This window comes from Tachypleus tridentatus, chromosome 1 (genome assembly GCF_004210375.1).
Source record: "Tachypleus tridentatus isolate NWPU-2018 chromosome 1, ASM421037v1, whole genome shotgun sequence".
In the NCBI taxonomy this organism is placed as follows: domain Eukaryota; kingdom Metazoa; phylum Arthropoda; class Merostomata; order Xiphosura; family Limulidae; genus Tachypleus; species Tachypleus tridentatus.
This window is the reverse complement of record NC_134825.1, coordinates 176873318-176945406: the sequence shown is the minus strand read 5'-3', so window position 1 is coordinate 176945406 and position 72089 is coordinate 176873318. Positions and strand designations below refer to the sequence as shown.

Below are 72089 nucleotides of genomic sequence, written 5' to 3'. Positions count from 1 at the left end.
AATATGTTATGTAAGTCGGTACCTAAGGGCTCAGTCTTAGAAACAAAATATGTTATGTAAGTCGGTACCTGAGGGCTCAGACTTAGGAACAAAATATGTTATGTAAGTCGGTACCTAAGGGCTCAGTCTTAGAAACAAAATATGTTATGTAAGTCGGTACCTAAGGGCTCAGTCTTAGGAACAAAATATGTTATGTAAGTCGGTACCTAATGGCTCAGTCTTAGAAACAAAATATGTTATGTAAGTCGGTACCTGAGGGCTCAGTCTTAGGAATAAAATATGTAAGTCGGTACCTAAGTGTTCAGTCTTAGGAACAAAATATGTTATGTAAGTCGGTACCTAAGGGCTCAGTCTTAGGAACAAAATATGTTATGTAAGTCGGTACCTGAGGGCTCAGTCTTAGAAACAAAATATGTTATGTAAGTCGGTACCTGAGGGCTCAGTCTTAGGAACAAAATATGTTATGTAAGTCGGTACCTGAGGGCTCAGTCTTAGAAACAAAATATGTTATGTAAGTCGGTACCTAAGGGCTCAGTCTTAGAAACAAAATATGTTATGTAAGTCGGTACCTAAGGGCTCAGTCTTAGAAAGAAAATATGTTATGTAAGTCGGTACCTGAGGGCTCAGTCTTAGGAATAAAATATGTAAGTCGGTACCTAAGGGTTCAGTGTTAGAAACAAAATATGTTATGTAAGTCGGTACCTAAGGGCTCAGTCTTAGAAACAAAATATGTTATGTAAGTCGGTACCTAAGGGCTCAGTCTTAGAAACAAAATATGTTATGTAAGTCGGTACCTTAGGGCTCAGTCTTAGGACTCTTTTTCTACCATTTTGACTTAATTTAGATTAATTACTTAAACTTGCTGATGACATTAAGGTATTTGATGTCGCTAGATGTGAAGAAGATGCTGCTGATTTACAAAAGGGTTTAGATAATTTGGTGAGTTGGGTAAATAAATGGTTGATTGGTTTTAATTATAATAAATGTAAGATAATGCATGTGAGTTATCATAGTTTGAATTATAAGTATAATTTAGATAGGGATAACCCTAACAGTCTTATGAAGGAAAGGGTGTAATTGTTGATTAGTGTCTAAAGCCATCCAAATAGCGTGTTGTTACTAGTGGTATAGCAAATAGGATATTAGGTTGTATATACAGATATATTGAATACAAGTCTAAATAGGTTATAATTTTATTGTACAGGTTAGGCTATATTTGTAATATTGTGTTCAGTCTTGGGCTCCCTACCTTAGGAAAGACACTGAAGTTTCGGGAAAAGTTTAGAGAAAAGTTAGAATGGTGACTTGGATGGTGGATTGTTATATGAAGAGAGATTAAAATCCTTTAAATTCATTACTCTTTAAAGAGTGGCACAGCGGTATATCACACCGCTAGAAACCGGGTTTCGATGCTCGTGGTGGGCAGAGCACATATAGCCCGTTGTGTAGCTATGTACTTAATTTAAACAAACCAAACTGTTTAAAAATAGAGGCGATCTAATTGAAGTGTTTAAGAATGTAAATTGATGTATCATTTTGTTTTCATGGTTAACAATGAGTTTTGTAGGACTAAGGTAGGAGTCTTCAACTTAAGTCGCCTTCAGATGTTGTAGAACCATTGGAGTTAAGTGAGCTTAAGAAAAAATCCTTCACAAATATATCATTGATAAGGACTAGCTTTCAGGTTTTTATTTTATTTATTTACTAGTTCACAAGCTGGAGTACCCGAGCCCTGTACGGAAATTATTATAAATTCATGATTAATGAAAGATTATGTTAGGACATGAAAAGTTGTTTTGCTTATACATTATTGTTAAAATATACAGAAATTCCCATAAGAACTGCAGTGTAAAACCACAAATATTCATGTATCTCTCCATAGACCCAACAAACCTTCATGCTAAGTTTGTTGGAGATTCATCAAGAGGGGGTGAGGTAGTGGTAAAAACCCCTTAAAAAACTGCAAAATGCAAAACTGAACACTTGTACATACCTCCACATGAACCCTGTGAACCATGATACAAGTTTTACTGAAGGTAGGTCTATACACATCCTGTGAAGTTATTACATGGACAGACGAGAAACAGGACTGTTCTTTTTTATAGATTTGATTAGTTCAGAAGAAGAGACAGACCCTTGTTCTTAAATATTATCTTATGTTTATCTATTGAATTCCGAAATTTAGTTTCAAACCATTAAGTTAACATTTGAGTCACCTAGAAAAAGCATGAATGTACTACATTTATGTTGGAACCATCAGTGGATTGTGTGAAAAACCACTGTTCACCATGTTGTTTAAGTACTGCTGATAGGCATTTCCTGACGAACCATTTGACCAGTACCTACGTTTTTTTTTCGTTTTTGTGTTTTGTCTGTATCAATTCCAACAGTTCCCACTTGCACCAGGTTCACTCAATACCATCTCCTGGAATGACTTTACACAGGTTGGTAAGACACATTATATACAGGATGGAGGAATATTAAAACAACACCATGCAAAAGGCTGGTGGGATATTTAAACAAGAAAGATAAAAGTAACATTGCAAAAGAACCACAGGACAGTATACAACAAGAAAGATACTAGTAACATTAGTGAAGGGTGTAGGACAGTATACAACAAGAAAGATACTAGTAACATTAGTGAAGGGTGTAGAACAGTATACAACAAGAAAGGTACTAGTAACATTAGTGAAGGGTGTCGGACAGTATACAGCAAGAAAGGTACTAGTAACATTAATGAAGGACTGTAGGACAGTATACAACAAGAAAGGTACTAGTAACATTAGTGAAGGGTGTCGGACAGTATACAACAAGAAAGGTACTAGTAACATTAATGAAGGGTGTAGGACAGTATACAACAAGAAAGGTACTAGTAACATTAGTGAAGGGTGTAGGACAGTATACAACAAGAAAGATACTAGTAACATTAGTGAAGGGTGTAGGACAGTACAAACAAGAAAGATACTAGTAACATTAGTGAAGGGTGTAGGACAGTATACAACAAGAAAGATACTAGTAACATTCCGTGAAGGGTGCAGAACAGCATACAAACAAGAAAGGCACCAGTAACATTAGTGAAGGGTGTCGGACAGCATACAGCAAGAAAGGCACCAGTAACATTAATGAAGGACCTGTAGGACAGCATACAAACAAGAAAGGCACTAGTAACATTAATGAAGGACCTGTGGGACAGCATACAACAAGAAAGGCAACACTAGTAACATTAATGAAGCCGACCTTTAGGACAGCATACAACAAGAAAGGCACCAGTAACATTAGTGAAGGGTGTAGGACAGCATACAAACAAGAAAGGCACCAGTAACATTAGTGAAGGGTGTAGGACAGCATACAACAAGAAAGGCACTAGTAACATTAATGAAGGACCGTGCAGGACAGCATACAACAAGAAAGCGCACCAGTAACATTAGTGAAGGGTGTGGACAGCATACAAACAAGAAAGGCACCAGTAACATTAGTGAAGGGTGCAGGACAGTGCACAAAACAAGAAAGATACCAGTAACATTAGTGAAGGGTGTAGGACAGCATACAACAAGAAAGATACCAGCAACATTAGTGAAGGGTGTAGAACAGCATACAAACAAGAAAGGCACCAGTAACATTAGTGAAGGGTGTCGGACAGCATACAAGCAAAGAAAGCCGCACCAGTAACATTAACGAAGGACTGTAGGACAGCATACAACAAGAAAGGCACCAGTAACATTAATGAAGGACCTGTAGGACAGCATACAAACAAGAAAGGCACCAGTAACATTAGTGAAGGGCGCAGGACAGCATACAACAAGAAAGCTGCACCAGTAACATTAGTGAAGGGTGCAGGACAGCATACAAACAAGAAAGCCGCACCAGTAACATTAGTGAAGGGTGCAGGACAGCATACAACAAGAAAGATACCAGTAACATTAGTGAAGGGTGCAGGACAGCATACAGCAAGAAAGGCACCAGTAACATTAGTGAAGGGTGTAGGACAGCATACAACAAAAGAAAGGCACTAGTAACATTAGTGAAGGATCAGCAGAACAGCACACAACAAGAAAGATACTAGTAACATTAGTGAAGGGTGTAGGACAGTATACAACAAGAAAGGTACTAGTAACATTAGTGAAGGATTGTAGAACAGTATACAACAAGAAAGGTACTAGTAACATTAGTGAAGGATTGTAGAACAGTATACAACAAGAAAGGTACTAGTAACATTAGTGAAGGATTGTAGAACAGTATACAACAAGAAAGGTACTAGTAACATTAGTGAAGGATTGTAGAACAGTACACAACAAGAAAGGTACTAGTAACATTGGTGAAGGATTGTAGAACAGTATACAACAAGAAAGGTACTAGTAACATTAGTGAAGGACTCTAGGATAGTGTAAGAAAAACATTCATCTTTGGAACAATAAGAACAGACATATTATCCATCGATGTGGAAACTTTGCCTGGTCACCATTTTAAATAAGTTTCGACCTTTTAGGTGTCCACTTTAAATTTGTACATATTGAAAATACATTTATAGGGGACGTATTCATTCACATATGTATAAATTTTCTGAGTCGTATTGTATTAGAAAATTAGGATTCATATATTAAAATATTATTTCATTATTTAATAGCTCGTATAATACTTTGTAAATGTAATAATAGTACGAGTGCTATAAAGATTTTTTTTATTTGAGAGAATTTTTTAAAACAAACAAACCAGCCCATAAAACTAGTTCGTGAATAAAATTGTTATTCCAAGTTCTCTGACAGTAAAATATAGGGAAATGTCCTTGGACAAATGATCTCCGATTTCTAGAATTTGACCAGAATCTGATAGTTATGAAAAGTGATATACGTCCAGAGTTTCGCAGTTATATACTTTAGAAAGTGATGTAAGATTCTCCAACATTTCTGAGTTACTGTTCAATAACAAGTTCTCCGAAGCAGTCAACGTGCTTCTTTCTTCTATCGCTCCTTTGATCTTATATTAACTTCGACAGTTCGACGTCCGCCTAAAAAAAAAAAAAAAAGGTTACTTCGAAGTCCTGTGATTTGTGGGAGCAGAAAAATAAAACCCTCTTTGAATCGATAGAAGAAGAAGGTTGTTCTTACCCTGTCTTTAGTGTCGGCTGCAAATCGAATAGAAAAATTACCCTGGGAAAATAGATATAACACAAGCACTTTATAAAACTTATTACATATAAAAGACTTTAGTATGTAGTCATGATCAAAGTAACAAGGTATTAAAGATAAAGTGCCTTCAGTATGTTGTCATGTTCAAAGTAACAAAGTATTTACAGATAAAGTGCCTTCAGTATGTGGTCATGGTCAAAGTAACAAGGTATTTACAGATAAAGTGCCTTCAGTATGTGGTCGTGATCAAATTAACAAGGTATTTACAGATAAAGTGCCTTCAGTATGTGGTCATGATCAAATTAACAAGGTATTTACAGATACAGTGCCTTCAGTATGTGGTCATGATCAAAGTAACAAGGTATTTACACATAAAATTACTTCAGTGTGTGATCATGTTTAAAGTAACAAGGTAGTCACTGATAAAGTGACTTCAGAATGTAGTAATGTTCAAAGTAACAAGGTATTTACAGATAAAGTAACTTCAGTATGTGATCTCATTTGTTTATTGTTCATAATTGTGTTATTTCTTAATTGGTGTTTACAATTGTATTCTTTGGCTACTGGTGTATGTTTTTATAGTCGTGTTTTATGTTTGGTATTTATTGTTTATAATTGTGTTCTTTGTTTATTGGTGTTTATTGTTTATAATTATGTTCTTTCTTTACTTGTGTTTATTGTTTGTATTCATGTTCTTTGTTTATTGGTTTTTATTGGCTATAATTATGTTCTCTGTTTATTTGTGTTTATTGTTTATAATTGTGTTCTTTGTATATTTGTGTTTATTGGTTATGATTATGTTCTTTGTTTATTTGTGTTTATTGTTTATAATTATGTTCTTTTTTATTTGTGTTTATTGTTTATAATTGTGTTCTTTATTTGTGTTTACTGTTTATAATTGTGTTCTTTGTTTATTGGTGTTTATTGTTTATAATTGTGTTCTTTATTTGTGTTTACTGTTTATAATTGTGTTCTTTGTTTATTGGTGTTTATTGTTTATATTCGTGTTTATTGTTTATTGGTGTTTATAACTGTGTTTATTGTATATAATTGCGTTCTTTTTTATTTGTGTTTATTGTTTATAATTGTGTTCTTTATTTGTGTTTACTGTTTATAATTGTGTTCTTTGTTTATTGGTGTTTATTGTTTATATTCGTGTTTTATTTATTGGTGTTTATTGTTTATAATTGTTGTCTTTTTATTGGTGTTTATAATTGTGTTCTTTTTATTTGTGTTTATTGTTTATATTTGTGTTCTTTGTTTATAATTTTCTTCATGTTTTTTGTTAGTACGTTTGTACCATATATTAAAACAACGTGACATTTTTGATTAAATCCAGATAAACGTATGGTAACCTGATATTAATATGTTTGAATCCCATAGACAAAAGTAATAGTGTTTCCAGTTTGTTAAAGGCCACATTTTGAGTCTGTGCGTTAGTTTACAAATATTTCAATTTAGAAAGCGTGGGGTTTTGTTGCCTCAACACTGGCAATATAGAAGGTCTCATAAGAATAACCCTTGTGATCGGTTATATAACCCTTGTGATCGGTTATATCATGAAAATAAACAAAAAACTCAACACGGAAAAAGGAGGTTAGTGTAGACGAAACGTGACATGGGTATGTTATATTATCGGAACATTTTCTACTATGTTGGTAATGGTTAGTGTAGACGAAACGTGACATGGGTATGTGATATTATCGGAACATTTTCTACTATGTTGGTAATGGTTAGTGTAGACGAAACGTGACATGGGTATGTGATATTATCGGAACATTTTCTTCGATATTATATTTATTTGTAATGTAGACATTGTATTTTACCAATTGTAACTAAGTAAAGTCAATAACGTGAGCGTGTCTTTATATAATATGTGTGTGTGTTTTTTTTTCAAATTGAAGGCTCTTCTTTAAACCTTGAACTTTGACCTGCAAATCATTTTCATCCAAGTAAGTCTAAACGTTCTCCAACTGTAATAACATAACTCCAATTGCAGCTGTTTTTAGTTAATAAATTCATTGGTTGATTAAACCAGAAGTTACTTACATTGTTTTGAGGTAATAAATAACTAATTATCTTTTCCATGCAACAAGCTGTACTCAGCACAAAGATATATATATATCTTCTGTTAATATATACAGGAGAAATTATTTATTTGTTCGTTCGTAATTAAACACAAAACAACGTAATGGACTATCTGTGCTTAGCTCACCACAAGTATTGAAGCGTTGTTTTAAGCTTTGTAAGTCACAGATATACAGCTGAGCAACTATTTGGAGCTATATGGCACATATCCAAGAATATTAGAGCCAACCAGCACGAATTTTGAACACATACACTATGCGTTAAGGAAGCATACTCTCAAAACTTTTGGGCTACTCTAATCTATAATAAAATTTGCTTGTCACGCTTATTACATTTTCACGATAAAGAATTCATAGTTCTAATTTGCAATAATAAGATGCGAGCCATGGGTCATCGGGTCCATAGTTCGGATCGCTGACTACTAAGTAAAACCAAGACATAACAGAAAAGAGACAGTTGCTCTACCAAAACAAATAAAAACTGACAAATATACACATACAAAAACTTACAAAAGGACGTAGAGTGTACAACGTTCATCTTCGTCTATTTTCTCACTACCAACAAACTGAAACACATTTTAAAATGTTTCAACATGACACGTTACTCAACGTGCTACTGTACTGAACGAAACGAGATGTCAGCAACAAGCGAAGTTTCGTTTAAGTACAATTATAAGTCATGACGTAGAAATACCCACTTCAAGAAAAAAAAGATGTTATATGTTTTAAAAACATAAAACTAATAACAACGTTTTCATCTGATAAGGTCCACTTGAAGTAAATCTCCAACAGATATAGCTGACATATGTATTAAAAACATAAAAATACTCAGAATGTTTCCACCTGATGAGATCCACTTCAAGTAACTCTACAACAAAGAGAGCTGATATGTGTATTAAAAACATAGAACTACTAAGAACGTTCTACCTGATGAGACCCACTTCAAGTAACTCTACAACAAAGACAGCTGATATGTGTATTAAAAACATAAAACTACTAAGAACGTTTCCATCTGATGAGACCCACTTCAAGTAACTCTACAACAAAGACAGCTGATATGTATATTAAAAACATAAAATTACTAAGAACGTTTCCATCTGATGAGACTCACTTCAAGTAACTCTACAACAAAGACAGCTGATATATGTATTAAAAACATAAAACCACTAAGAACGTTTCCATCTGATGAGACCCACTTTATGTAGCTCTACAACAAAGAGAGCTGATATGTGTATTAAAAACATAAAACTACTAAGAACGTTCTACCTGATGAGACCCACTTCAAGTAACTCTACAACAAAGACAGTTTATATGTGTATTAAAAACATAAAACTACTAAGAACGTTCTACCTGATGAGACCCACTTTAAGTAACTCTACAACAAAGACAGCTGATATGTGTATTAAAAACATAAAACTACTAAGAACGTTCAACCTGATGAGACCCACTTTAAGTAACTCTACAACAAAGACAGCTGATATGTGTATTAAAAACATAAAACTACAAAGAACGTTCAACCTGATGAGACCCACTTTAAGTAACTCTACAACAAAGACAGCTGATATGTGTATTAAAAACATAAAACTACTAAGAACGTTCAACCTGATGAGACCCACTTCAAGTAACTCTACAACAAAGACAGCTGATATGTGTATTAAAAACATAAAACTACTAAGAACGTTTCCATCTGATGAGACCCACTTCAAGTAACTCTACAACAAAGAGAGCTTATATGTGTATTAGAAACATAAAACTACTAAGAACGTTCTACCTGATGAAACCCACTTCAAGTAACTCTACAACAAAGAGAGCTGATATGTGTATTAAAAACATAAAATTACTAAGAACGTTCAACCTGATGAGACCCACTTCAAGTAACTCTACAACAAAGACAGTTGATATGTGTATTAAAAACATAAAACTACTAAGAACGTTCTACCTGATGAGACCCACTTCAAGTAACTCTACAACAAAGAGAGCTTATATGTGTATTAGAAACATAAAACTACTAAGAACGTTCTACCTGATGAGACCCACTTCAAGTAACTCTACAACAAAGACAGCTGATATGTTTATTAAAAACATAAAACCACTAAGAACGTTCAACCTGATGAGACCCACTTCAAGTAACTCTACAACAAAGAGAGCTGATATGTGTATTAAAAACATAAAACTACTAAGAACGTTCAACCTGATGAGACCCACTTTAAGTAACTCTACAACAAAGACAGCTGATATGTGTATTAAAAACATAAAACTACTAAGAACGTTCAACCTGATGAGACCCACTTCAAGTAACTCTACAACAAAGACAGCTGATATGTGTATTAAAAACATAAAACTACTAAGAACGTTCAACCTGATGAGACCCACTTTAAGTAACTCTACAACAAAGAGAGCTTATATGTGTATTAGAAACATAAAACTACTAAGAACGTTCTACCTGATGAGACCCACTTTAAGTAACTCTACAACAAAGACAGCTGATATGTGTATTAAAAACATAAAACTACTAAGAACGTCAACCTGATGAGACCCACTTCAAGTAACTCTACAACAAAGACAGCTGATATGTGTATTAAAAACATAAAACTACTAAGAACGTTTCCATCTGATGAGACCCACTTCAAGTAACTCTACAACAAAGACAGTTTATATGTGTATTAAAAACATAAAACTACTAAGAACGTTCTACCTGATGAGACCCACTTTAAGTAACTCTACAACAAAGACAGCTGATATGTGTATTAAAAACATAAAACTACTAAGAACGTTCAACCTGATGAGACCCACTTCAAGTAACTCTACAACAAAGACAGCTGATATGTTTATTAAAAACATAAAACCACTAAGAACGTTCAACCTGATGAGACCCACTTCAAGTAACTCTACAACAAAGACAGCTGATATGTGTATTAAAAACATAAAACTACTAAGAACGTTGTACCTGATGAGACCCACTTCAAGTAACTCTACAACAAAGACAGCTGATATGTTTATTAAAAACATAAAACCACTAAGAACGTTCTACCTGATGAGACCCACTTTAAGTAACTCTACAACAAAGACAGCTGATATATGTATTAAAAACATAAAACTACTAAGAACGTTCAACCTGATGAGACCCACTTTAAGTAACTCTACAACAAAGAGAGCTTATATGTGTATTAGAAACATAAAACTACTAAGAACGTTCTACCTGATGAGACCCACTTCAAGTAACTCTACAACAAAGACAGCTGATATGTTTATTAAAAACATAAAACCACTAAGAACGTTCTACCTGATGAGACCCACTTTAAGTAACTCTACAACAAAGAGAGCTTATATGTGTATTAGAGACATAAAACTACTAAGAACGTTCTACCTGATGAGACCCACTTCAAGTAACTCTACAACAAAGACAGCTGATATGTTTATTAAAAACATAAAACCACTAATAACGTTCAACCTGATGAGACCCACTTCAAGTAACTCTACAACAAAGACAGCTGATATATGTATTAAAAACATAAAACTACTAAGAACGTTCTACCTGATGAGACCCACTTTAAGTAACTCTACAACAAAGAGAGCTTATATGTGTATTAGAAACATAAAACTACTAAGAACGTTCTACCTGATGAGACCCACTTCAAGTAACTCTACAACAAAGACAGCTGATATGTTTATTAAAAACATAAAACCACTAAGAACGTTCTACCTGATGAGACCCACTTTAAGTAACTCTACAACAAAGAGAGCTTATATGTGTATTAGAAACATAAAACTACTAAGAACGTTCTACCTGATGAGACCCACTTCAAGTAACTCTACAACAAAGACAGCTGATATGTTTATTAAAAACATAAAACCACTAATAACGTTCAACCTGATGAGACCCACTTCAAGTAACTCTACAACAAAGACAGCTGATATGTGTATTAAAAACATAAAACTACTAAGAACGTCAACCTGATGAGACCCACTTCAAGTAACTCTACAACAAAGACAGCTGATATGTGTATTAAAAACATAAAACTACTAAGAACGTTTCCATCTGATGAGACCCACTTCAAGTAACTCTACAACAAAGACAGCTGATATGTGTATTAAAAACATAAAAGTACTAAGAACGTTCTACCTGATGAGACCCACTTTAAGTAACTCTACAACAAAGACAGCTGATATGTGTATTAAAAACATAAAACTACTAAGAACGTTCAACCTGATGAGACCCACTTTAAGTAACTCTACAACAAAGAGAGCTGATATATGTATTAAAAACATAAAACTACTAAGAACGTTCAACCTGATGAGACCCACTTTAAGTAACTCTACAACAAAGAGAGCTTACATGTGTATTAGAAACATAAAACTACTAAGAACGTTCTACCTGATGAGACCCACTTCAAGTAACTCTACAACAAAGACAGCTGATATGTTTATTAAAAAACATAAAACCACTAAGAACGTTCTACCTGATGAGACCCACTTTAAGTAACTCTACAACAAAGAGAGCTTATATGTGTATTAGAAACATAAAACTACTAAGAACGTTCTACCTGATGAGACCCACTTCAAGTAACTCTACAACAAAGACAGCTGATATATGTATTAAAAACATAAAACTACTAAGAACGTTCTACCTGATGAGACCCACTTTAAGTAACTCTACAACAAAGAGAGCTTATATGTGTATTAGAAACATAAAACTACTAAGAACGTTCTACCTGATGAGACCCACTTCAAGTAACTCTACAACAAAGACAGCTGATATGTTTATTAAAACATAAAACCACTAAGAACGTTCTACCTGATGAGACCCACTTTAAGTAACTCTACAACAAAGAGAGCTTATATGTGTATTAGAAACATAAAACTACTAAGAACGTTCTACCTGATGAGACCCACTTCAAGTAACTCTACAACAAAGACAGCTGATATGTTTATTAAAAACATAAAACCACTAATAACGTTCAACCTGATGAGACCCACTTCAAGTAACTCTACAACAAAGACAGCTGATATGTGTATTAAAAACATAAAACTACTAAGAACGTCAACCTGATGAGACCCACTTCAAGTAACTCTACAACAAAGACAGCTGATATGTGTATTAAAAACATAAAACTACTAAGAACGTTTCCATCTGATGAGACCCACTTCAAGTAACTCTACAACAAAGACAGCTGATATGTGTATTAAAACATAAAACTACTAAGAACGTTCTACCTGATGAGACCCACTTTAAGTAACTCTACAACAAAGACAGCTGATATGTGTATTAAAAACATAAAACTACTAAGAACGTTCAACCTGATGAGACCCACTTTAAGTAACTCTACAACAAAGAGAGCTGATATATGTATTAAAAACATAAAACTACTAAGAACGTTCAACCTGATGAGACCCACTTCAAGTAACTCTACAACAAAGACAGCTGATATGTTTATTAAAAACATAAAACCACTAAGAACGTTCAACCTGATGAGACCCACTTCAAGTAACTCTACAACAAAAGAGCTGATATGTGTATTAAAAACATAAAACTACTAAGAACGTTGTACCTGATGAGACCCACTTCAAGTAACTCTACAACAAAGACAGCTGATATGTTTATTAAAAACATAAAACCACTAAGAACGTTCTACCTGATGAGACCCACTTTAAGTAACTCTACAACAAAGACAGCTGATATATGTATTAAAAACATAAAACTACTAAGAACGTTCAACCTGATGAGACCCACTTTAAGTAACTCTACAACAAAGAGAGCTTATATGTGTATTAGAAACATAAAACTACTAAGAACGTTCTACCTGATGAGACCCACTTCAAGTAACTCTACAACAAAGACAGCTGATATGTTTATTAAAAACATAAAACCACTAAGAACGTTCTACCTGATGAGACCCACTTTAAGTAACTCTACAACAAAGAGAGCTTATATGTGTATTAGAAACATAAAACTACTAAGAACGTTCTACCTGATGAGACCCACTTCAAGTAACTCTACAACAAAGACAGCTGATATGTTTATTAAAAACATAAAACCACTAATAACGTTCAACCTGATGAGACCCACTTCAAGTAACTCTACAACAAAGACAGCTGATATGTGTATTAAAAACATAAAACTACTAAGAACGTTCTACCTGATGAGACCCACTTTAAGTAACTCTACAACAAAGAGAGCTTATATGTGTATTAGAAACATAAAACTTGTAACAATGTAATATATTGGACATTGTTGTCATCAATAAAACTTTTCATATTCTGGTGTTACATAAAACTTGAAGCAATGTAATATATTGAACATTCTTGTCATCAATAAAATTTGTCATATTCTGGTGTTACATAAAACTTGTAACAATGTAATATATTGAACATTCTTGTCATCAGTAAAACTTGTCATATTTTGGTGTTACATAAGACTTGTAACAATGTAACATATTGAACATTCTTGTCATCAATAAAACGTTTCATATTCTGGGGTTACATCTTCCAAAAACAAATAAATCTAACAATTTTCGAGAAACTCTGTGTAAACTATACTATCGAATTCTTGATGACGAGAAACCCACTTGCAATAAAAATGTATGTCAGAACGACTGGTGTGGGTATTAACACATTTGTTTCCTTATGTAGTATTTGTGTGTTTTCTATTGTTATGTTGTGTTTATTTAACTTGCTGTGTTCAAAAATGTATGAAGGCGTTTTTTTTTATGTTCTTTGAATCTAGTTTCCATTTTTCTGCTTGTTTCTCCATTATAGAAGTCGTGGCAGTTGTTGCATTGTATTTTATATATAATGTTGGTGTTGTGTTTGTCAGTGTAGTTTTTACTACAATAAGAAACTAAATAAATTAATGTGCCATCAACAAAAAAAGACGCCCACACGATGAACCACCAACAAATCTCGTAATTAAAACATCCGTACGAAAATTAAACAATGAAGAAATACATCTACTGAACAAAGGACTCAACTTCGCAGCAACTCCGAGAAATATTCCATCCATCGAGATGAAAGCCTGTTTGGGAGACTGGTGATCCACTATACACAAACTAAAAACACCAACAAAACAATGGAAAGCAACCACCAGAAAGACGATAATTTCGACAACAATTCCACCGACTACCAACAATCTATCTTTCCAGGTAGAACTGAAAACATCTATTTCCCTGAAACACCTCAAAACAGTATCTTAGACAAATGTTTCAAAGAATTTTCACACAAAACTATCAACATAATTTCACAGAAAAGAAAACTAAGAAACAACCTCACACAAAAAGATATTAATTCTGTAAACTAAAACAAGATAACAACATCAAAATTCTAAAAGCAGATAAAGGCACTACTATCATTATAATGAACAAAAATGAATAGATAGGAAATATGAACATTTTATCAGATACAAACTAAGTTAAACTACTAAACAGAAATCCAACAAAAACACATGAAACCAATTAAACAAAACCTTACTACAAATGAAAAAAATACACAACACAATCTCAAAAAACATTTATTCTTACCGACAAAAGACCGGCTCACGCAAACCAATACTTTAAGGCCCCCCAAAACCTCACAAACTTGATTGTCCACTACGACCCATAATTTCGACCTACGAGTCATTTAACTTCAATCTCAGTATATATACACCGAGGACATTTTCTAAATATGTAACATCAGCCGACTCCTTTTCCAAAGACTCTTTTAACTTTAAACTGTTAGTTAACAATGTATAGCTTTATATCTATAAAGAATAATTTAGATAACAACGTTCAGGCTTTACATGTATAAAGAACTGTTAGTTAACAATGTTCAGGCTTTATATGTATGAATAACAGTATGGACAACAATGTCGAGGTTTCATATGAATAAAGAGCTCTTAGTTAGCAATGTTCAGGTTTTATAAGTCAAAAGAACAATTTAGACAACAATGTTTACCTTTTATATGTATAAAGAACTGTTAGTTAAAAATGTTTAATGTTAGTTAAAATATGTTTTAGCAAACATATTTAGGTTTTATATGTATAAAGAATTATTAGATAACAATGTTAAGGCTTTATATGTATAAAACACAGTTTAGACAACAAAGTTTAGTTTTTATATATATAAAGAACAGTTTCGACAACAATTTTAAGGTTTTACATGCATAAAAATTGTTGGTTAACAATGTTCAGGCTTTACATCTATAATCATCTGTTATTTAACAATGTTTAGGCTTTATAGGTATTAAGAACAATTTAGACAACAATACTGAGACTTTATATATGTATAAAGAACAGTTTATACAACAATGTTTGGGTTTTATATATATAAATAAGTGTAAGATGATAATATTTCAGCTTTATATATGTTTCAAGGATTATTTGTTAACAATGTTGTGGCTTTATATCTATAAACAATAGTTTAGACAACAATGTTCAGGCTTTATATGTATAAATAACAGTTTGGATAACAAAATTCTGGCTTTATGTTTCTAAATAACAATTTGGATGACAATGTTAAGGTTTCATATCTATAAAAACTGTTAGTTAAAAATGTTCAGGTGCTATATGTATAAAGAACTGTTAGTTAACAATGTTCAGGTGCTATATGTATAAAGAACTGTTAGTGAACAATCATGAAACTTTATATGTATATAGAATTGTTTAGACAACAATGTTTAAATTTAATATGTATAAAAACTTAGTTAACAATGTTCAGGCTTTATATGTATAAAGAACTGTTAGTTAACAATGTTCAGGTTTTATATGTATAAAGAACTGTTAGTTAACAATATTAAGGTTTCATATGTATAAAGAACTGTTAGTTATCAATGCTCAGGTTTTATAGGTATAAACAACTGCTAGTTAAAAATGTTCAAGCTTTATATTAATAAATAACAGTTAGTTAACAATCTTGAGGCTGTATATCTATAAAGAACCATTTAGACAAGAATGTTCAGGTTTTATCTGTATAAATAACTCTTAGTTAACCATGCTGATGTTTAATATGTATAAAGAACTGTTAGTTAACAATGTTGATTTTTTATCTGTATAAATAACTCTTAGTTAACCATGCTGATGTTCAATATGTATAAAGAACTGTTAGCTAACAATGTTGATTTTTTTATTTGTATAAATAACTCTTAGTTAACCATGCTGATGTTTAATATGTATAAAGAACTGTTAGTTAATAATTTCAGGCTTTATATTTATTAAGAACTGTTAGTTAACAATGTTGAGGTTTTATATGTTCAAGAACGGTTATTTAACGGTGTTCAGGTTCCATATGTATAAAGAGTTGATAGTTAACAATGTTGAGGCTTTATATATATAAAGAACAGTTTAGACAACAGTGTTGAGGCTTTATATGTATAAAAAACAGTTTTGACAACAATATTTACGTTTTATATGTATAGAGAACTGTTCCTTAACAATGTTCAGGCTTTATATGTATAATGAACTGTTAGTTAACAAGGTTGAGTCTTAAAATCTATATAGGACAGTTTAGACAACAATATTAAGTTTTACATGTATAAAGAACTGTTAAAGAACAGTTTAAACAGCAATGTTCATGCTGCATATGTATAAAGAACGGTTTAGACAGCAATGCTAAGTTTTATATAACAAAGTTGAGGTTTTATATGTATAAAGAACAGTTTAAACAATAACGTTAATTTTTTATATGTATAAAACTATTAGTAACAATGATCAGGTTTTATGTATATAAATAACAGTTAGTTAAAAATGTTGAGGCCTTATATGTATAAAGAACAGTTTAAACGACAATTTTCAGGCTTTATATGTATAAAGAACTGTTAGTTAACAATGTTGATGTTTTATATATATAAAGAACAGTTTATACAACAATGTTTAGGTTTTATATGTATAAAGAACTGTTAGTTAACAATGTTGATGTTTTATATGTTTACAGAACAGTTTAGACAACAATTAGAAATTTTCATATGTATAAAGAAATGTAAATTAACCATGTTAAGGCTTTAGAGGTATAAATAACAGTTTAGACTACAATATTGAGGCTTTATACATATAAAGGACAGTTTATACAACAATATTCAGGCTTTATATGTATAAAGAACACTTAGGACAACAATGTTTAGGCTTTATATGTATAAAGACAGTTTGGACAACAATGTTAATGTTTTATATTATAAAGAGCTGTTAGTTAACAATTTTCAGGCTTTATATGTATAAAGAACTGTTAGTTAACAATGTTAAGTTTTATATATATAAAACACTGTTAGTTAAGAAAGTTAAGGCTTTATATGTATAAAAACAGTCCAGACAACAATGTTAAGTTTTATATGTTTAAAAAACTGTTAGTTGAATATAGTCAGGATTTATATGTATAAAGAACAGTTTAAACAACAAAGTTGAAGCTCTATAAAAATAAAGAACAGTTTCGAGAGCAATGTTAAGATTTTATTTGCATGTATAGAGAACTGTTAGTTAACAATGTTCACACTTTATGGTTATAAAGAACAGTTTAAACAACAAAGTTGAAGCTCTATAAAAATAAAGAACAGTTTTGAGAGCAATGTTAAGATTTTATATGTATGTACAGAGAACTGTTAGTTAACAATGTTCACACTTTATGGTTATAAAGAACAGTTTAAACAACAAAGTTGAAGCTCTATAAAAATAAAGAACAGTTTCGAGAGCAATGTTAAGATTGTATATGTATGTATAGAGAACTGTTAGTTAACAATGTTCAGGCTTTATGGTTATAAAGAACAGTTTAAACAACAATGTTAAGTCTTTATTTGTAAAAAGAACTGTTAGCTAACAATATATAGTTTTATATGTATAAAAAAACTATAAGTTAACAATGTTCTGTCTCTTTTATGTATAAAAAACAGTTTATACAACAATATTGAGGCCTTATATGTATAAAGAACAGTCTGGACAACGATTTTGAGGCTTAATATGTATAAAGCAAGTTGGACAACAATGTTAATGTTTTATTTGTAGAAAGAGCTCTTCAGATGTTTGGTTTTATATGGGTAAAAAACTCTTAGTTAACAATGTTCAATCTTTATATGTAAAAACACATGCTAGTTAACAATGTTGAGACTTCATAGGTATAAAAGCCAGTTTAGACAACTACATTTGGACTTCATAAGTATAAAGAACAGTTTAGACAACTATATTGGGACTTTATATTATAAAAACAGTTTAGACAACAAAGTTGAGGCTTTATATGTATAAAAACAGTTATTAACAATGTATAGGTTTATATGTATAAAGAACTGTTTGCTAACAGTGTCTGGTTTTGTATATAAAAATTGTTAGTGAACAGTGTTCAGGCTTTACAGGTATAAAGAACTGTTAACTATAATGAGGCTTCATACATTGCTGTCCGAAATCTTAAGGCCAATGAACATAAAGAAAAATATGCATTTTGCGTTGTTAGACTTAACCACTTATTTGAGTAGAGCTTCGAAAGATGAAAGTAAAAAAAGGGAAAATAAAAATAAAAAACCTTTTTAACATTTAATAGGGAAAATGGGAACACTATGAAATTAGCCTAAATACTAGCTGGTCAAAAGTTTAAGACCATACTGAAACGAGGCGTTAATCGGTAAAAACGTAACGACATTTAGTCATTTGTGTTCAAATGAATCCCATTGAAAATGTTTGGGAGTGGATGGCAAGGGAAGTCTATAGAAATGGACGTCAATTCCAAACAGTGAAGCCATCTTCACTAATTAGAATAACATTCCACCCAGCCTTCTGCAAACCCTTATATTGACCATGCCAAAGTAAATGTTTGCAGTTATTCGCAATTACGGTTGTGCAACTCACTACTGAGACCTCTTGTTGGGCATTTCCTACCCTGTTTAGAACTTCTTTTTGGTATGGTCTTAAACTTTTGACCAGCTAGTATTTAAGCTAATTTCATAGTGTTCACATTTTCCCTATTAAATGCTAAAAATGTTTTTTTATTATTTTTATTTTCCCTTTTCTTATTTTCATCTTTCGAAGCTCTACTTAAATAAGTGGTTGAGTCTAACAACGCAAAATGCAAATTTTTTCTTTATATTCATTGGCCTTAAGATTTTGGCCAGAAGTGTATCTATAAAGAATAGTTTAGACATCAATGTTAAGGCTTTGTATGTGTGAGAAACTGTTAGTTAACAATACTGAGGCTTTATAGGTATTTACGGTTTTAATTTAACTTTTTTTTTACCCACTAAGTTTGGTTCTTGTTTAACTTTCTTTGTTATACACTCAGTACAGTTTTTATTTAACTTTTTTTTTTTACCTACACATTACGGTTCTTGTTTAACTTTCTTTTTTTTATCCAATCAGTACGGTTCTTGTTTAACTTTCTTTTTTTTTACCCACTAAGTTTGGTTCTTGTTTAACTTTCTTTTTTACTTACACAGTACGGTTCTTCTCTTACTTTCTTTTTCTCACCCACCGCCTGTGCTACTGAGAGTATTATTATACTAGCCATAAAATTACACCATTGTATGATGTTTGCAACGATATCCTGTGGGAGATGGCGCTGCAGAGCCATAACGACCCTACTGGTTGAATGAAACAAGTATTTAATTTTGTATGTCTTCGATCTATCATTGAAACCGGATAAAAATATATATATACCCATGTTACTGATACTGTGACACGCTAATATTACTTTAAAGTAAATATCTAGTCATATGGTCTGATAAATAATACATACTGAAATGTAAAAGAAAAGAGAGGCTTGAATGTGCCATATTTCTGACAACGTAATATTTATCAGTTAAAACATTGTAGACATACATTATGATATTACGACTTCTGAAATACAATGTATCAAAAATTTCAAACTTCACTTTTGGCATTTAAAAACGACTTTTGGGGATATGTTTTTTTTTTTGAAGACTGAAAAGTAGTTCATCTTTAATAACTAGCCGTCCCTAATTTAGCATTGTAAGACTGTAAGCTAGTCATCACCACCCACCGCCGCCAACTCTTGGGCTACTCTGCACATTATAACGCCCCCACGCCTGAAAGTGCGAATATGTTTGGTGGGATGTGGATTCGAACCCATTACCCTCAGGTTACGAGTCCAACGCCTTAATCCATGCCGGACTCTTAAGTAGTATATATAAAAACTATTCATATAATAGAAGTATTTTGAACGTTGTTGTTTCATATAGTTTAAATTTTTTCCAAAAGAAAATAGCTGTTGTTTTTACTTAGGTTGCTGCAGACAGATATGATATATAGCATGTGTTATTGTTGTATTACTATGGTAAAAGTGCAAGTACATTACATCATAATGACTTCTGTCAAAGCGCTAAATATAAAAATATTTCTTTCCCACTGGGGTATAATTTTACAGAGGGTTTTATTTTACTTTACTTGATAGGGGGCCAGTGGCATTCTCTGTGCCATCACAGAAGAGCTATCGAATATTTTATAGAATCCATGAAGCCTGGTTGTTCATTTCTCTTCGTTGCTTGTAGTGACTATGACGACTTTCTTCGTGGCGACTGTTTTTCGTGTTTCGACAACACGTCACGCTCTAACATGGGTTATTTTGCTGATGAATTACTTCCACGAGGAAAGATGTTTTTACTAACACGAGCCGATGAACCGTATTGTGGTATGTATAGGATGCACGAAACCTAATACTGGTCTACTGGAATGAACAGAATAAACGTAGCTACTATAATTATTTTAAAATTAACAATAACCAGTTCTAATTATAATAAAATACTAATGATTGAATTTTTTAATAAAATGAATTAAACAAATTTTAAACAGCATGTCTATTTCACAGGTAATCAATATAGAGTTATTGTGAACAACACCCAGGAACAAGGGAAAACATGGGGTCGTTTGGAAATTACGTTAATAGATGTGCAGGAATATAGTGAGACCTTTTATCTCACACAGTAAGTATATAATACCAGCTAAAACCTTTTATGTAACACAGTAAGTATATAATACCAGCCGAAACGGTTTATGTCACACAGTAAGAATATAATATCAACTGAAACCTCTTATGTCACACAATAAGTATATAATAAGACCCGAAACGTTTTATGTCACACAATAAGTATATAATAGCAGCCGAAACGTTTTATGTCACACAATAAGTATATAATAAGAGCCGAAACGTTTTATGTCACACAATAAGTATATAATATCAACTGAAACCTTTTATGTCACACAATAAGTATATAATAAGAGCCGAAACGTTTTATGTCACACAGTATGTATATAATATCAACTGAAACGTTTTATGTCACACAGTATGTAATATCAGCTGAAACCTTTTATGTCACAAAGTAACTATATCGTAACAGATGTAACGTTTTATGTCACACAGTAAGTATATAATAACAGCCGAAACCTTTTATGTGACACACTATTAAATTAGCCTAAATACTAGCTAGTCAAAAGTTTAAGACCATACTGAAACGAAGCGTTAATCGGTAAAAAACGTAAAGTCATTTGTGTTCAAATGAATCCCATTGAAAATGTTTGGGGGTGGATGGCAAGGGAAGTCTATAGAAATGGACGTCAATTCCAAACAGTGACGCCATCTTCACCAATTGGAATAACATTCCACCCAGCCTTCTGCAAACCCTTATATCGACCACGCCAAAGTAAATGTTTGCAGTTATTCGCAATGACGGTTGTGCAACTCACTACTGAGACCTCTTGTTGGGCATTTCCTGCCCTGTTTAGGACTTCTTTTTGGTATGGTCTTAAACTTTTGACCAGCTGGTATTTAAGTTAAGTTCATAGTGTTCACATTTTCCCTATTAAATGTTAAAAAAGTTTTTATTTATTTTTATTTTCCCTTTTCTTATTTTCATCTTTCGAAGCTCTACTTAAATAAGTGGTTGAGTCTAACAACGCAAAATGCAAATTTTTTCGTTATGTTCATTGGCCTTAAGATTTTGGCCAGCAGTGTATCTATAAAGAATAGTTTAGACAACAATGTTCAGGCTTTGTATGTGTGAGAAACTGTTAGTTTACAATACTGAGGCTTTATAGGTATAAAGAGCTGTAAGTTAACAATGTTGAGGCTTTATATGTATAAATAACGGTTACTTCCAATGTTCAGGCTTTATATGTATGAAGAAGTGTTAGTTAACAATATTCAGGCTTTATACGTATAAAAAGCTGTTAGTTAACAATGTTGAAACTTTATATATATAAAGAACAGTTTAAACAACAAAGTCGAGGCTTTATATGTATAACGAATAGTTTAAACAACAATGTTATGTTTTATATGTATAAAGAACCGTCAGTTAAGAATGTTAAGGCTTTATATGTATAAAAACAGTCTAGACAACAATATTTAGTTTTATATGTATAAAGAACATTGTAGACAGAAAAGTTTAGGTTTTATGTGTATAAAGAAATGTTAGTAACAATGTTTAGATTTTATATGTATAAATAACTGTTAGTTAACAATGTTCATATTTTATATGTATAAAGAACTGTTTAGACAAGAATATTTACATTTTGTATATATAAATTTATACCATATTACATATTACATATGTATAAAAAAACTATTAATTAACAAAGTTTAGAATTTATCTGTATAAAGAACTGTTAGTTAACCATGTTCAGGTTTTATATGTATAAAGAACTGTTAATTAACAATGTTGAGGCTGTATATGCATAAAGAACAGTGTACAAAACAGTGTTCAGTATTTTTATTTATAAAGAAATGTTAGTTAACAATACTAAGGCTTCATATCTATAAATAATAGTTTAGACAACAATATTTAGGCTTCATATGTATAAAGAACTAATAGTTAACAATGTTCAGGCATTATATGTATAAAGACGTGTTAGTTAACAATCTTGAGGCTTGCTATGTTTAAATATCTGTTAGTTGACAAAGTTGATTCTTTATATGTATAAAGAACAGTTGACAAGACAATGTTCATGATTTATATTATAAAGAACTGTTGGGTTAGAAAGTTAAGGCTTTATATCTATAAAAATAGTTTGGACAACAATGTGTAGGCTTTATGTGTATGTAGAACAGTTTAGACAAGAATTTTATGTTTTATATGTATAAAGAACCGTTTGTTAAGAAATTTGAGGCTTTATGTGTATAAAAAACAGTCTAGACAACAATGTTAAGTTTTATATGTATAAAGAACTGTTAATTAACAATGGTCAGGCTTTGTATGTATAAAAACAGTTTAAACAACAATGGTGAGGGTTTATATGTATAAAAAATAGTTTAGACAACAAAGTTGAAGCTTTATATGTATAAATAACAGTTTCGAGAACAATGTTAAAGTTTTATGTGTATAAAGAACTGTTAGTTAAAAGTGTCTGGTTTTATATGTATAAAAACTGTTAATGAACAATGTTCAGGCTTTATAGGTATAAAGAACTGTTATTTAACAATCTTGAGGCTTTATATGCATAACGAACTGTTAGTTAACAAGGTTCAGGTTTTATATGTATAACGAACTGTTAGTTAACAATCTTGAGGTTTTATATGTATAAAGAACTGGTAGTTAACAATGTTCAGGCTTTATATGTATGAAGAACTGTTAGTTAACAATGTTCAGGCTTTATATCTATAAAGAACTGTTAGCTATCAATGCGGATGCGTTATAAAGAACAGTTTAGAAAAAAATGGTTAGGTTTGATATGTATAAATCACAGTTTAGACAACAATGTTTATGTTTTATATTATTATAGTAAAGTAACCTGTAGTATTCGTTCATAATTGACCTACATGATGGTTATCAGATTTCTCTTCTGGGAAGGGATTATTGGGTAGGTTCTGTTAGCTACCAACCGTACTATGTTTACTGCAGAAAACTAGATCAGTTACTTACAACAAACTACTTACGACCCAGTGTATTTACTTTCTAATGACGTCACAACTTGAAGTTTGACGTCGTCAAGAAAGTGACTGAAGGTCGAATCTAAAAAGTTTGCCCTCTAGTCTGTACGTAATCGGGGTTATTCCATCTCTGGTTCTCTGAAGTTCGTTTCGTACTGGTCTTTTTTATAACCGGCACGGTATCAACCTGGTTTATGTAACAGACACCGAGAACATAAATAGTATAGCCGTTGTGTGGTAAATCAAGTCGTTTTGAGAATGTTGTAAGTCATCATTGTGTGGAGAATATGGTAGGTCAGGAACATGTTCAACATCGAAACAAGAACAGTGGTTAAAAACTTTGATTATATGTGTTCAAGTTATGGTCCTTCCTGTTTACCTCTATCTTCTTCTGTTATCTGGTAAGTTATAATAACATAAACCTTATCAAATAATGACTATATGTAATCTTCATAAGTGTAATGTGAAACTTCATGGTTACTGTTTACTTGAATGTCATGTAACACTTCATGGTAATTGTTTCTTGAATGTGATGTAACACTTTATGGTAACCGATTACATGAATGTGTTGTAGCATTTAATTGTAAATGTTTACATCAATGTGGTGTAACACTTCATGGTAACTGATTACTGTAATGTGATTTAACATTTCATGGTAGATGGTCATATATAAATGTCATGTAACATTTCATGGTAATTGGTCATATAAAAGCCACGTAACACTTCATGGTAATTGCTTATATAAAAGCCGCGTAACTCTTCATGGTAATTCGTCATATAAAAGCCGCGTAACACTTCATGGTAATTGCTTATATAAAAGCCGCGTAACTCTTCATGGTAATTGGTCACATAAAAGCCGCGTAACACTTCATGGTAATTGGTCATATAAAAGCCGCGTAACACTTCATGGTAATTGGTCATATAAAAGCCACGTAACACTTCCTGGTAATTGGTCATATTAAAGCCACGTAACACTTCATGGTAATTGGTCATATTGGGCAGCTTTGTGCTTAATTCCACGGAATCAATCAACTTTTTATCACTATTGTTTAAAAACATCACTAACAATACAAATTGTACTAGCTTCTGTGTCGCACTCAGTGTCAAACTATAGGCTTTATCTTTTTAATAATTAACATGACAGTTCAATGAAACTATATACATTGTTATGAGCTATATTTTCAATATTAAGTTCTTATGTTAGGGGGCTACAACACACGTCATAATGATGACGTTGCAACAAAAAAGTTTAATAAAACGGGCGTAAAACATCCGTAAAATTCTAAATGCTTAAACGTCAAGTTTTGAGGGTACGAGATTTAGAATTGTTTCTAGCAGATGGAATGAACCATACACAATCTATGTTAAGATATACGAAAATAACACGTTACAGTAACGAAAAGTAAGAAAAAACAAAAGCAAGCGAGCAATAAAACATAATAATGCAGTATATAAATAAATATAACTGGCCATCTGATCGATGCAGTCTGTACAATTCCATTAAATATAACTAACCATCTGATCTGATGCAGTCTCTATGAATTATATTAAATATAACTGGTCATCTAATCTGATGCAGTCTGTACCAATTATATTAAATATAACTGGCCATCTGATCTGATGCAGTCTGTACCAATTATATTAAATATAACTAACCATCTGATCTGATGCAGTCTCTATGAATTGTATTAAATATAACTGGTCATCTAATCTGATGCAGTCTGTACCAATTATATTAAATATAACTGGCCATCTGATCTGATGCAGTCTGTACCAATTATATTAAATATAACTAACCATCTGATCTGATGCAGTCTCTATGAATTGTATTAAATATAACTGGTCATCTAATCTGATGCAGTCTGTACCAATTATATTAAATATAACTAACCATCTGATCTGATGCAGTCTGTACCAATTATATTAAATGTAACTAACCATTTGATCTGATGCAGTCTGTACAATTCCATTAAATATAACTAACTATCTGATCTGATGCAGTCTCTATGAATTATATTAAATATAACTGGTCAACTAATCTGATGCAGTCTGTACCAATTATATTAAATATAACTGGTCATCTGATCTGATGCAGTCTGTACCAATTATATTAAATATAACTGGCCATCTGATCTGATGCAGTCTGTACCAATTATATTAAATATAACTAATCATCTGATCTGATGCAGTCTGTACCAATTATATTAAATATAACTAACCATCTGATCTGATGCGGTCTGTACCAATTATATTAAATATAACTAACCATCTGATCTGATGCAGTCTCTATGAATTATATTAAATATAACTGGTCATCTAATCTGATGCAGTCTGTACCAATTATATTAAATATAACTGGTCATCTGATCTGATGCAGTCTGTACCAATTATATTAAATATAACTGGCCATCTGATCTGATGCAGTCTGTACAATTCCATTAAATATAACTAACATCTGATCTGATGCAGTCTGTATGAATTATATTAAATATAACTGGTCATTTGATCTGATGCAGTCTCTACGAATTCCATTAAAATTTGACTGGCCATCTAACCTGATGCACTTTGTAAATATAACTCGTTATCAGGTTTGATGAAGTTTGTTGGTAAACAAATTAAGAAAGATTTTACTAAAACTGATATGAGCTTTATAACTTTAACAATACTGATTAATAACTGGTGTTCTACTAGGATTACACTGATTAATAACTGGTGTTCTACTAGGATTATACTGATTAATAACTGGTGTTCTACTGGGATTATACTGATTAATAACTGCTGTTCTATTAGGATTATATAGATTAATAACTGGTGTTCTACTAGGGTTATACTGATTAAGAACTGGTGTTCTACTAGGGTTATACTGATTAATAACTGGTGTTATACTAGGGTTATACTTATTAATAACTGGTGTTCTACTATGATTATACTGATTAATAACTGGTGTTCTACGAGGATTATACTGATTAATAACTGGTGTTCTACTAGGATTATACTGATTAATAACTGGTGTTCTACTAGGGTTATACTGATTAATAACTGGTGTTCTACTATGATTATACTGATTAATAACTGGTGTTCTACGAGGATTATACTGATTAATAACTGGTGTTCTACTAGGGTTATATTGATTAATAACTGGTGTTCTACTAGGGTTATACTGATTAAGAACTGGTGTTCTACTAGGATTATACTGATTAATAACTGGTGTTCTACTAGGGTTATACTGATTAATAACTGGTGTTCTACTATGATTATACTGATTAATAACTGGTGTTCTACTAGGGTTATACTGATTAATAACTGGTGTTCTACGAGGATTATACTGATTAATAACTGGTGTTTTACTAGGGTTATACTGATTAATAACTGGTGTTCTACTATGATTATACTGATTAATAACTGGTGTTCTACGAGGATTATACTGATTAATAACTGGTGTTCTACTAGGGTTATACTGATTAATAACTGGTGTTCTACTAGCGTTATACTGATTAATAACTGGTGTTCTACTAGGATTATACTGATTAATAACTGGTGTTCTACTAGGATTATACTGATTAATAACTGGTGTTCTACTAGGATTATCCTGATTAATAACTGGTGTTCTACTAGGATTATCCTGATTAATAACTGGTGTTTTACTAGGATTGTATAGATTAATAACTGGTGTTCTACTAGGATTATCCTGATTAATAACTGGTGTTATACTAGGATTATATAGATTAATAACTGGTTTTACTGGTGTTATTCTTACAACACTTATCGTTTTAAAATTTTAATACATTAAAGTCACAGATCCGAAATTTTGACTTTCCAGCATCAACGACAATCAAGACGTTGAACACTGGGACATGTAGCGTTGTAACGGCATCTGAGCCCAGTGATTTGGAAATATGGACAGCTATGGTTAGTTCTCTGGCTAAGAGTCAGAAGCTGAGAAAGAAAACAAAAATGCATCATTCGCACGTTCAAAAAAGAGAAGAAAAAGTCGTCTGCTACACACGGTTTGTTTGGTGTTTTAGTGACGAAAGCCCCTTTGAATACTGGGATACACTACCGGAAACCCCAGAAATAATCGAGACAACGTTCAACTTATACACGAGGCATAACCGCCTGGAAGGTGAATCACTTCACTATGATAATAAGTCTTCTTTGAAGGTTTCCCAGTTTAATGCTAGTAATCCGGTGAAGATAATAATTCACGGCTTCGGAGGAAGCGCCGCCAACGCTTGGGTAGGGCAGATGGTTGAAGCTATGTTGGAAATAGTACGTATTATATATTTGCAGGAACCACAGAAGTGAACAGTTGTCACATTACTTTTATTTAATAAATATTATAATAACATAAAACCTCGTACGCTAATTATTTTTTTATCGATAAAGAAAATTAAAATTTTCAAATATGGTAGTTTCAAATTGGTTTGTTTTGGATTAATGAAGTTTCACGGGTAGTAAGATGTTTTTAATTTCATCTAGGTAAATATAGTTTGTTGTGAAGCAAAATGGACCTGGTTTACCCCAGATAGATATAGTTAGTTCTGTAGTAACGTGGGCATTGTTTGCTCTGTATAAATTAAAATTATTGTATAGTAACGTGGACAGAGTTTGCCCTGAATAAATATAGTTTGTTGTGTATTAAAATGGACTTGGTTTATCCTGGATAGATATAGTTAGTTCTGTAGTAACGTGAACATTGCTTGCTCTGTATAAATTTAAATTATTGTATAGTAACGTGGACAGAGTTTGCCCTGAATAAATATAGTTTGTTGTGTATTAAAATGGGCCTGGTTTATCCTGGATAGATATAGTTAGTTCTGTAGTAACATAGACATTGCTTGCCCGGGATTATTAAGTTGTCTAGTAACAAGATAAAATAACCAGACAGACCAATCCTCTGGACCAACTTCTATCTGAATTTCTCGTAAATTGCTTTACTTCAGGAACCTCTCAGACCATTTGTCCTGCTGTTCCACAACTTACGTAACTTGTTTTACTTTCGTCTTATCACCATCAGGCTACTGTGAATTAGGCCTAACTTTTACTTTCACCTTATCCTTGGCAGGCTGATGTAAATATCATTGTCGTGGACTGGAACAAAGGCGCTAGGCTACCCAATTATGTGCAAGCAGCAGCCAATTCTCGTCTAGTAGGAAGAGAAATAGCTGAGTTAATACGATTGGTCAACTACGAGCGAGGAACAGTGAATGAAGACTATCATTTAATTGGCTATTCACTGGGTGCGCACATAGCGGGCTTCGTTGGAACAGAAATAAAGAATCTCAGTCGTATAACAGGTAAATGTTGCTCTTCCAGCGATTTAAGTGTAGCTTTCTAAACAGTTACTTTAGAATTGATTTTTCCATTCTTTGGTAATATTTACTTAGGGTTGGACTTCACCCATACATATTGCGATTTAAATCGATAATACAAAATCAGATGGTAAAGCAAAGTCTTGTTGTTTGTGAAGGTGACAATAAGTTAGTTAAGTTCTTTAGGAGTGATGGAACCTAATGAAGGTTTCTTCTTAGATCTTTAGTATTTGTGCTTAACCTTTCTTTCAGTTGTTTAAAATAAATGCATATTAAACATATCCGGCAAGTTGATAGTCACAAATACATAACATTTTACAGAAAAATATGTTGAAACTCTTTCATTTCTCATAATAAATTATTGATACATGTTTATAATTGAATGGGATAGGAATTATAGAGTTGCAGTCGGTGGCAAGTTGACATCTGAATTTTTCTAACCACTAGATTAGGTGGGGGTATTTAAAGGACACTTTATCTAAAGCTAATATAACCTACATTTTTTAAACACTACTTTCTAGAGAACCATCTGGTTTTTATCAATGCGGCCGGATACATTACAATAGGTGTCTGTGACTTGCTGACTATAACTTCAAAAATAAACGTACACCACACATTTCACTTCGATTAAAATAATATGTTCCAAATAAGTGAAATATATATAGAGAAATTCTGTATAAGATAAGATTGTATATTTAAAACGGGCTGGTATGGATAGAGAAAGTGGATTTTCTCGTCATTACGGACTGTACAAGATAAGATATCACAGTTTTTATTTTCTCGTCATTACGGACAATACAAGACAAGATATCACAGTTTTTATTTTCTCATCATTATGGACAGTACAAGACAAGATATCACAGTTTTTATTTTCTCATCATTACGGACAGTACAAGATAAGATATCACAGTTTTTATTTTCTCGTCATTACGGACAATACAAGACAAGATATCACAGTTTTTATTTTCTCATCATTATGGACAGTACAAGACAAGATATCACAGTTTTTATTTTCTCATCATTACGGACAGTACAAGATAAGATATCACAGTTTTTATTTTCTCGTAATCACAGGCTGAACAAGATAAGATATCACAGTTTTTATTTTCTCATCATTACGGACATTACAAGACAAGGTATCACAATTTTTATTTTCTCGTAATAACGGGCTGTACAAGATAAGATATCACAGTTTTTATTTTCTCATCATTACGGACAGTACAAGACAAAATATCACAGTTTTTATTTTCTCATCATTATGGACAGTAGAAGACAAGATATCACAGTTTTTATTTTCTCATCATTATGGACAGTACAAGACAAAATATCACAGTTTTTATTTTCTCATCATTATGGACAGTACAAGACAAGATATCACAGTTTTTATTTTCTCATCATTACGGACAGTACAAGATAAGATATCACAGTTTTTATTTTCTCGTAATCACAGGCTGTACAAGATAAGATATCACAGTTTTTATTTTCTTATCATTACGGACAGTACAAGACAAGATATCACAATTTTTATTTTCTCATCATTACGGACAGTACAAGACAAAATATCACAGTTTTTATTTTCTCATCATTATAGACGGTACAAGACAAAATATCACAGTTTTTATTTTCTCATCATTATGGACAGTACAAGACAAGATATCACAGTTTTTATTTTCTCATCATTATGGACAGTACAAGACAAAATATCACAGTTTTTATTTTCTCATCATTATGGACAGTACAAGACAAGATATCACAGTTTTTATTTTCTCATCATTACGGACAGTACAAGATAAGATATCACAGTTTTTATTTTCTCGTAATCACAGGCTGTACAATATAAGATATCACAGTTTTTATTTTCTTATCATTACGGACAGTACAAGACAAGATATCACAATTTTTATTTTCTCGTAATAACGGGCTGTACAAGATAAGATATCACAGTTTTATTTTCTCATCATTATGGACAGTACAAGACAAAATATCACAGTTTTTATTTTCTCATCATTATGGACAGTACAAGACAAGATATCACAGTTTTTATTTTCTCATCATTACGGACAGTACAAGATAAGATATCACAGTTTTTATTTTCTCGTAATCACAGGCTGTACAAGATAAGATATCACAGTTTTTATTTTCTCATCATTACAGACAGTACAAGACAAGATATCACAATTTTTATTTTCTCGTAATAACGGGCTGTACAAAATAAGATATCACAGTTTTTATTTTCTCATCATTATGGACAGTACAAGACAAGATATCACAGTTTTTATTTTCTCATCATTACGGACAGTACAAGATAAGATATCACAGTTTTTATTTTCTCGTAATCACAGGCTGTACAAGATAAGATATCACGGTTTTTATTTTCTCATCATTACGGACAGTACAAGACAAGATATCACAATTTTTATTTTCTCGTAATAACGGGCTGTACAAGATAAGATATCACAGTTTTTATTTTCTCGTAATCACAGGCTGTACAAAATAAGATATCACAGTTTTTATTTTCTCATCATTACGGACAGTACAAGACAAAATATCACAGTTTTTATTTTCTCATCATTATAGATGGTACAAGACAAGATATCATAGTTTTTATTTTCCCATCATTACGGACAGTACAAGACAAAATATCACAGTTTTAATTTTCTCATCATTATAGACGGTACAAGACAAGATATCAGTTTTTATTTTCTCATCATTATGGACAGTACAAGACAAAATACCACAGTTTTTATTTTCTCATCATTATGGACAGTACAAGACAAGATATCACAGTTTTTATTTTCTCATCATTACGGACAGTAAAAGATAAGATATCACAGTTTTTATTTTCTCGTAATCACAGGCTGTACAAGATAAGATATCACAGTTTTTATTTTCTCATCATTACGGACAGTACAAGACAAGATATCACAATTTTTATTTTCTCGTAATAACGGGCTGTACAAGACAAGATGTCACAGTTTTTATTTTCTCATCATTATGGACAGTACAAGACAAGATATCACAGTTTTTATTTTCTCATCATTACGGACAGTAAAAGATAAGATATCACAGTTTTTATTTTCTCGTAATAACGGGCTGTACAAGATAAGATATCACAGTTTTTATTTTCTCGTAATCACAGGCTGTACAAAATAAGATATCACAGTTTTTATTTTCTCATCATTACGGACAGTACAAGACAAAATATCACAGTTTTTATTTTCTCATTTATAGATTACAAGACAAGATATCACAGTTTTTATTTTCTCATCATTATAGATGGTACAAGACAAGATATCACAGTTTTTATTTTCTCATCATTATGGACAGTACAAGACAAAATATCACAGTTTTTATTTTCTCATCATTATGGACAATACAAGACAAGATATCACAGTTTTTATTTTCTCATCATTACGGACAGTACAAGATAAGATATCACAGTTTTTATTTTCTCGTAATCACAGGCTGTACAAAATAAGATATCACAGTTTTTATTTTCTCGTAATCACAGGCTGTACAAGATAAGATATCACGGTTTTTATTTTCTCATCATTACGGACAGTACAAGACAAGATATCACAATTTTTATTTTCTCGTAATAACGGGCTGTACAAGATAAGATATCACAGTTTTTATTTTCTCGTAATCACAGGCTGTACAAAATAAGATATCACAGTTTTTATTTTCTCATCATTACGGACAGTACAAGACAAAATATCACAGTTTTTATTTTCTCATCATTATAGATGGTACAAGACAAGATATCACAGTTTTTATTTTCTCATCATTACGGACAGTACAAGACAAAATATCACAGTTTTTATTTTCTCATCATTATAGATGGTACAAGACAAGATATCATAGTTTTTATTTTCTCATCATTACGGACAGTACAAGACAAAATATCACAGTTTTTATTTTCTCATCATTATAGACGGTACAAGACAAGATATCACAGTTTTTATTTTCTCATCATTATGGACAGTACAAGACAAAATATCACAGTTTTTATTTTCTCATCATTATGGACAATACAAGACAAGATATCACAGTTTTTATTTTCTCATCATTACGGACAGTACAAGATAAGATATCACAGTTTTTATTTTCTCGTAATCACAGGCTGTACAAGATAAGATATCACAGTTTTTATTTTCTCATCATTACGGACAGTACAAGACAAGATATCACAATTTTTATTTTCTCGTAATAACGGGCTGTACAAGATAAGATATCACAGTTTTTATTTTCTCGTAATCACAGGCTGTACAAAATAAGATATCACAGTTTTTATTTTCTCATCATTACGAACAGTACAAGACAAAATATCACAGTTTTTATTTTCTCATCATATGGACAGTACAAGACAAAATACCACAGTTTTTATTTTCTCATCATATGGACAGTACAAGACAAGATATCACAGTTTTTATTTTCTCATCATTACGGACAGTACAAGACAAAATATCACAGTTTTTATTTTCTCATCATTATAGATGGTACAAGACAAGATATCATAGTTTTTATTTTCTCATCATTACGGACAGTACAAGACAAAATATCACAGTTTTAATTTTCTCATCATTATAGACGGTACAAGACAAGATATCACAGTTTTTATTTTCTCATCATTATGGACAGTACAAGACAAAATATCACAGTTTTTATTTTCTCATCATTATGGACAGTACAAGACAAGATATCACAGTTTTTAGTTTCTCATCATTACGGACAGTAAAAGATAAGATATCACAGTTTTTATTTTCTCGTAATCACAGGCTGTACAAGATAAGATATCACAGTTTTTATTTTCTCATCATTACGGACAGTACAAGACAAGATATCACAATTTTTATTTTCTCGTAATAACGGGCTGTACAAGATAAGATATCACAGTTTCTATTTTCTCGTAATCACAGGCTGTACAAAATAAGATATCACAGTTTTTATTTTCTCATCATTACGGACAGTACAAGACAAAATATCACAGTTTTCATTTTCTCATCATTATAGATGGTACAAGACAAGATATCATAGTTTTTATTTTCTCATCATTACGGACAGTACAAGACAAAATATCACAGTTTTAATTTTCTCATCATTATAGACGGTACAAGACAAGATATCACAGTTTTTATTTTCTCATCATTATGGACAGTACAAGACAAAATATCACAGTTTTTATTTTCTCATCATTATGGACAGTACAAGATAAGATATCACAGTTTTTATTTTCTCGTAATCACAAACTGTACAAGATAAGATATCACAGTTTTTATTTTCTCATCATTACGGACAGTACAAGACAAGATGTCACAGTTTTTATTTTCTCATCATTATGGACAGTACAAGACAAGATATCACAGTTTTTATTTTCTCATCATTACGGACAGTAAAAGATAAGATATCACAGTTTTTATTTTCTCGTAATAACGGGCTGTACAAGATAAGATATCACAGTTTTTATTTTCTCGTAATCACAGGCTGTACAAAATAAGATATCACAGTTTTTATTTTCTCATCATTACGGACAGTACAAGACAAAATATCACAGTTTTTATTTTCTCATCATTATAGATGGTACAAGACAAGATATCACAGTTTTTATTTTCTCATCATTATGGACAGTACAAGACAAAATATCACAGTTTTTATTTTCTCATCATTATGGACAATACAAGACAAGATATCACAGTTTTTATTTTCTCATCATTACGGACAGTACAAGATAAGATATCACAGTTTTTATTTTCTCGTAATCACAGGCTGTACAAAATAAGATATCACAGTTTTTATTTTCTCATCATTACGGACAGTACAAGACAAGATATCACAATTTTTATTTTCTCGTAATAACGGGCTGTACAAGATAAGATATCACAGTTTTTATTTTCTCGTAATCACAGGCTGTACAAAATAAGATATCACAGTTTTTATTTTCTCATCATTACGGACAGTACAAGATAAGATATCACAGTTTTTATTTTCTCGTAATCACAGGCTGTACAAGATAAGATATCACAGTTTTTATTTTCTCATCATTACGGACAGTACAAGACAAGATATCACAATTTTTATTTTCTCGTAATAACGGGCTGTACAAGATAAGATATCACAGTTTTTATTTTCTCATCATTACGGACTTACAAGATAAAATATCACAGTTTTTATTTTCTCGTAATCACAGGCTGTACAAGATAAGATATCACAGTTTTTATTTTCTCATCATTACGGACTGTACAAGATAAAATATCACAGTTTTTATTTTCTCGTAATGACGGGCTGTACAAGATAATATATCACAGTTTTTATTTTCTCAAAAGTCCACATGTTTTTATTCCTTTAGATTCCATGTGACATGACGAATTACTTTTTCTGTTCTGTTTCTTACTATACAATCAGTGAATAATTTTTTTACTATTTACGTCACTACAATTGTATCCACAACTTTAAATAATTATCTCCTTTTCGTGAAAATCCACACAGACTGGTTCATTTACTTTCGAACAAACACACTTTGACAAGTTGAATTATTCTCATTGTATCTGTTGAAGTGTGAAACTCACTTTAAGAATCGCTCGTTATGGCTAAATTAACAATTACGCAGTCTGACTTAATTTTAACTTTGTCTTGCACTTATAACACGTGAAAGGAAAATGTAGAAATATCTGGACCTTGTTTGTTTGTTTGTTTGTTTGGGAATTTCGCACAAAGCTACTCGAGGGCTATCTGTGCTAGCCGTCCCTAATTTAGCAGTGTAAGACTAGAGGGAAGGCAGCTAGTCATCACCACCCACCGCCAACTCTTGGGCTACTCTTTACCAACGAATAGTGGGATTGACCGTCACATTATACACCCCCACGGCTGGGAGGGCGAGCATGTTTAGCGCGACGCGGGCGCGAACCCGCGACCCTCGGATTACGAGTCACACGCCTTACGCGCTAGGCCATGCCGGGCCTATACCTGGACCTCTAATGCCAACAATATTAAACACGACGAGAAAAAACTTTAACCTTCGAGTTAAATGACGTCAAAACTATTACATAAGCCTAGTAGAACAACAAACACTCGTAGAGATTTACTTATCACAACTGTTTATAACTATCACTGTTAAATTTTATCACTTGTTACGAAAACTAAACAACCATTAAATATTAAATAATCTAAATAACGTTTTTTTTTATGTTTAACAAGGACATTATCTACAAGATTATATCATACAGCTTATATGTGGGTATATGAGTTACATTGTCTATAAGATAATGTTGCATTTTCCCTTTAGGATATCAGGTACTGTGTCTGTAAGGCTAAAGCTACAACCAACATAGAAGCACCAAATCAGTTACTAACCTGAAGTGTATTAACGACACCACCGAGTCAGTTACTAACCTGAAGTGTATTAACGACACCACAATGTCAGCTACTAACCTGGAGTGTATTTACGACACCACCAAGTCAGTTACTAACCTGAAGTGTACTAACGACACCACAATGTCAGCTACTAACCTGGAGTGTATTAACGACACCACCAAGTCAGTTACTAACGTGAAGTGTATTAGCGACACGACCAAGTCAGTTACTAACCTGAAGTGTATTAACGACACCACCGAGTCAGTTACTAACCTGAAGTGTATTAACGACACCACCGAGTCAGTTACTAACCTGAAGTGTATTAACGACACCACCAAGTCAGTTACTAACGTGAAGTGTATTAGCGACACGACCAAGTCAGTTACTAACCTGAAGTGTATTAACGACACCACCGAGTCAGTTACTAACCTGAAGTGTATTAACGACACCACCAAGTCAGTTACTAACGTGAAGTGTACTAACGACACGACCAAGTCAACTACTAACGTGAAGTGTATTAACGACACCACCGAGTCAGTTACTAACCTGAAGTGTATTAACGACACCACCGAGTCAGTTACTAACCTGAAGTGTATTAACGACACCACCGAGTCAATTACTAACCTGAAGTGTATTAACGACACCACAATGTCAGCTACTAACCTGGAGTGTATTAACGACACCACCAAGTCAGTTACTATCGTGAAGTGTACTAACGACACTACCAAGTCAGTTACTAACCTGAAGTGTATTAACGACACCACAATGTCAGCTACTAACCTGAAGTGTATTAACGACACCACCAAGTCAGTTACTAACCTGAAGTGTATTAACGACACCACAATGTCAGCTACTAACCTGAAGTGTATTAACGACACCACCAAGTCAGTTACTAACCTGGAGTTTATTAACGACACCACCGAGTCAGTTACTAACCTGAAGTGTATTAACGACACCACCAAGTCAGTTACTAACCTGAAGTGTATTAACGACACCACAATGTCAGTTACTAACCTGAAGTGTATTAACGACACCACCAAGTCAGTTACTAACCTGAAGTGTATTAACGAAACCACCGAGTCAGTTACTAGCCTGAAGTGTATTAACAATACCACCGAGTTAGTTATTAACCTGAAGTGTACTAACGACACCACCGAGTCAGTTACTAACGTGAAGTGTACTAACGACACGACCAAGTAAACTACTAACGTGAAGTGTATTAACGACACCACCAAGTCAGTTACTAACGTGAAGTGTACTAACGACACCACCAAGTCAGTTACTAACCTGAAGAGTACGACACCACCAAGTCAGTTATTAACGTGAAGTGTACTAACGACACCACCAAGTCAACTACTAACGTGAAGTGTATTAACGACACCACCGAGTCAGTTACTAACCTGAAGTGTATTAACGACACCACCAAGTCAGTTACTAACGTGAAGTGTACTGACGACACGACCAAGTCAACTACTAACGTGAAGTGTATTAACGACACCACCGAGTCAGTTACTAACCTGAAGTGTATTAACGACACACCGAGTCAGTTACTAACCTGAAGTGTATTAACGACACCACCAAGTCAGTTACTAACCTGAAGTGTATTAACGACACCACAATGTCAGTTACTAACCTGAAGTGTATTAACGACACCACCAAGTCAGTTACTAACGTGAAGTGTACTAACGACACCACCAAGTCAGTTACTAACGTGAAGTGTACTAACGACACTACCAAGTCAGTTACTAACGTGAAGTGTACTAACGACACGACCAAGTCAAATACTAACGTGAAATGTATTAACGACACCACCGAGTCAGTTACTAACCTGAAGTGTATTAACGACACCACAATGTCAGCTACTAACCTGGAGTGTATTAACGACACCACCAAGTCAGTTACTAACCTGAAGTGTATTAACGACACCACCGAGTCAGTTACTAACCTGAAGTGTATTAACGACACCACCAAGTCAGTTACTAACCTGAAGTGTATTAACGACACCACAATGTCAGTTACTAACCTGAAGTGTATTAACGACACCACCAAGTCAGTTACTAACGTGAAGTGTATTAACGACACCACCAAGTCAGTTACTAACGTGAAGTGTATTAACGACACCACCAAGTCAGTTACTAACGTGAAGTGTACTAACGACACTACCAAGTCAGTTACTAACCTGGAGTGTATTAACGACACCACCAAGTCAGTTACTAACGTGAAGTGTACTGACGACACGACCAAGTCAACTACTAACCTGAAGTGTATTAACGACACCACCAAGTCAGTTACTAACCTGAAGAGTACGACACCACCAAGTCAGTTATTAACGTGAAGTGTACTAACGACACCACCAAGTCAACTACTAACGTGAAGTGTATTAACGACACGACCAAGTCAGTTACTAACCTGAAGTGTATTAACGACACCACCGAGTCAGTTACTAACCTGAAGTGTATTAGCGACACGACCAAGTCAGTTACTAACCTGAAGTGTATTAACGACACCACCGAGTCAGTTACTAACCTGAAGTGTATTAACGACACCACCAAGTCAGTTACTAACCTGAAGTGTATTAACGACACCACTAAGTCAGTTAATAACCTGAAGTGTATTAACGACACCACCGAGTCAGTTACTAACCTGAAGTGTATTAACGACACCACAATGTCAGCTACTAACCTGGAGTGTATTAACAACAACATCAAGTCAGTTACTAACCTGAAGTGTATTAACGGCACCACAATGTCAGTTACTAATCTGAAGTGTATTAACGACACCACCAAGTCAGTTACTAACGTGAAGTGTACTAACGACACCACCAAGTCAGTTACTATCGTGAAGTGTACTAACGACACTACCAAGTCAGTTACTAACGTGAAGTGTACTAACGACACGACCAAGTCAACTACTAACGTGAAGTGTATTAACGACACGACCAAGTCAGTTACTAACGTGAAGTGTATTAACGACACCACCGAGTCAGTTACTAACCTGAAGTGTATTAACGACACCACAATGTCAGCTACTAAACTGAAGTGTATTAACGACACCACCAAGTCAGTTACTAACCTGAAGTGTATTAACGACACGACCAAGTCAGTTACTAACCTGAAGTGTATTAACGACACCACCAAGTCAACTACTAACCTGAAGTGTATTAACGACACCACCAAGTCAGTTACTAACCTGAAGTGTATTAACGACACCACCGAGTCAGTTACTAACCTGAAGTGTATTAACGACACCACAATGTCAGCTACTAACCTCAAGTGTATTAACGACACCACCAAGTCAGTTACTAACCTGAAGTGTATTAACGACACCACCAAGTCAGTTACTAACCTGAAGTGTATTAACGACACCACCAAGTCAGTTACTAACCTGAAGTGTATTAACGACACCACCGAGTCAGTTACTAACCTGGAGTGTATTAACGACACCACCAAGTCAGTTACTAACGTGAAGTGTACTAACGACACCACCAAGTCAGTTACTAACCTGAAGAGTACGACACCACCAAGTCAGTTATTAACGTGAAGTGTACTAACGACACCACCAAGTCAACTACTAACGTGAAGTGTACTGACGACACGACCAAGTCAACTACTAACGTGAAGTGTATTAACGACAACACCGAGTCAGTTACTAACCTGAAGTGTATTAACGACACCACCGAGTCAGTTACTAACCTGAAGTGTATTAACGACACCACCAAGTCAGTTACTAACCTGAAGTGTATTAACGACACCACAATGTCAGTTACTAACCTGAAGTGTATTAACGACACCACCAAGTCAGTTACTATCGTGAAGTGTACTAACGACACTACCAAGTCAGTTACTAACGTGAAGTGTACTAACGACACGACCAAGTCAACTACTAACGTGAAGTGTATTAACGACACGACCAAGTCAGTTACTAACGTGAAGTGTATTAACGACACCACCGAGTCAGTTACTAACCTGAAGTGTATTAACGACACCACAATGTCAGCTACTAAACTGAAGTGTATTAACGACACCACCAAGTCAGTTACTAACCTGAAGTGTATTAACGACACGACCAAGTCAGTTACTAACCTGAAGTGTATTAACGACACCACCAAGTCAACTACTAACCTGAAGTGTATTAACGACACCACCAAGTCAGTTACTAACCTGAAGTGTATTAACGACACCACCGAGTCAGTTACTAACCTGAAGTGTATTAACGACACTACAATGTCAGCTACTAACCTCAAGTGTATTAACGACACCACCGAGTCAGTTACTAACCTGAAGTGTATTAACGACACCACCAAGTCAGTTACTAACCTGAAGTGTATTAACGACACCACCAAGTCAGTTACTAACCTGAAGTGTATTAACGACACCACCGAGTCAGTTACTAACCTGGAGTGTATTAACGACACCACCAAGTCAGTTACTAACGTGAAGTGTACTAACGACACCACCAAGTCAGTTACTAACCTGAAGAGTACGACACCACCAAGTCAGTTATTAACGTGAAGTGTACTAACGACACCACCAAGTCAACTACTAACGTGAAGTGTACTGACGACACGACCAAGTCAACTACTAACGTGAAGTGTATTAACGACACCACCGAGTCAGTTACTAACGTGAAGTGTATTAACGACACCACCGAGTCAGTTACTAACCTGAAGTGTATTAACGACACCACCAAGTCAGTTACTAACCTGAAGTGTATTAACGACACCACAATGTCAGTTACTAACCTGAAGTGTATTAACGACACCACCAAGTCAGTTACTAACGTGAAGTGTACTAACGACACCACCAAGTCAGTTACTAACGTGAAGTGTACTAACGACACTACCAAGTCAGTTACTAACGTGAAGTGTACTAACGACACGACCAAGTCAAATACTAACGTGAAGTGTATTAACGACACCACCGAGTCAGTTACTAACCTGAAGTGTATTAACGACACCACAATGTCAGCTACTAACCTGAAGTGTATTAACGACACCACAATGTCAGCTACTAACCTGGAGTGTATTAACGACACCACCAAGTCAGTTACTAACCTGAAGTGTATTAACGACACCACCGAGTCAGTTACTAACCTGAAGTGTATTAACGACACCACCAAGTCAGTTACTAACCTGAAGTGTATTAACGACACCACAATGTCAGTTACTAACCTGAAGTGTATTAACGACACCACCAAGTCAGTTACTAACGTGAAGTGTACTAACGACACCACCAAGTCAGTTACTAACGTGAAGTGTACTAACGACACTACCAAGTCAGTTACTAACCTGGAGTGTATTAACGACACCACCAAGTCAGTTACTAACCTGAAGTGTATTAACGACACCACCGAGTCAGTTACTAACCTGAAGTGTATTAACGACACCACAATGTCAGTTACTAACCTGAAGTGTATTAACGACACCACCAAGTCAGTTACTAACGTGAAGTGTATTAACGACACCACCAAGTCAGTTACTAACGTGAAGTGTACTAACGACACGACCAAGTCAAATACTAACGTGAAGTGTATTAACGACACCACCGAGTCAGTTACTAACCTGAAGTGTATTAACGACACCACAATGTCAGCTACTAACCTGAAGTGTATTAACGACACCACCAAGTCAACTACTAACGTGAAGTGTACTAACGACACCACCAAGTCAGTTACTAACCTGAAGTGTATTAACGACACCACTAAGTCAGTTAATAACCTGAAGTGTATTAACGACACCACCAAGTCAGTTACTAACCTGAAGTGTATGAACGACACCACAATGTCAGCTACTAACCTGGGTGTATTAACAACAACACCGAGTCAGTTACTAACCTGAAGTGTATTAACGACACCACCAAGTCAGTTACTAACCTGAAGTGTATTAACGGCACCACCAAGTCAGTTACTAACCTGAAGTGTATGAACGACACCACAATGTCAGCTACTAACCTGAAGTGTATTAACGACACCACCGAGTCAGTTACTAACCTGAAGTGTATTAACGACACCACCAAGTCAGTTACTAACCTGAAGTGTATTAACGACACCACTAAGTCAGTTAATAACCTGAAGTGTATTAACGACACCACCAAGTCAGTTACTAACCTGAAGTGTATGAACGACACCACAATGTCAGCTACTAACCTGGAGTGTATTAACAACAACACCGAGTCAGTTACTAACCTGAAGTGTATTAACGACACCACCAAGTCAGTTACTAACCTGAAGTGTATTAACGGCACCACCAAGTCAGTTACTAACCTGAAGTGTATGAACGACACCACAATGTCAGCTACTAACCTGAAGTGTATTAACGACACCACCGAGTCAGTTACTAACGTGAAGTGTATTAACGACACCACCAAGTCAGTTACTAACCTGAAGTGTATTAACGGCACCACAATGTCAGTTACTAATCTGAAGTGTATTAACGACACCACCAAGTCAGTTACTAACGTGAAGTGTACTAACGACACCACCAAGTCAGTTACTATCGTGAAGTGTACTAACGACACTACCAAGTCAGTTACTAACGTGAAGTGTACTAACGACACGACCAAGTCAACTACTAACGTGAAGTGTATTAACGACACGACCAAGTCAGTTACTAACCTGAAGTGTATTAACGACACCACAATGTCAGCTACTAACCTGAAGTGTATTAACGACACCACCAAGTCAGTTACTAACCTGAAGTGTATTAACGACACGACCAAGTCAGTTACTAACCTGAAGTGTATTAACGACACCACCAAGTCAACTACTAACCTGAAGTGTATTAACGACACCACCAAGTCAGTTACTAATTTGAAGTGTATTAACGACACCACCGAGTCAGTTACTAACCTGAAGTGTATTAGCGACACTACAATGTCAGTTACTAACCTGAAGTGTATTAACGACACCACCAAGTCAGTTACTAACCTGAAGTGTATTAACGACACCACCGAGTCAGTTACTAACCTGAAGTGTATTAACGACACCACCAAGTCAGTTACTAACCTGAAGTGTATTAACGACACCACCGAGTCAGTTACTAACCTGGAGTGTATTAACGACACCACCAAGTCAGTTACTAACGTGAAGTGTATTAACGACACGACCAAGTCAGTTACTAACGTGAAGTGTATTAACGACACCACCGAGTCAGTTACTAACCTGAAGTGTATTAACGACACCACAATGTCAGCTACTAAACTGAAGTGTATTAACGACACCACCAAGTCAGTTACTAACCTGAAGTGTATTAACGACACGACCAAGTCAGTTACTAACCTGAAGTGTATTAACGACACCACCAAGTCAACTACTAACCTGAAGTGTATTAACGACACCACCAAGTCAGTTACTAACCTGAAGTGTATTAACGACACCACCGAGTCAGTTACTAACCTGAAGTGTATTAACGACACTACAATGTCAGCTACTTACCTCAAGTGTATTAACGACACCACCGAGTCAGTTACTAACCTGAAGTGTATTAACGACACCACCAAGTCAGTTACTAACCTGAAGTGTATTAACGACACCACCAAGTCAGTTACTAACCTGAAATGTATTAACGACACCACCGAGTCAGTTACTAACCTGAAGTGTATTAACGACACCACCAAGTCAACTACTAACGTGAAATGTATTAACCACACCATCAAGTCAACTTCTAACTTAAAGTGTTTGCTTACATATCTACTGCCGCTGATTTGATGTGCAGTCCAATATTAGTACTCTCACAAGACAAATACAATGTAACCTGTTCATAAACTTTATGTTTGTCTTTCAGGTTTGGATCCAGCTGCACCAATGTTCGAAACTTATAATCCAGCCGTTCGTTTAGATCCATCTGATGCCCAGTTTGTGGACGTCATTCATACGAACGGTGAGAGTATGGTTCTAGGAGGACTAGGGGTTTATGAATCAATAGGGGACGTAGACTTCTTTCCCAATGGGGGAAAGTTTCAAAAAGGATGTAGCAACGTTTTAGTTGGAGCTCTTTCTGACATATTTTGTAAGTTTGTGACGACAACAATAGAACTACTACTACGTAGTAAACAGTCCTGTTAAAAGTTTGTGACGACAACAATACGAACTACTACGGACGTAGTAAACAGTCCTGTTAAAAGTTTGTGACGACAACAATACGAACTACTACGTACGTAGTAAACAGTCGTGTTAAAAGCTTGTGACGACAACAATACGAACTACTACGTACGTAGTAATCAGTCCTGTCTATAAGGGCAATAAAATGTCTTTTGCTCACTCAGTACGGCTCATGTTTAACTTTTTTTTTACTCACTCAGTACGGTTACTATCTTACTTTTTTTTTTCTTACTCACTCAGTACGGTTACTGTTTAACTTTCTTTTTTAACCACGGTTTTTGTCTTACTTTCTTCTTTTTTACCCGCTCAGTACGGTTCTTGTCCTACTTTATTTTTTTTTATCCACTCACTACGGTTCTTGTTTAACTTTCTTTTTTGATCCACTAAGTTTGGTACTTGTTTTATTTTCCTTTTTTTTACCCACTAGTTTTGTTCTTGTTTTATTTTCCTTTTTTTTACCCACTAAGTTTGGTTCTTGTTTAACTTTCTTTTTTATTCACTCAGTACGGTTCTTGTCTTACTTTCTTTACCCATTAAGTTCGGTTTTTGTTTAACTTTCTTTTTTACTTACACAGTACGGTTCTTGTCTTACTTTCTTTTTCTCACCCACCGCCTGTGCTACTGAGAGTATTATTATACTAGCCATAAAATTACACTATTGTATGATGTTTGCAACGCTATCCTGTGGGAGATGGCGCTGCAGAGCCATAACGACCTTACTGGTTGAATGAAACAAGTATTTAATTTTGTATATCTTCGATCTATCATTGAAGTCTGATAAAAAATATATATACCCATGTTACTGATACTGTGACACGTTAATAACACTTTAAAGTAAATATCTAGTCATATGGTCTGATAAATAATACATATTGAAATGTGAACGAAAAGAGAGGCTTGAATGTGCCATATTTCTGACAACGTAATATTTACCATTTAAAACATTGTACACATCCATTATGATATTACTACTTCTGAAATACAATGTATCAAAAATTTCTAACTTCACTTTTGGCATTTAAAAAACGACTTTTTGGGATATGTTTTTTTTTTTTAAGACTGAAAAGTAGTTCATCTTTAATAACTAGCCGTCCCTAATTTAGCAGTGTAAGACTGTAAGCTAGTCATCACCACCCACCGCCGCCAACTCTAGGGCTACTCTGCACATTATAACGCCCCACGCCTGAAAGGGCTAATATGTTTGGTTGGATGTGGATTCGAACCCATTAGCCTCAGATTACGAGTCCAACGCCTTAATCCATGCCGGACTCTCAAGTAGTATATATAAAAACTATTCATATAATAGAAGTATTTTGAACGTCGTTGTTTCATAAATTTTATATTTTTCCAAAAAAAAAATAGCTGTTGTTTTTACTTAGGTTGCTGCAGACAGATATGATATATAGCATGTGGTATTGTTGTATTACTATGGTAAAAGTGCAAGTACATTACATCATAATGACTTCTATCAAAGCGCTAAATATAAAAAATATTTCTTTCCCACTGGGGTATAATTTTACAGAGGGTTTTATTTTACTTTACTTGATAGGGGGCCAGTGGCATTCTCTGTGCCATCACAGAAGAGCTATCGAATATTTTATAGAATCCATGAAGCCTGGTTGTTCATTTCTCTCCGTTGCTTGTGACGACTACGACGACTTTCTTCGTGGCAACTGTTTTTCGTGTTTCGACAACACGTCATGCTCTAACATGGGTTATTTTGCTGATGAATTACTTCCACGAGGAAAGATGTTTTTACTAACACGAGCCGATGAACCGTATTGTGGTATGTATTGGATGCACGAAACCTAATACTGGTCTACTGGAATGAACAGAATAAACGTAGTTACCATAATTATTTTAAAATTAACAATAACCAGTTCTAATTAAAATAAAATACTAATGATTGAATTTTTTAATAAAATGAATTAAACAAATTTTAAACAGCATGTCTATTTCACAGGTAATCAATATAGAGTTATTGTGAACAACACCCAGGAACAAGGGAAAACATGGGGTCGTTTGGAAATTACGTTAATAGATGTGCAGGAATATAGTGAGACTTTTATCTCACACAGTAAGTATATAATACCAGCCGAAACGTTTTATGTCACACAATAAGTATACAATAACAGCTGAAACCTTTTATCTCATAAAGTAAGTATACGATATCAGCTGAAACATCTTATGTCACACAGTAAGTATATAATAAGAGCCGAAACGTTTTATGTCACACAATAAGTATATAATAACAGCCGAAACGTTTTATGTCACACAGTAAGTATATAATATCAACTGAAACCTTTTATGTCACACAATAAGTATATAACAAGAACCGAAACGTTTTATGTCACACAGTATGTATATAATATCAACTGAAACGTTTTATGTCACACAGTAAGTATATAATATCAGCTGAAACATCTTATGTCACACAGTAAGTATACAATATCAGCTGAAACGTCTTATGTCACACAGTAAGCATATAATATCAACTGAAACATCTTATGTCACACAGTAAGTATACAATATCAGCTGAAACTTCTTATGTCACACAGTAAGTATATAATATCAGCTGAAACATCTTATGTTACACAGTAAGTATACAATATCAACTGAAACTTCTTATGTCACACAGTAAGTATACAATATCAGCTGAAACTTCTTATGTCACACAGTAAGTATATAATATCAGCTGAAACATCTTATGTCACACAGTAAGCATATAATATCAGCTGAAACATCTTATGTCACACAGTAAGTATACAATATCAGCTGAAACTTCTTATGTCACACAGTAAGTATATAATATCAGCTGAAACATCTTATGTTACACAGTAAGTATACAATATCAGCTGAAACATCTTATGTCACACAGTAAGTATACAATATCAGCTGAAACATCTTATGTCACACAGTAAGCATATAATATCAGCTGAAACATCTTATGTCACACAGTAAGTATACAATATCAACTGAAACATCTTATGTCACACAGTAAGTATACAATATCAGCTGAAACTTCTTATGTCACACAGTAAGCATATAATATCAACTGAAACATCTTATGTCACACAGTAAGTATACAATATCAGCTGAAACTTCTTATGTCACACAGTAAGTATATAATATCAGCTGAAACATCTTATGTTACACAGTAAGTATACAATATCAGCTGAAACATCTTATGTCACACAGTAAGTATACAATATCAGCTGAAACCTCTTATGTCACACAGTAAGTATATAATATCAGCTGAAACATCTTATGTTACACAGTAAGTATACAATATCAGCTGAAACTTCTTATGTCACACAGTAAGTATACAATATCAGCTGAAACATCTTATGTCACACAGTAAGCATATAATATCAGCTGAAACCCTAGTAGTGATGTTACACATCTAGTTCAGTACGGATGTTACATATCAAGTTTAGTACTGATATTACATGTCTGGCATAGTAGTGATGTTACATGTCTGGTGTAGTAGTGATATTACATGTCTAGTTTAGTACTGATGTTACATATCAAGTTTAGTAGTGATGTTACATACCAGTTTAGAAGTGATGTTACATATCTAGTTTAGTAGTAATGTTACATATCTAGTTTAGTAGTAATGTTACATGTCTAGTTTAGTAGTAATGTTACATGTCTGGTGTAGTAGTAATATTACATATCTAGTTTAGTACTAATGTTACATATCTAGTTTAGTACTAATGTTACATATCTAGTTTAGTACTGATGTTACATGTGTTGTTTTGTAGTAGTGTCACTTTGTACATTTACAGAAGTTATGAAGAAATTCAAGATGACGTAGAAATCCAGAGTGTCGTCGTTACATATCCTCTTCTTTCTAACATAACTAAAGTATTTATAACATATCACAAGTATGAAGGATGGTTCTATAGTGGACTGGACGAATGGAAAATAAATACACTTTCTATCACTGATTCGTTCGGAAATATGTGAGTTTTGTTGTTCTATTTGTTATCCATTTACAGTTTGTGTGTATGTATGTTTTCTTATAATAAAGCCTCCTCGGGCTATTACTGTGTGTACCGAGGTAGACGTTAGTTTAACCTTCGAGGACTGACCACTGTCCCAGCAGGGTACTCCATTTACAGATTAGTATATTTTCACATATGCACTTTATTGGTGATCAGTTCGGAAACGTAAATTTCATTAAGTATGTTCTGTTTGTAATCCCTTTACAGACACGTATGTTTGGATATATTCGTATGTACTGTTTCAATGATCCATTTGAAGACATGTAAATTTCACACGTATATTCTTTCGGTGATCCGTTTGTAGACAGATATAATTCTTGTTTATATTCTGTTGGTCATCCACTTCGACACCTTTAATGTACAAAACAAAATCAGTCTAGCCTCTGTATATATTCAAAATTTGTGGATACATTTAAAGCTTGTTTACATTTACTATTGTTTTATTACATTTGTAACTATTGTAGTTATATGTATTTAAGCTTGATATATTCAACTGAGCGGTTACTCAACATCAAACAAATAATTTTCATCCAAATTATGATGTTTAGGAACAGCTTTAAGTTCTGTAGTGAAATAAATTATATGATTTTATTGAAGTACTAACACGTATTTTGAAATGTTCGATACGTGTTTCAGTTGTGTCAATCATATGTTATTAGAGAATGTGGTATGAATGCTTCGTGAAGACTTGTTGAAGTTTTTCTGTTACATACAAGTGTTGTTTCCGTTAGAGTTTTTGGATGCTGGAAGTTCATCTACTAAACACTGGATAAAAGTAATCATTGGTTCTGTGGATATAATATAATGTAATATTCTCTGGTATTTCCTGCGAAACATTTTATTAATGTTCATGAAATTATTACCTAAAGTTTTGGAGACCATCGGAAATATTTTTATTTACTAATCATTAACATAGATGTAGTTTAACACACTGTCTTATAGATACAGATCCGTTCCAGCCATATGTTGAAGGTTACGATGACATTAACTGTTTCTATATGGTAATCTGCCAAGATTTGATTAGATAAAGATGAAATTAATATTATTGGAGGATAAAGTGCTTTTATTGGATATGTAAGACCAGTGAGTTTAAGATTTATTATTTAGTGACCAGCAAGAGTTCAGGTTTATATATTCTTGATGTCTGTGTCACGTATGTATTCTGAACCCTTTTGAGCGTAAACATATACGTTATGTAGTTTTGTTGCAAAGCGACACGACAGCCATTGTTGGAACGCCTTTTACACTGGATATTCATTGGTAGTGAAAAGGTCGTTTTGTTTTAACTTTTTATCAAAATGTGTAAATCCCTCCCGTATGCACTACAAATTTTGAAAGACAAAAAACAACAAAATTGTTGGAACCCATTGCTACTAAAACACACTGGCTTTTGTATATAAATTAGAAGTTGTTATATAAAGAACCATTTTTTTCTATATGATTTTTCGCTAGCTTGTCTCATTAAAAATATGCACACGCGCATGCGCGCGCACTTAAATAAGTAACTCAACCCAGGTGCACACACTCACAACCCACTTATTATGGGTGCAATATTTGAAGTCTTTCTGTTTTTCCTTTTGAAGTTTCGGGAGTGACACACATAAAGACCCATTTTTTTTATTACAGATATAATATTTAGTTTTCATAACAAGTGTTAAAAGTCACTTATTTTAAAAGCAATAGTTATGACCAGTTTCATTTTGTACGAGTCTTAGTTGTGTATGAAGTATAATTGCTGTACAAGCTTTTGTAATATTGGTAACATCCTCTTACTCGAAGCTTCAAAGGTTTCTCGTTATGTTTAATATTGTTACTAGAGGGCTAGATATTTCTAGATTTTGCCGTTGTGTGTTATAAATACGTGCAGATGCAGAAGTAAATTGGTAAAAGGAGAAGTGAAACAAAGTGTAGTTAGACTGCATGATAGTAGTCTAAGGTGAAATTATCATAGATTGTATTGTAATATCAGAGCTGTAGAATAGTAATTCTTTTTTGCGTCAAAAGTCTACTTAAGCTGGTTTAAAACCCAAATAAAACGAATTATTCTTCTACAGCTCTGATATTGCAATACAATCTGTGATAATTACTACAATTGTATCAACCCACAGAGTAAAGTGAATTTATTGCAGCTGTGTTGTAATAATAAGGAAAAATTAATTCTTGTAAATTGGATTCTAAAGTAACTAAAGCAGTTTATATGGACTTTTGAGGGGAAAAAAAGAGTATTATTTAAAGATCTAGATTAAACTGTGATAACCTATAATGTAAGGAATTTATTTTTTACATACATTTGACAAGTTTTGAATATATTATTTTGAAACAAGGTTGTCTGTTTATTGTTGAAATTTATCGCCAACAACTTACAGACACTTACTGTAAAGAATAGTGGCCCAATAGAAACCTCATACTATACAACTAATCTATAAATAATTGGCCAGGTGATGATTAAGAACTAAGATGTATGCAGGATTATTAATCTTTATTTAGTTACTTATATGTGGATTTCACGAATATTCAACTTCAGTTAATGTTAACAGTTGAAGACAGTATGGTTAACATACATACAAAACAATTTATTTTTAAAGTAAGTAATACTTTACCTTTGGAATTAATGTAGCAATTTTATCTCTATATTAAATTTGATCTTAAGGATTGGAATAATATTTTCTCTGAAATTCCTGCACTGATAAGGGATCATAAGGTCATTAAGTTCATTCAAGAATCGTTATTATAAAAGCTTATTCTCACTACATTAGCAAATGTTACATATTCAAGTGTAAGGAGTGATATGAATACATTTATGTATATGTTTTATTAAAGTACGTTCAGATGATAATGTTTCAACTGTAGTTTTTTTTCTTTATTACTTGGCTCCTGTCACGTTAACTCCTTTTTAAAAACACACTTTCATTTTATAGGTTTTCTTACTGTTGCTATGCCACAGTTTTAAGGAACAAACAAGAGGTAGTGCTTGATCTAGAACCCGGTGAGTGCATATTTCTAGAAATCTGATTTGGAAATCTGAAGCAACACTGCCAAGCCTTCTATTACCGGACATTTCACCACGAGTGATAAAAGAAAAAACCATCGTTGCGACCATTGAACCACAATCATAATTACATTATTATGTAAAGTTGAAAGTTTCGTGTTGAACTAAGAATATTTATTTAATGTTTTCACATTATTAAACTTAACATTGTAAGAATATGATATATTGATAACAACATTGGTGAATATTAGTTAGGCCTAAGAGGGCAGGCGCTAAGCCTAGTTTCGCATATTATTGTTATTAGCGTTACTCAAGTAAGTGTTAAGTACTTGAAGGTGGGGAACGTTAAAAAGTTCATGACTGTTCAGCCACTTAGGTTAGTTGGTGATTGAAAATCATCTTAGTTCTTGTGTTTCCTTAGTGTAACAGGGCTGTTAATATTTTCAAACTGGTATTCCTATTTTAATGTGAAATATTTATCATCATGCATTATGATGATCACACACTATTCTGACATTGTAGTTTTGGCTGTGACCCACACATCTTCAAAAGATATTCACAAACCCTTTTCTGTAAACAGAACATCGACTGCCAAGACAGAGTTTAAACAAACGAAATCCACAGAAATTACATTGAATCTGCATCATACGTTGATTAATTGTTTTGAATTAAGCACAAAGCTACACAATAGGCTATCTGTGCTCTGCACACCACAGGTATTGAAACCCGGATTCTAGCAATGTGGGTCTGCAGACCACTGTGCCATCGGGGGACTTGCATCATATGAACTGAACAGGGCGAGACTATAGAGATTAGTAAAACTTAACTTTCTTTGCAATATTTTTCATGAAAGTAAATCGGAAGCTTGTGAATATTCACCCACTTTGGCCCGACATGGCCAGGTGGTTAAGGCACTCGACTCGTAATCTGAAGGTCGCGGGTTCGAATCCCCGTTACACCAAACATGTTTGCTCTTTTAACCGTGGGGGAGTTATAATGTGATGGTCAATCCCACTATTCATTGGTAAAAGAGTACCCCAAGAGTTGACAGTGGGTTGTGATAACTAGTTGCTTTCCCTCTAGTATTACACTGCTAAATTAGGGACAGCTAGTGCAGATAGCCCTTGTACAGCTTTGTGCGAAATTAAAAAAAAAAAAAAAAAACCAATCACCTACTTCAAGTCATATTGCTAACCAAGAGACATGTCCAGCTTAATCACAATGAACTTGGGGGCCGAAGGGTTCACTACAGTAATGTTCTGTTCTTTCACTTTCCATCATTGAACGTCCATGCTATACAAATGTGCCATGACAACTCTAGTCATAAGTGTCACTCTGTATCATTATAGTGTCTGCATTTTTAGTGACCCTAATATAAGGTGTTAAACTTGTACACCAGGGCTCCAAAATTCTCCCCTACTTATAGTAGTTCTTATAGAGTGTGATTGTGGTTCTTTCAGTCAAACCCAACCAGAACTTGACAACAGAACAGGAAGTTCTTTATACAGGTTACAATTTATGAAGGTAACCAATTTTTGGAAGACTGTAGAAAAAGATTTAATGGACATGTCTCTCAATCCATTTATTTATTTTCTATAGTGTGTCTTGTCTTATTTCCAGAAATATAGTTATTCTAATGAATAGCAGTTTCATCATACTCAAAATGTTAGTTTAAATATCCTAAATGTTGATCCGTGTTATTTATTACAACAATAATTAATATTTAAACATTCAAGACAAAATGGATTTGCCTTTAAATTAAGACATGAAAAGAAAATTTTGGGTTTGATACCTTTGTCCTAAAGTGTACATCTGTGTGTACGCCATTTCTTAAGAACTAAAAGGTCTAGAATATTGTAAAGAATCCACAGTAATTCACATTATCATCTCTAGTATTAAGAATGTAATATTTAAATTGAAATATGCATTAAATTTATGTTAACAATATTGAATTTCTGTCGTCTAATATATGTTATAGTTCCCCATCAATATAATATATAAAAAATAAACAAATATTTATTTTGAACAGTTAAATCATATTTCAAAACATTTTCTATGAAATAAACTTTCAACCAATATAACAATATATTAGATTATCAAAACTATTGTTTTAATGAAAAATACAATGCCACTTGGAATTGTGTACAAATACCCTTAAAAGTTATGTCATTCTTATACTGTATTATAATGTATACTAGTGAATTTCTACACATAATTCAATTAGGCAGCTTTAGGCCTAAGTTCTAAGTTAACTTTAGTGTAATTACGAAACTCCACGGTAACTGATAAATATGCTAAATTATAGCTCCCAACTATTCAAACACTGTTGAATTAACCAACCCATAGAAAAGAAAAATTGTGATTTTGTCGTGGAATTTAGGGAAGAAAGGCAAAGTCTTTAAAGTGTCTGCTGATGAAATAGAACAAATAATAAACAGCAAAGGCAATCAGAAACAAAACACTGAGAAAAAATTGAATATCAGAAATAACTCCAATGAATGCAGTAAATCAAAATGACAGTAATAAGATCATTACTATAAATTATGGTGAACAAAGCCACTTAGATCTTTGCTAGACTAATGATGAACAAAGCCACTTAGATCTTTACTAGAACTAATGGTGAACAAAGCCACTTAGATCTTTGCTAGAACTAATGGTGAAAAAGCCAGTAAGACCTTTGCCAGGACTAATGGTGAACAAAGCCACTTAGATCTTTGCTAGAACTAATGGTGAACAAAGCCACTTAGATCTTTGCTAGGACTAATGATGAACAAACCCAGTAAGACTTTTTCCAGGACTAATGGTGAACAAAGCCATTAAGATCTTTGCTAGGACTAATGATGAAGAAAGCCACTATGATTTTTACTAGAAGTAATGATGAACAAAGCCAGTAAGACCTTTGCCAGAACTAATGGTGAAGAAAGCCACTATGATTTTTACTAAAAGTAATGATGAACAAAGCCATTAAGATCTTTGCTAGGACTAATGATGAACAAAGCCACTATGATTTTTACTAGAGGTAATGATGAACAAAGCCAGTAATACCTTTGCCAGGACTAATGATGAACAAAGCCACTATGATTTTTACTAGAAGTAATGATGAACAAAGCCAGTAAGACCTTTGCCAGGACTAATGGTGAACAAAGCCACTGTGATTTTTACTAGAAGTAATGATGAACAAAGCCAGTAAGACCTTTGCCAGGACTAATGGTGAAGAAAGCCACTGTGATTTTTACTAGAAGTAATGATGAACAAAGCTAATAAAACCTTTGCCAGGACTAATGGTGAAGAAAGCCACTATGATTTTTACTAGAAGTAATGATGAACAAAGTCAGTAAGATCTTTGCTTAAAAATTACGGAAATTAAATAGTCAAAATGATTACATTCTGTTTGATTTGCAAGCAGTGCTTGAAGCATACGTCAACTTAACTTTGTATCAAATTAACATTATTAATTTCTACAATCCCCATAAACTCACAACTGTAACACAGTTTTCTAGGATGTATGCTGGGTACCACTAAACTGACTTAGTAGATGTAGAAAGTGTCATGTAGTGCTTGTAAACTAACTAGGACTACTGTTACAGGCTGTCACTTTGATAACATTCTATGGTGTAATAAACACAAGTACTAATATAACATGTTATTTATTAAGCTACATAAACCAAAACACTGGTAAAGAAAACAGAAGAATTACCTCTAGATATTGTTACAAATTAATGCTGTTTCAGGTCTAAATAACTCCTTTATGTTAACAAATAAAAGTAAATAAACCGTTTATCTGTGTGGCAGGCTGTAGCTAATTTAAGCCTACTATTCACAAGTATTATGTATCAATAATTGTATACATAAGTATATAATCACCCATATGTAATCATAGATTGAGTAAGCACTACTACATGGCTGATGAGAGCATCCTTAATAAGTAATTTTCCATATTTCTACAAATTTTTACCATGTAACGCTGCATACATTTCAACTTTTATATTTTTTTAAGTAAACTGTAACAAAAGCAAACTTTGTTCCTGAGGAGACATCCAGGTTTCATAACCAAATATTGAAATGCAGGTAACAACAGTTTCTTCATCAACATACCTCATGATGGCTCAGGCTTTACAGATGGGTGCTGAGGGTGTTAACAAGTTGCTATTCTATACCACGAAGAAAAAGAAACCACTCTAAAAGAAACAACAATTAAACATAAAGTTATTTAAAACACACAGTTCCTTATGACAGAAAGATTCTATTAAGAATTTAAACAGTAAGATATACACAGAATAAAATCTACCACTGTACATTCAAGTTAATAAAAACTAAGACGTATAGCAGTTTTATTAAACAAAACATATGTATTAATATAAAAATATATAATGTTATTGTGTAGAACAGGATATACAACACTGTATACATCAGTGTTAGAAAATATTTTACACAAGTTATTAACAATAACATGCACATTACCGTTGATAAACTGGAAGATGTCTACTAGAGTTAAAGTACTACCTTGTCACTTGACATGTGGCTAACCTTCTGTTCCAAGCACCCGAGAAGACCCTTCATCAGAACTTGTCATTAGGTTATAATCCATATCTTTATCAAGGGTTATACAAGGATGGTTCCAACGAGAAACAGGGATAGTTCTAGGAAAGTTGCAGATGGTTCCAACAGTAGGTGTAAAAGTACCAACAACAGAAAGGCTCATTCCACTAGTCGAATGCATATTTGGATAACAATATATCTACAGTAGAGAAAAAACACATAATAATCGAGAATAGCAAAATACAACTAACAGCATACATACCACACAAGATAACTTGTATACAACTAACACCATATATGTACCACATGAGATAACTTGTATACAGCTAACATCATACATACCACACAAGATAACTTGTATACAACTAACACCATACATACCACACGAGATAACTTGTATACAGCTAACACCATAATACCACACGAGATACCTTGTATCCAACTAACACCATACATACCACATGAGATAACTTGTGTACAACCAACAGCATACATGCCATATGAGATAACTTGTATACAGCTAACAGCATACATACCACATGATAACTTCTATCCACTAAAATACGTTGAACATACCTGTGTCTGTGGATGAAACTGCGAGAAACCCTGGTCAGTTTTTTCAAGAGTGGTGAAGGAAGATGACATCGGTTCTAATGACATAGCTGTTAACATTAAGAGATTACTATTGATCAAATAGTTATATTGTTTGTAGTAAGAGTGAGCCTAGAAGGATAGAGCCTAGCATTTACCTCAAAGTCTGCATGCGGGTCACAGGATCATGAGCCAAACATGCTTGCCATTCAACCATGATTTTTTTTATAATGTGACACTCTATGCCATTATTCATTGGTAAACAGTTGATATCTTCACTCGCCACCTGATGAGTGAACATTAATAACTAGTGATCAAAACCTATGGTAGTGCATTGTGATACTTTAGCAATTTTTCATCTACTGTATCTCAGGCTATCCCAAACTATCTCATATTTACAAGAGTTGTCTTCTACTGGACTCTTATTTCACACACAAAATTTCAAGGTAATCCATTCATAAATACCCGAAATATAACATCTCCAGTTCTGGTTGAGTTGTTTCCTTCTTTTTATCCCGCACCAATAGTACAGAAACTTTATTTGTAACAAAAATATACACAACTTCTATCGATTTCTTTCAAATCTGACACAATGATAGTTCTTTACAACCCACAATTAGAACTTTAATTTGGTGTATATACAAGACACATGCACACAGTTATTCAACAAAAACTGTTCACATTTGACAAATCTCTTTTTGTGCACACTTACTCAAAAAGCCATGTGAGTTAACAATCTAATATTTGTAGTATAACTTCACCTAAGAGTAAAAGTGGATCATTTCAATTCGTGTTTTATCATTTCAATTAAAAATGGCCAATGTTAAAGCAAAAATACAAGGTGAAAGGATGTGAAGACAGATAAGTATTGGTTAGGCCAAGTACACTAGATGACCAGTGTCCAGCTCAAATTCTCAAATAGAATCATACAGGTGGACAGTTATTATTAGTTATTTAATGTCAACTGTTAAACAGAAAAAAAAACTAAATTAAAGAGTGTTTAGTGTCAAGTGATATAGGCTTAAGTACTTTGTAAAAATATTGATGCTTGAAACTGTTGTATCGACTGGAGGTGATGACATGAAACTGTTAATCTAAATTCCATTGAATTATATAAATATCATCCGTCATGACAAGAAACTCACCTTAAGTAAAAATGTTTTCTCAAGATAGTTGGTATTAAAACTTTAATTAAAATAAACTCAGAACAATGTTTTGACCTTCTTAGGTCATCTTCTGTTAACCTGTGAATACATCCATAGACCTTAGGTGATTACCAGCCACCTGATAAGTGACACCTAGCGACATTGATATAGTCTGTGATCGTTACTTGCTGAGGGTGCTCTGGCATTTCCAACATTTCATCTTAACCAAAGAATCTGATCCAAATCTTGAAGCTGTTTGGGTTATTAAATACATAAAGACTTACTTTATTTTATGTTGCCCAGTGGATCTTCTGATCCAAATCTTGAAGCTGTTTGGGTTATTAAATACATAAAGACTTACTTTATTTTCTGTTGCTCAGTGGATCTTCAAATTTTGAGATTAATTCACACAATAATTGTATTTATTAAGAGTTATATCAACATTTTAACATAAAACTACAATCTCATCCTTTTACACAACAGCTAAACATAAGTGGAAGTGACATTGTAAGTTATCACACAAACAGAGCTACACAACAGCTAAACATAAGTGGAAGTGACATTGTAAGTTATCACACAAACAGAGCTACACAACAGCTAAACATAAGTGGAAGTGACATTGTAAGTTATCACACAAACAGAGCTACACAACAGCTAAACATAAGTGGAAGTGACATTGTAAGTTATCACACAAACAGAGCTACACAACAGCTAAACATAAGTGGAAGTGACATTGTAAGTTATCACACAAACAGAGCTACACAACAGCTAAACATAAGTGGAAGTGACATTATAAGTTATCACACAAACAGAGCAATAAAAGGTATTACTGTCTTACACACCTACTGTTATTGTATTACTGTACTACAGACCTACTGTTAATGTATTACTGTGTTACACACCTAGTGTTAATGTATTACTGTGTTACAGACCTACTGTTAATGTATTGCTGTACTACAGACCTACTGTTAATGTATTACTGTGTTACACACCTAGTGTTAATGTATTACTGTGTTACAGACCTGCTGTTAATGTATTGCTGTACTACAGACCTACTGTTAACGTATTACTGTGTTACACACCTAGTGTTAATGTATTACTGTGTTACAGACCTACTGTTAATGTATTGCTGTACTACAGACCTACTGTTAATGTATTACTGTACTACAAACCTACTGTTATTATGTTAGTGTATTACAGATTCACTGTTAATGTATTGCTGTACTACAGACCTACTGTTAATGTATTACTGTGTTACAGACCTACTGTTAATGTATTACTGTGTTACAGACCTACTGTTAATGTATTGCTGTACTACAGAACTACTGTTAATGTATTACTGTGTTACACACCTAGTGTTAATGTATTACTGTGTTACAGACCTACTGTTAATGTATTACTGTACTACAAACCTACTGTTATTATGTTAGTGTATTACAGATTCACTGTTAATGTATTGCTGTACTACAGACCTACTGTTAATGTATTACTGTGTTACAGACCTACTGTTATTATGTTAGTGTATTACAGATTCACTGTTATTGTATTACTGTGTTACAGACCTACTGTTAATGTATTACTGTGTTACAGACCTACTGTTATTGTATTAGTGTATCACTGGCCTAATGTTATTGTATGACTGTGTCACAGGCCTGCTGTTATTGTATTAGTGTATCACAGGCTTAGTATTATTGTGTTACTGTATGACAGACCTACTGTTATTGTATTACTCTATCACAGGCCTGCTGTTAATGTATTACCGTATCACAGGTCTAGTGTTAATGTATTACTGTATCACAAGCCTAATGTTATTGTATTACCGTATCACAGGTCTAGTGTTAATGTATTACTGTATCACAGGTCTAGTGTTCTTGTATTACCGTATCACAGGTCTAGTGTTCTTGTATTACCGTATCACAGGTCTAGTGTTCTTGTATTACCGTATCACAGGTCTAGTGTTAATGTATTACCGTATCACAGGCCTAATGTTATTGTATTACCGTATCACAGGTCTAGTGTTAATGTATTACTGTATCACAGGTCTAGTGTTAATATATTACTGTATTACAGGTCTAGTGTTAATGTATTACCGTATCACAGGTCTATTGTTAATGTATTACCGTATCACAGGTCTAGTGTTAATATATTACTGTATCACAGGCCTATTGTTAATGTATTACCGTATCACAGGCTTAGTGTTCTTGTATTACCGTATCACAGGTCTTGTGTTAATGTATTACCGTATCACAGGCCTAGTGTTATTGTATTACCGTATCACAGGCTTATTGTTATTGTATTACCGTATCACAGGTCTAGTGTTAATATATTACTGTATCACAGGCCTAGTGTTATTGTATTACTGTATCACAGGCCTACTGTTGTTGCATTACTCACTGCAAACTTGCAGCAAAACATACTCAATAGGGTTACTAGTAACAACTCCATTATTAATAATGAACACACTGCACAACAATGTTTTTGAAAAGTTTTTGCTGATTGTGACAGGTACCTAGTGGGTATGCACAAATATAGTTTTGTTTTTGCTTTATCACTTAGGAACTCTGAGAAATAGACAGTTAACTCTTTACCATCAATAACGTATTTTATCCGTTTATGTTTCTAATACGCTATTAAGTTCAACATAATTAAAAGTGTTTTGCTCCTGATTTTCGTTTGTATTCAATGTCCGGTGCATCACGTTGCACTGTCGAACAGTATTCAGCAAGCATTGACGGATTCCAGTTTTCCTGATATAGTTTTTCCATTGTAGCAATGTACTGGTGAAACCTTTCACCGTGTTCGTCACTGACAGCACCGAGATTTGCGGGGAAAAACCCAAGTGTGAGTGGAGGAAATGAATCTTGAGTGACATGTTGCACTTCATTGTTTTGTGTGCTTTGAGAAGTTTGTCTACCAGCTGAATGTAATGTGGGGCTCTGTAATTGCCAAAAATATTGTCAACAACGTCTTTGAAGGCTTTCCAAACAATCTTTTCTGACCCAACTAACAGATCTTCCAACCGCTTGTCACTCATAATATGTCTGATCTGCGAGCCAACAAAAATGCCCTCTTTGATCTTGGCCACAGTTATTCTTGGGAACATCTCTCTTAAATAACAAAAACCTTCGCCTTCTTTATTCATTTCTTTCACGAAATTCTTCATAAGTCCCAATTTTATGTGAGGAGGAGACAAAAAAAATCTTTGCCGTATCTACAAGCGGTTCATGCGCCACATTTTTCTGTCTTGAAACTAACTTTGTACGGAGTGGCCAGCTCTGTCTAGAATAATGTGACTCTTTGGCACGACTGCCTCATTCACAGATGAAACAACAGTACTTTGTATAGCCGAGCTGCAGTCCTTGTAACAGGGCAACGACTTTCATATCTCCACATATTTCAGCAACATTTCCATGTTCTCGTAGGTTTCTTTCATGTGTGCTGCAAAGCCAACAGGTATTGAAGGATGAACGTTGTCATTGCGTAACAGAACAGCTTTGAGGCTTAACTCTTGCGGGTCATGGTCACAACCAAGCAGAGAACAATCCTTCCATGTCAACACAGATACAGAGACTGTTAACTTGTGCAAATAATTTGGTTATATCATCTTGGCGGCTTCGAAAAACAGAAATTTTCGTACCTGGTAACAGCAAACACCATTCCTGCAGTCTCGAATCCAGCAATTCGGCTTTTGCTTTTGACAGACCAAATCTCTGACCAGATCGTTTAATTCTGACTGTGTTATGAGATGTGGATCACCTGAGGAGCACGGTTCAAAATCCGGATCAATGTCAATGCCAGTTTCCTGCATTGCAGTTTCTTCATCTGGTTCATCTGAGGTCCATTCCTCTGGTGGTTTCGAAATTGGAAGACTGTCGTCATGTGGCACGGGTCTCATTGCTGAAGGCAGATTAGGATATTCAAATGACTTCTTGTTTTTGGCAGAGAAACCAGACACATTAGTCAAACAGAAGTAACAGTCCGTCACATGGTTTTTCTGTTCTCGCCATATCATCGGGACAGCAAACGGCATTCTCTTTCGAGTACCTCTGAGCCAAGCTCTCAGACAGACAGCACATGTCGCACAACAAATGTGAGGCGCCCATCCCTGGTCTTGATCACCAATTTTACAGCCAAAGTACAGATGATATGCTTTCTTCACAAGAGCAGTTATTAAGCGTCTCTGATGAACTTGCCACAAATATAGAAGAATGTATCGCGGCTGTTACGACATTCACGAGACATACTGACCGACACTAATCGTCCTGTAAAACGTCTATAACATCTAACTTACTTGTTGCAGTGCTACTGAGGCAATGCTATATTCCTAAACAATACATACACACTATAAGGTCTATATTAATTCAATGAGCAGCATCTATGTATGGAAGCCACTTTTATAGCTTGTTGAGACAGTGTTAAACTGGCTCTGGCCTGCCAAGACATGCCCGGGCTGCATACTTTCACAGAACAGCTTCCAACCAGGCCTGATTTCATACTTGGACATGCCCAGACTGCACAAAACATTGTTCATAGGTCTCTTACAGAAACGAAAATTTTTGGGCACAAATATAAGAAAAAACATTGCAAAACTAAAGATTTCAAATAAACGATACGTGATGGGCAAATTTGAATATGATTTTCGTGATCAGCAACCAAAAATCTATAAAGAATACCCAACAGTGTTGAAGAAGCAAAACCTTTGTTGTACAGTGACATTAACACAATTTGAGGTCTGTTTCTATTTGAGACGTACTTTCTTATTCCTAATTTTTATTTTTTAGTAAATTAAAAAAATAACACATGCGCATTAAGTACCTTTATGATTCTTTTACCCAGTAATTTTCTAATGTTGATAATTTGATTTTGCTAATTTTACACATGGTACTCGACCGATTGTATGTTTACTTAGTATATTCATTTCTTATTAAAATTATTGTGACTAAGTCAATATACACACGGTACTTGGCAAACAAACAACACGTTTTTTTGGGGGTATTAACAATTGCAATTTCCATTATTTTCCTAAGCTGATACTTGACAGGCTTTTAGTGAAAATTATATTTCTGTCGCAAACTTAAGGAGACCAAATATTTAAGCTAAAAGACAAATAGAAATCATTAATACAAGAGACAGATCCTTACAGTTTCACCCCTTGTGTAATAAAATGATAGCATGTTGTTAGGCGGTTAATTGTATCAATTATTTAGACAGGTTTTTTCTTGTCGGTAACTTGTGTCATCGTTGCAATAAGTTGCAGTCGTGACGAGTTCAAAAAGAATCGAATCGTGTGACACAAGCTTCAATAGTTTCAGGATGTTGTGTTATAAACCTAAACAACTCGTGTCTCCTTTTGACAAGACTGATTAATTATATTTGAGAGAAGTGAAAAATACAAATCTTTTAATGTTAGTTTACGTAGAAAGGAATAAGATAAGAAATTAATTCAGGTCCTAGAATCGGTAATGAGGTTTTCTAAGATACAACACATATTGCTTTACAACGAGCATGAGGTATCGAGGCAAGTTAGGCCTTCACTATGGGTTATGAGTCTATTCAAAGATAAACATTATATAAATAGTACTAATAATACAAATAACTAGCTTAAATTAACGAGTCTGAGCTGATAAGTAAGTCTAAATGGAAAAATAAATGACATTATAGAGGAGAGTAAATGTAGTACTTTAACATCTGTTAACATAGATTTCTATAGAAAATTAATTTAGTAGGTTAAAGAACTTACATTTTTCGTTTCTATACTCGTAAGAACAATTTATCATAAGATTACTTGTTAAACTTAACGTGGGGGATAATCTCTAAAGCAGATCTTACTGATGATTATCTCCGCTGATACTTGTGGCTATTATAGAATTAATATTCTTCATCCCCAGAGTTAACACTTGCAGCTTTCACTTAGGTTTGTATTTATCATTGTGAGTATTTTACTGATGGAAAAATAAAATCTCTCTCTTTATGGGATGAAATAAATTTTGAGGTAATGGGTCATCCTCCCCTACCTTCCTGTCTACAGCCCTGGGTTGTTATACAGAGCAATCAGCGCTTACTTAGTGTGAGATCACGCAGGTGAACAGAAATATATTCTCTTTCCAGAAATTTAACGGGATTGTGATTAGTTGCATTTAGAGAATTATCGTGGAGGTTTCCCAACTTTTGTTGTTTTTATTGTTCTTCAGAACTACTAGAAGGTAGACATAGAAGCTGCTGTACGTTTTTAATTACTCTCCTTTTAGTAAATTCACAATTAGTGCCTTCACTATTTTTAATTGCATGTTTATGTTCAAGGTAGCTCTAACTTATCGTTTGAGTTTGTTCGTTTGTTGCGATTTAGAGCAAAGCTACATAATGGTCTGTCCATAAACTCATCTTTTTACCAACTGTAACTTATGTGAGAGTGGTTGTACACGTTTAACATGTTATTTTTATTTTATCTAAAATTTCCCTAAGTCGCAGCGTTATGAAGCGGTAACTCTTATCTTTTCTCGGCCTTGCATAATTGCTTAACTTTATTGGAAGTGTAGGGGTGGAGGTAGAAAAAAACTAAGTCACTTTAACAAGTTTATAAATAATAGTGGTGTTTTTTAATAATTTTCGATCACCAAATGATGAGACACTTCGTCATGAAAACGATAATGTTGAATCTTTCAAATCTCATACGTTATTATGTTTTATATAATTACCAAAAATATTTTATCTCATATTGGTTATTACAGGATCAATGGAACATAAATTTAGCCCAATAATTAATAAGAAAACAATTTAATTGATTATTTATTAAATTAATGGAAAAAACTTAAAGTCACTAACAGTAATAAAATGTGTGCGGAAGAAAATCAATAACTTTATGTAGAAAAAAAAATCAATAAAAAATGGTTTGTATCATGCCAGGTCTACTAGTCGACTAGACTACACTGGGACAAAATATACTTTTGCTTATATTCTATTTATAGTTTTACTGTTTAAGAATATAGTTTTTATTATTTTATAATATAAACTATATATTGTTCTATTATTAGAAAAAATTCGTAAACTTACCATTTTATTAGTTTAAAATAACTTAAACGAACTATTGTACAATAATAAAAATCTAACCGTGACACGTACGTATTTTCTTCTCACTCGGCAACACTAAAGACCCGTGAAATCATTTTCAAACACATAAATTGTATTTAAAGGTATATATTTCTTTTATTTAGGATACTAATTAATTTACTAATCTGTATTTACACATTCACTTTGCAATAATTTCTAGCTTATATGTTGTAAATAGGAACATCTCTGTAAATATCTTTATTACTTTGTCGTTTTTGAGGCCCGGCATGGCCAAGCGCGTAAGGCATGCGACTCGTCATCCGAGGGTCGCGCGTCCGCGTCGCGCTGGACACCCTCGCCCTCCCAGCCGTGGGGGTGTATAATGTTACGGTCAATCCCACTATTCGTTGGTAAAAGAGTAGCCCAAGAGTTGGCGGTGGGTGGTGATGACTAGTTGCCTTCCCTCTAGTCTTACACTGCTAAATTAGGATGGGGTAACGCAAATAGTCCTGGTGTAGCTTTGCGCGAAATTCAAAAACAACAATTGTTTGTTTGTTTGTTTTGGAATTTCGCACAAAGCTACTCGAGGGCTGTCTGTGCTAGCCGTCCCTAATTTAGCAGTGTAAGACTAGAGGGAAGGCAGCTAATCATCACCGCCTACCCTTGGGCTACTCTTTTATCAACGAAAACTGGGATTGACCTTATAGTTATAATGCCCCTCGGCTGAAAGAGTTAGCATGTTTGGTGCGAAGGGGGTTCGAAAACGCAACCCTGGTATTACGCCCCTGAATATATACCACAATTTTCCGTCGTCCAGTTAACAAGATAACTCTTCAAAAGTAAAGTATTAATTAAAATATATATTGGCCTTAGCACATTTTTTTATTGTATTTTTTCTTCAATACATTGGTCCAAAATATCTAATTTTTAACGTAATTAAGTTGTGTGTGTGTGTGCTGTAACACGCACATTGCTTTTCATAATTAGTAGTAATACTTCGAGGTACACACGTTAATAACCTGGGGAAATCTTATCTGTTTGTGCTTACTAACACACGCAAACACCTTCCACCCTCATAAATGAGAAATTTATAAAAATAATTAAAAACTATCATTTTAAAAGTAAAATATAAGTCTATACCTTTAACAAAATATAAGTTAAATACTCATTAAGTGCTAAATAATTTTTATTTCGCAAATTCAAAATAACAATTTGGATTAGATTTTGAAACATGTCCACTTTAAACATAGACATCGTATAGACTATAAAGAATGTATCTGCTATCATGTATCCGGACGTTCCATCATCCATCGCCCAAGTGCCACACTGTCCTGAGGTCCCTGTACCCACTCCTCCAGAGAGAAAGCAGCCATCCTCAGAATAGAGCAGCAAATCAGAAGAAGAGGTAGAGGTTAAAGATTTAGATTACAGTTTCATTCCTGATGGGTCTCCAAGGAGGATTTACCATGTTTGTTTGTTTGCAACCCCTTAGTGAATATGTAATTGTTTGAAGTCTGATTTTTTCTTTCATATGAGTTTGGACACATAAAGTGGTTTGAGCAAAAACGCCTAAGTTTTCCTGATTTAAGATCTACATAGGACTTCAGTTACTAATTGACACTTAATTACGTTTTCTTGCAGAAAAGATAGTATGTGATGCCCAAAGACAAACAGCTGTGTTTTGTCATCTCACTTGTAGTATGTGACCTTTACAACAAGTTAGTGGTATATTTCATTACATATCAGTAGATATTACTATTGTATTTCATAGCACTACGGCTTTGTATATATGTCTTAAACTTGTTCTTTGAACCTGTGTGTTTTCCTAATATCACTAAGCTGTATGTTCTGTTGTCAAATTAATCATTGGTCAAGTTTATAAAGGTCATGTGGTTGATTAGTTATGTGTGCATCCTGCTTTTTGTGTGATGTATTTGTATTTTAGTATTAAAGACCGAGTTATCACCTGCTAGGCACATTTTTGTCAGATTTCAAGAACACGGTTGTTTGTTTGGAATTAAGCACAAAGCGTCAAATGGGCTGTTTGTATTATGCTCACGACAAGTATCAAAACTCGGTTTCTTGTGAATCCGCAGACATACAGCTGTGCCACTAGGAGAGCTTTAAGAACTTTGTGATAACTTTTCGGTAAGAGGCACCACTCACTTAATTTCATTTATGTTTCCTCGAAACTTTGAATGATATCTTTTGTTTTACATTTTTAATATTTACTTTATCTTTGGGTTTATTGTATTATGTAACATAGTATTGTAACAGGAATGAGGCACGTACTGAACTAGTGGACTCACCAAGGGTTCTTTTCCTCTTTCTCCACAGTCCATCGCATTCACTACAGACACACTTCTTGTTTTCAGATACTGTATTTGTCTATCTTTTCGTGTTTTAATTATGATTGTTGGGGTGAAAAATTCCGCGTACGACAAACATAATTAGAACTCAGAGATAAATAGACAAACGTCCCTAAACTTGATGTTTGTCGAGCCTCCAGTTAGCGAGCGGATCCAACTGGTGTTTTGCAGTAAATCCGTGCATTGAATGATACCACAGGTAGGATCCTAATCTGATCCCTAATTTTAAAATGTTTCGTGACAAACCCCACTGATTTCCTCCGTTAACCTCACATTCTCTCGTGAAACTGTTTGGTTTAATTAACCTTTTGTTTGGAGCCTTGAGGTTACTGAGGCTGAAATTTTTTTTTTTTTTTAATTTCGCACAAAGCTACACGAGGGTTATCTACGTCAGCTGTCCCTAATTCAACAGTGTAAGACTAAAGGGAAAGACAGTTAGTCATCACCACCCAATCTGTAATGTCTGTGGCTATGGCACCCAAACACATGTGGGGATATTCTATCTATCAGACAAAATCAGATGCTGATGGCAGCTTGTAAGGGAAATCGGTCTAAGGTAAGAAGTGGAATGCTTGAACCCACAATACCTAAACTCCAACTACCTTTTGCTGTCTGCAGCCAATTGTGGGAAAACATTTATCCTTGGTATCTATAAACATTCACAAAGTAGAAACAATCCACCCTTTTTATGAGGTGTACAAAAAGGCTAAAATAGCTACCATATATTTCTACAAGACTTCCTACAAACACCTTTTTATTTATTAACTACAAAAAATGATATTAAACAGAATTAAAATGCTTATTTTCAAGAGTGTATTACAGGATAATTGTTCATTGCTTGCAATTCCTAAAACTTCATGTTTTTATCAACCATGGTCTTGACAGTGTTTGATGATATGATTTAGTCCAATCGACTAATACAGAGATAAGTTTTGTATAAATATATTTCATACATACTAAATGTAAATCAATAAATAAAACAAATTCCTTTAATCTAGTTTGTAAATGAGTGAAGAAAGAAGAACCAAATGTTAGTTTGTAAATGAGTGAAGAAAGAAGAACCAAGTGTAGTTTGTATTTGAGTGAAGAAAGGAGAACCAAATGTAGTTTGTATTTGGGTGAAGAAACAAGAACCAAATGTAGTTTGTATTTGGGTGAAGAAACAAGAACCCAATTGTTCCACTTGTTGAGCAGGAGAAACTTTATTCATGGTAAATCATTTACAAAATTGTAATGAGATATTTACTACATGCATTAGTTTTGAGGTTAAACCTTTTAATAAGTTTGGAAAGCCAACAAATTACCAAAAAATTCACTTTGGTTTACAGAATTCATGATACACACATGTATACAACATAATATACATCTATATACACATATTTTTCATATTAAATCAATTCTTTATATACACACAGTATCTACTTTCATATCACTTGCTGGACAAAATTTTTATCCTGAGGAATGGTTTCATGTTTTAATGTTCATTTACTTGATTCCTGGAAACAACCTGAACACAACTTTCACCACATACAACTATTCATTTTTACAATAAGTTATCAAATCACCTTAAATAATTACAACGAGAATGTTATAGCTTCACACGCAAAGATAACTGATGTTACTGGAACTTAAACAAAATCATTATAACTGTGAACATTCCTCATATAAGGATTCCACAGTTCTGGAACATAAACCAAACCCGTTGAGGTGATGCAGTAATAACAGAAACAACTGATTATCAGAATTAAAACAAGTTATTCAAGGTAAACAGTCCCATAATATCTGTTTTGTGGTTTCTGTCAAACTATCAGGAAACTGGATAGCAAAATTAATTAACAAGTCTCCATTTTTTGATGGTTCCTTAGGATAAGGAAGGCCTTGTCCCTGGATTCTTTTAACTGTTTGTGGTTTGATAACTCCTTCTAATCGAAGAGGGATCCTGTCCCCTCTCAAGGTGGGTACCTGAATCTTTGTTCCACACAGTGCCTGAAATTAGAAGAAAGAAGTTTGAGTAATGCACCTTAATTCTGCAAAACTAAACCTGCTAGTATAATGATTACATAAAGACAATTATAATACAACATATAAATGATGGGCATGTTGTCCACCTAAAGCTATACTTCCACTAACCTTAAAGTTAAGACAAGAATGTTCCTTATAGAAAGATAATTACAAATAAAAACCCAAGTTTACAAAATCTAAATAACTGCTTTGACAGAATACTTTGAGGAGGTCAGATCAAAAGAACAGTTCAAACTGGACATTAGAAAATCACAAAAAATAAAAATATTAAAAATCTGCAGTAAACATTACTTTCAATAGGGTAAAATGTTACAATAGAAGTGGGACTTTCAGAGATGATTTGTTTACAATGATTGTGATAGGATTACTTATTTACGTTTTACTTCAGTTTCTACTAATGAAGAATTAGTTCGTGTTCCTTATTCAGAACAAAGGTAAACAAGATGGTCACATTAAGTTTGGGCTGGGTAAAATAAAAACTGAGAAGTTTCAAGAACAACAAGTCTTTTGAGCCTGATAATATTTCACCTAGGGTTTTTGATGGAAGTTAAAAGAATGGATTTTGAGCAAGTTGCTCCTATTTTTTTAGTAAAACCTTCTTTTGAGGGCAGATAACCAAACCTTTTTCTCTCAATAACATTTAAGTGTTTGCTTGACATGAGGTGTATAAAAACACTGGAATATTAAAAGCTATTCATGAAAGAGAAGTTCTGTAATTACTTACTTCTACAATTACTGGAAAGGGTTGAGATGTCAGCTACCAGAATTACTGAAAGGGCTGAGATGTCAGCTACCAGAATTATTGAAAGGGTTGAGATGTCAGCTACCAGAATTATTGAAAGGGTTGAGATGTCAGCTACCAGAATTATTGAAAGGGTTGAGATGTCAGCTACCAGAATTATTGAAAGGGTTGAGATGTCAGCTACCAGAATTACTGGAAAGGGTTGAGATGTCAGCTACCAGAATTACTGGAAAGGGTTGAGATGTCAGCTACCAGAATTATTGAAAGGGTTGAGATGTCAGCCACCAGAATTATTGAAAGGGTTGAGATGTCAGCCACTAGAATTATTGAAAGGGTTGAGATGTCAGCTACCAGAATTATTGAAAGGGTTGAGATGTCAGCTACCAGAATTACTGGAAAGGGTTGAGATGTCAGCTACCAGAATTACTGGAAAGGGTTGAGATGTCAGCTACCAGAATTACTGGAAAGGGTTGAGATGTCAGCTACCAGAATTATTGAAAGGGTTGAGATGTCAGCCACCAGAATTATTGAAAGGGTTGAGATGTCAGCCACTAGAATTATTGAAAGGGTTGAGATGTCAGCTACCAGAATTATTGAAAGGGTTGAGATGTCAGCTACCAGAATTATTGAAAGGGTTGAGATGTCAGCTACCAGAATTACTGGAAAGGGTTGAGATGTCAGCTACCAGAATTACTGGAAAGGGTTGAGATGTCAGCTACCAGAATTACTGGAAAGGGTTGAGATGTCAGCTACCAGAATTATTGAAAGGGTTGAGATGTCAGCTACCAGAATTATTGAAAGGGTTGAGATGTCAGCTACCAGAATTATTGAAAGGGTTGAGATGTCAGCTACCAGAATTATTGAAAGGGTTGAGATGTCAGCTACCAGAATTATTGAAAGGGTTGAGATGTCAGCTACCAGAATTATTGAAAGGGTTGAGATGTCAGCCACTAGAATTATTCTATAAATGAATGTTATGCAGATATCATTCTCCATCATGAGACAAGTTTAAGAGGTGGCTTTATTAAAAATTTGCAAGTTTATTTAGAAAACAAGCCTATGTTGTCTTTATGTAGCATTCTGAAGACAGTAAAACAAGAAAGCACAAGTTTCATACCACAACATGGGGAAATTGTCAACAGCCATAATTATACCCCAAACAAGTCAAGAGATGAACATACAAGATAAAATTTTGTATACCACAGAAGTAACTCATTCTGTTAACCACTATACATAATGGTTAAAAAGACAATTAAGGTTATAAGATAGTTATTTTTAATAGGGTGACTGACTTAAGGCATGGCTATAATATTAAGTAAGTGAATGTTAAACAGTTGTGGAAGATGAATCTGAAAACACCAAGTTATTAAAAACCAGTATATAATTATGCAAGTGTCCAGAAAGATTAACCATTGTCTACTGGGAACCATGGTTTATCTTCGTTAATACATTATCATGTTTGACTACATATAATTATGACAAACAATTACGTACAGTGTTTGTACATTATCAGAACCTACAGGAATAACAATAGTTCTAAATATTAACATTCCAGCAGGTTCAACGTGGTAACATTAACAGATTCTCCTTCCTTAGCCAGTTACAATTAAATTTTTCTGAGTCTTCATTTCAAACTTCTAATTAGTGGGACATCTTTGAATGTCTACAGTGAAACCATTATATCCTGATTACTGTTACATCAAAACCTTAAAACAAAGATAGAATACTGAATTACACACACTAGTGTTACCCTGAACACCATGTATAAAGCAATGTTTAAATATATCTAAAACCATACTTAACATTAAAGAAAAAGGCCCAAACCTCCTGTGTTACTGATATGCA

General features: G+C 33.8%; 2 protein-coding genes and 1 pseudogene across 5 annotated transcripts in view; 1 reads left to right on the top strand and 2 right to left on the bottom strand.

The window, feature by feature from the left end:
* Positions 1 to 20666: 20666 nt before the first annotated feature.
* LOC143230976 (pancreatic lipase-related protein 2-like) lies at positions 20667 to 53736 on the top strand. 3 transcript variants are annotated; one of them, XM_076465354.1, is made up of 9 exons: positions 20667 to 20803; positions 20981 to 21095; positions 27855 to 28303; positions 29100 to 29331; positions 44477 to 44701; positions 46343 to 46579; positions 46757 to 46870; positions 48582 to 48758; positions 51719 to 53736. In XM_076465354.1, exons 2-8 carry the CDS (start codon positions 21059 to 21061, stop codon positions 48608 to 48610), a joined length of 1323 nt encoding a protein of 440 aa, XP_076321469.1. In that variant the 5' UTR covers positions 20667 to 20803; positions 20981 to 21058; the 3' UTR covers positions 48611 to 48758; positions 51719 to 53736. The 3 variants fall into 3 exon arrangements, with proteins under 3 accessions (XP_076321469.1, XP_076321479.1, XP_076321460.1); XM_076465364.1 differs by lacking the exons at positions 20667 to 20803; positions 20981 to 21095 and adding an exon at positions 24165 to 24435 and having other exon boundaries at positions 44477 to 44572; XM_076465345.1 differs by lacking the exons at positions 20667 to 20803; positions 20981 to 21095 and adding an exon at positions 24167 to 24435.
* Positions 53737 to 55253: 1517 nt separating this feature from the next.
* LOC143230984 (uncharacterized) lies at positions 55254 to 57364 on the bottom strand. The gene is made up of 3 exons (XM_076465377.1): positions 56905 to 57364; positions 56317 to 56527; positions 55254 to 55967 (listed from the first exon to the last, which is right to left on the bottom strand). Exons 1-3 carry the CDS (start codon positions 56998 to 57000, stop codon positions 55936 to 55938), a joined length of 339 nt encoding a protein of 112 aa, XP_076321492.1. The 5' UTR covers positions 57001 to 57364; the 3' UTR covers positions 55254 to 55935.
* An 11726-nt stretch (positions 57365 to 69090) lies between these two features.
* The window catches only part of LOC143230971 (dnaJ protein homolog 1-like), a 4761-nt pseudogene continuing 1762 nt past the window's right edge, over positions 69091 to 72089 (bottom strand). The window contains exon 3 of the transcript XR_013016721.1: positions 69091 to 69466. The product of XR_013016721.1 is annotated as a dnaJ protein homolog 1-like (transcript). The remainder of the gene's footprint in view (positions 69467 to 72089) is intronic.

What these genes read in the sequence shown, in the direction of transcription:
- LOC143230976 (XM_076465345.1), top strand. Translation starts at nt 24,396, where the DNA reads ATGGTCCTTCCTGTTTACCTCTATCTTCTTCTGTTATCTG. An exon ending in TTGAAGCTATGTTGGAAATA is followed by an intron (nt 28,304 to 29,099) that starts GTACGTATTATA and finishes TATCCTTGGCAG; the next exon opens with GCTGATGTAAATATCATTGT. An exon ending in TGAGACTTTTATCTCACACA is followed by an intron (nt 46,871 to 48,581) that starts GTAAGTATATAA and finishes GTACATTTACAG; the next exon opens with AAGTTATGAAGAAATTCAAG.
- LOC143230984 (XM_076465377.1), bottom strand. Translation starts at nt 57,000, where the DNA reads ATGTTAACAGCTATGTCATTAGAACCGATGTCATCTTCCTTCACCACT. An exon ending in AGTTTCATCCACAGACACAG is followed by an intron (nt 56,528 to 56,904) that starts GTATGTTCAACG and finishes TCTCTACTGTAG; the next exon opens with ATATATTGTTATCCAAATAT. An exon ending in TCGGGTGCTTGGAACAGAAG is followed by an intron (nt 55,968 to 56,316) that starts GTTAGCCACATG and finishes TGTTTCTTTTAG; the next exon opens with AGTGGTTTCTTTTTCTTCGT.